The sequence below is a fragment of the Ceratosolen solmsi genome, unplaced genomic scaffold (genome assembly GCF_000503995.2).
Source record: "Ceratosolen solmsi marchali unplaced genomic scaffold, CerSol_1.0 scaffold2, whole genome shotgun sequence".
In the NCBI taxonomy this organism is placed as follows: Eukaryota; Metazoa; Arthropoda; class Insecta; order Hymenoptera; family Agaonidae; genus Ceratosolen; species Ceratosolen solmsi.
This window is the reverse complement of record NW_011948422.1, coordinates 6,154,600-6,226,688: the sequence shown is the minus strand read 5'-3', so window position 1 is coordinate 6,226,688 and position 72,089 is coordinate 6,154,600. Positions and strand designations below refer to the sequence as shown.

The following is a 72,089-nucleotide window of genomic DNA, read 5'->3' as shown; positions in this document are numbered from 1 at the left end:
TTTTTTATTTATGGACTTTTCTTTTCTCATTCAATATAAGGCGTATAATTATTCATAAAATTACTTTTTAAATCCTAATGGTGGCATACAATTTGGAATGTGATCATTAATTAGACAGGGTATTTCAACCGAATACTTTCATTTTTCATTATACTTTAGAGCTTCATTATTTACAAATATAGTACACGTAGATATTAGTACACGTGGGATATTTAATTTTTATTAGAGTCATCTTATCTTTAATCATTTACAGTTCAATGAGTATATAATAAAATTGTTTGGCATTTTATTCATGACGTTTAAATCCTTACACTTTCCCATACTAATTTATGTAAATAATTGATAATTAACTTTAACAAATTATTAAAATTAATAAAAGAGGCATTGTAATTTTATATTTTATAAATTGTATATAACTATATCGATACCTTTTCCATGGCTATGTCATTTCAGTTTAGCAGCAAGATATGTCTAATGCGAATGTATGGCTCTTTCAAAATGCGCATTATTCATATGCCGTTATACGTTCAAAAATGCAGTTCACGCATGTATATATTTTAATGTCATTTTTAGTCAATTGTGTTTCTAAAAATCTTGTATATATTCTTAGGCTATAGAGTGGAAGAGGATGCTAAACATATGCAAAGTTCAAAGTTTCTCATGCATTAGTCTTTTGACCGCAATGGTTTCTAAATTTTTTTCCTATAGCGTATTTCAGACTTATAGATATGGCTTTGACCGGTCACATTCGCGCATTTACCTTACGAAAATTTCATAATATTCAACACCTCGATCATACACATTCATATGCTTACACAAGTACCTGTAATTTGCTCGAAGTGCTGTATTATGATTACCGTTATCTTCGCTCTAATACATAGCCGAGGATTTACATCGAAATGAGTTAATTATATGTTCGTAATTAGTGACAACCTCTATCCTCGTATTTCTTTACGAGTTTTTGTGAATTTCTTCCGAAATCTGTCTCTGTGTTGCACAAGTGCAAGACGTAGCATGGATGCATTAAGTATTGGCTTCTTGGAGGTTTAGTTTGCAACGCTAACGAGATTAATCAAAGGCTTAACCAATTTTTTTGGGAATAAAAAAATATTAAAAATTAATGTACTCTCGTTGTTTGTTCTTTCTTTCATATGATACGTTCGTTAATCCGAGGACGCAATATTTGTTAAGTAGAATAAAATTGCGGTGATTAAGTAGATAGAATGTAATACTTTGGGTATGGTTACTATTTAAAATAAAAATTAGTTAATAATACGTTGATTTTCTTAGAATTTTCTTATTTCATACTCATTTAGGCTGTTGATATGAACTAATTTCTATGAAATTAACGTTTATGTTTACCTTGAAACATGAAAGTATGAAATACTGGAATTTTCATGATTACCTAATTTTTATCATACTTAGCTTATGAACTCTAATTAAATTGATTCGTATTGGCTTTATTTATACGTATTTAATAGTACCATTAAATTTTATTTTAATTTTATTTTCCATAAAACTATTACTTATAAGATCTATTTTATAACCAATACATTAATTATTGTACGCATTGCCAAATAATTTATATAATAATTATAACAAGCTCCACATTATTTTTATGTACATTATTTCTAGATGAAATGCCCTAATATAGAAATAATTAAAAACAGCTAATTCGCGAGCAAATAAGCTTTCAATAGCATTATCATGTAATAGTTAAAATTATTGTAACAGACATATAAAAATGCGGACAATGAAAATATTTAACGACATTTTATTTACATTAAGCAACTAGTTTTATTTACTGTTTATCTATATTGTTCTATGACTTTGTGACTGATTTAACACAAACGAACAATATTATAGATCTTTTAAATTGGATTTTATTTGACATAATTATATCAATAAGCATACTTTAATTATTTATGCCATTGATGGCATTATCAGACATGATAATTTAATTAAATATTTTATTTTTAATTTTTATTTATTGAATACTTGACATAATGTAATTTGATTGGCTTTTATGAATGTTACTAGTATTTATTCGTAGATTTGAAATTGTCTTAGTTTTATTCTATTATTAATTCGATGTAATTACATTATTTTAATTAACAATAATATTTTTTCAGATTAATAAGCCATTGATAATGAGGTCTTATTGTAAGCGTATCTTTTCAATGAAATAAATTTAAAAATAAAATTTACTTTAAATATATTTTGTTATATTTATAGAAAAATAAGAAAAGTGTAGTTTAAAATATATGGAAAATTTTTATTAGAAAAAGTAAAAACATCGATTTCGTACTCGGAAAAAATATTGATTATAAAAATATAAATTTTATTTAATGAGTTAAACAACTTTGATTATCAGTATGTAAAATATGAAAAATCGGCAAATCAGAATACAACAAATTACAATATATTTAAATAATCTTCTATATCTTTAAGATATATTGCATACTGAAATTTATAAATTAAATTAATGACTTACTCTTCATTATTATTCAATGCCTATTTTTCATACAATTATTTTCTGTTTTTCTCACTAATATTTTTATCAGAAAAATACCGTCTTAAAATTGATACAAATAATTAATAATACACGTAGATAACATTTAACCTACTTGTTATAAATCTTTTTTTCTTTTTTTCTATACATACTATGAGTTTTTCTCTAAGTGTGTGAACTATATATTTAACTATTTGTCACAAGTAATCGGTTGTGCTTTATAATTGATATATATATATATATATATATATATATATATATATATATATATATATAACAATATAATAAATGTTCAACTTTGACACTACCTTAGACTGCATGTAATTTATTATAGAATTTAGAATCATTAAAAAACTTAATGCATAAAGTATGTAACGTATGGAAGAAGGTAAAAGTCAAAAACAGTCACAACGCAAGTAAAATTTTATAATTATAATACATACTTTAAATGACATATGACTTGAATAATTAAGCACATGGACATTAAATAGGTAAATAGCTATTACTGAATGAATATTAATTAACTATAGGAGTGATATTAAAATTAATACACATGAAGCTGTGCGAACATAATTTGATTTATTTTCTTATTATTATTATCCTGCTATTATGTAATTAAATATTAATATATTGTAGATTGAGATGAAAGGTATCTGAAATATTCAATTTTTGCCTATTTCTATGTATTTTACTTCATAATTAATTAATATTCATAAAGTATTTAAGCACGTATAGGTTTTTTTATTTATATTCTATTTGGAAATAGTTACTTAATACTACTTTACAATAATTTGCCGTTAAGATTGTTCTTTTTATTATTCAAAATTGATAAGATTTTTGATAATTATCTTATTAGAATATAATATTATTATAGAAGCAAGTTCATCTGTGTGATAGTCATATATAATATTGTCATTGCATGTTAAAGCTCTTCGAATGACCTCACCTATTTCAACGAGAATTAAAGTACATGGAATTCTTATGGAAACCGTTATAAAGTAAGAAGGTAATGTTGAACCCTGATTGGAACGATGCATCAAATCTTTCTCTTCTGACCTCCCTCAGAAGTTCAAGTTTAGTAGGTAAAGTAATATGTGCATTTATTATTATGATAACTTATAATATTTCAAATGTGCTTTGCATTATTTTTATTTCAGCTGTTTATATAAAAGACTGTACGATGAAAAATGAAAGTGCTTTGTCCTTGAACTTACATCCTTCTACTTAGGTTGCTTATTTAATTATTATACGTGACGCTTCATGATTTTTAAAAATATGATTTAAAATATAGTCGTCAAATGGCTTTTGAATGAAAATTGTGAACATTTTCAAGTCTTAGAGTGGACAACTTCAGTCCAAATGTAAGCAAGTAATTTACCAACGAAATTACTATCAATCGCGTGGGCATGATCACAAAGTGAATATTCTGTCTTGCGATATATTATTTTCATAAATAATATAATATATGCGTACATATATAATATTAATAAAAAAAAAAAAAAATATATGCAAACTATATATTTTATATATTAATTATAATTCCAATTTTAATTTAACTTAGAATTAATTCCTATAATTGCCATGAAATCCTAATTAATATTTTATTTAAAATTATTTTATAAATTCATTTAGAATGAAGATTCAGTTGTATGATATACGTAGTACTATTTGCTTCATGTCAATAAAATTTTCAAAAATTTTGATAATTGTTAACATGGACGTTATTGTTTCCAACCAGTGAGGTAAAAACGATATTTCATGCTTATTATATGTCTAATCGCAAAATCTTCAACATTGAATATTAAATGTGCGAATATTATGAAATTTACGTAGTAAGTACGGAACGAATTTAAGATGCAAGTTTTAAAATAATGTATAGATAATTGTCAGTTCAAAAATATATAATGAAAATTGCAGCAGAATAAAACGAGCAATAGAATTGGATCAATTTCATTTTTCGCATAAGGTTTCGTTGGACGAAAATCTTGTTTTACGGGTGTACTTTTAAAAGCCCAAATTATATAAATGTCAGCACGACAAATTTCATTTACCTTAATTGTGCAACTTACCTTTATTTAAAATCTGTATCATAATCTACAGCTTTCACTTTGAGAAAGTAGTGACTAAGAATTTGGCAATGAAGTTTAGCATAGGTTATTTCATTATAGAATAAAATTGCAAAGAGAGACAAAACTTGTTCCGTTTTTGTGCATTCATAATCCATGCATTTAGAAATGTAAACATTAACATTCTGCATGTTTGGGATGAATAAAGGCGCAGTTGGATATAAACAATCCGTATAATCCGGATATACATCTCGAGATAAGTTTCTTCTAATTATTGACATTAACGGGGCGCTTTAGCGGAGGTCGCTAAACATCCGAACACAAGCTCATTAGTTAAATGCTTGTCATGGGTTTTACTTAAAACCGATAGATCGGCAATCGACGTCACTAAAGTCCACTATTCGTCATTTTAGTAAAGAGATAACCGTGATAAAGCTCCTAACAAGATATAGCTCAATGTGCCATTGTGAATAAGAGAGGGTACGTTTGGTCGGCAATTAGGACGGATTGATAAATTAAATGCGCAACGTACCTCTGTGAAAAAGCCGGCGAAAGCACTGCGGGAGACGAGAGTCGAGAAGGAGCATCCGAAGATGTCAATAATGAGGAGCGGCTGCTGGAAAGCGGAGGGTTTACGAATCGTGGTGGCGGCGATGAGGAAGGTGCCGGTCCTTCCGGCGCTACGGCTCGCGGTACACTGAGTCGGCTTGAATGGACGAGCCTCTCGGTCGTGTCGGGATCCAACAGCGGGGGACCACCGGCTCCTGTCTAAGGCACTTCGATCGCTCAGCTGCCCGGGGAATACGGACACGCGAGCCTTGCCTTGCCGTTTCTCGCGTCTTTTCTTTTTGTGCTTTCGAGGGGACCTTCGGCGACGCTGTCTCGGCTAATTGCTGTGCTTGCGATGAGCTGGAGCTTTCCGCTGCGTGCCGTATTTCTTTCTTTCATTCTTTCATTCTTTCCTCTTTTTCATCGGTTATTGGGATCGTCGTCGAATCATCATGAATGAGAGGGGACGTAGGAGAGTTGATAAAGCGATTTATTTATTACACGTTGAATTAGCGAATTCGATTTAATTAATTGTCTATTCTGTTTAGTAAATGGATAATTTGCGATTATTTTTTATTTTTTTAATGAAAACTTCAATTTTTAAAATTTTTATAATGAAAAATCGTGTACTCTCATTCATTTATTTTCATATTGGATTCTCAATTTTCCGAATATACCACGTCCAATCGATCGAAATATCAACAAACTTCCATTGATTTTTCAATGACCTTAACCGCATTACCGATGAAGCTTATTATATATGGGGATTCGCTAATACTGGGGTTGCTCACGGTGTTAGCTTAAACGATCCCGATACCCTTGATCCAAAACTTTTAACGTATAATTTATCGCTTAAAATTAGTAAAAGGAAATTGATAAATTAAAGCGAGTCTTAAAGATTTTATCGATGGTTAAGCCGGTCAATGTGATTTAGATTCTTTTATATTGTAGTGTAATATGATATTCATTTTTATTATCATTGCCAAGATATTTATGTAAAATTTAAATTTCACGTTCATCATAAATCATCTAAGGTGATGACACTTGTAATATTTTTATTATTTAAAAATATAATTATAATGAAAAATCTGTCATGTCGTTCACTTTTAATTTATTACATGTAAATTTTACGCATTTTACGGGGTTCGTTTATTGTTATTTCAATATTTTTTACTCGAATGTTACAAAGCTGATTATATATGCAGCATTTGTTCGTTTATTTGCATGACATTACGTTGACTATTTCAACGATATAACAAGCAACTATTTTATATAATAATTATTATAACAATAATTTTTTAATTATAAACTAAAGTGATATGAATATTTTCATTGCCAATTATTATCTTAAAAATTATTATCTATATTAAGAGTTATTAGGCGATTTTTTTTTTCATGCGATTGATAATATAGTCATGCCTTCAGATAATATAAATTATTTTTATTCTTGCCGAAATAATAAATTATGAATTTCGGCCATTTTCCTATTGAGTTAGTAGCAGTTTTAAAAGTATTATCTGATATTCTTTCGAAGCAAGCAATATTCTACACCTTTCGCAAGCTTAAATTTACTCCACGACTTATATGACTCATTTGTATTCAAGAGTTCTCGATCGGCTATAAAAGCTGCAGTGTGTACGATCTGGCAAACGATAGCGAAAGTAAACACTAAAACATTACTACGACGAGCAACGATGCGTATCAGTGTAATGTACTCTCGCCAAATCGGTGCGACTTTGAACTCGCGGGCATTTCGTGAGTGAACGTACGTGTGTGCATTCGAAAATCGCTTATGACGAAAAAGAAGTCGCACGTCTCTCTCTCTCTCTCTCTCTCTCTCTCTCTCTCTCTCTCTCCACTTTATTTCTCGCTGCAGGTCAACATGTCGTGGCCTACCGAGAATAAAACAGAAAAATCAATGTACAACCGGTTTCATCTTTCTAGTCGTTTGTAATCGCGATATCTTCGGTACGTGCAGTTCATACGCGAATTGATTATGTTTTAAATGATCGAATAAAAGACAAGTAACAATAAGGCGTCAAACATTAAACGCAAAGGATTGGATCACTCACTAACAAGTCTAAATATAAATAGTTCGTTGAGAGCGTGAATGACATGTTTTCGTTTATGATGGGAAATGCTAAGCTATTAAACGGCTATTAGGACGTGGCTATTTGGTTGGAAAAGTGCTTAATTTACATTTCATCGGATAGTATTATTATTTGACATTTAACTGCCGGTATTCGAGTATTAATTTAATCATTATATTAGGTATGACTATTACTGCGAATCTTTGGAAATTTATGTTTGATAAAGTAATGAATACAATATCGTGAACTTGAATATTATAAGCATTTTAAGTGCTGATTGATTTTTTCTTTTTTTTTTTTTGGCCACATTAAACCGTTAATCATACCGGTTTCCTTTCATTAAATGGCTTTAAAATATTGCATCATTTTATCTATCTTAGTTTTTAGTATAATCTAACGATTATATTTATGCTCTTCTATAGTCTTAAAATTGTCATAATGGCATGCTATTATTACTATAATTGTGATAATATTCAATTGTTACGTTATAGATAGTAAATTTATTTAATATTCATATTAAGTTTACCTCACGTATCTGTTATTATTTAGTATATTTATAAATGGCAATCTTGCCTTATTTTTATTAATAAAATCTTATAGAGACTTTTTAATAAATAATAATTTTAATATATATTATTTCTTATTCGCAGTAATTGCGGCAAGAAATTTCTTAATTTACTTGTAAGATTCTTTAAAATCACTATTAGTCAAAATCATGAATATCATCAATAGTATTTACATTTTAATATCTTAGTTATAAATTTTTTTCTATTTCAATTTATACAGAATTTCTAATTCTTGAAATTTCTTTTAAAGCTTATTTCTTGTGATATTATGATTATCTTATTACATTTGGGAACGCTTTTTATTATAAGAATCAACAGTTTTATTTTTTTAATTTATACGATATTATTATGTTTTATTCCATGTTTATTCTACATTCAGTTTATTCAGAAAAGTACGATTGAAATATGAAGCTTCTTTCACTTATTATTATATAAATTTTTAAATATTTCACTACTTCTATTTCAATTTTTTGTACATATTATGTTAAGCAAACTATTTTATATTTCTTAGTTTTATTCATAAGCTATTAACAATATAATATTGTACGTATAAGCAGTAACTTAAGTGTATTTTAACAACGTATCTTTAATAATATAGGAATTTATTGTTTTGTTAGGTACTGCTTAATAAAAATATAATTTAAACATTTAATGTAATAATAAAGAAATGAAATATAAGAAAAGTAATGTGGAAATGTTATTATAAAATTTTATCTTTTTAAATATTTTTAAATATTATATTTTTTTATTCCATAATTTATTATTATAGCCAACTATTCAGGAGCGTACTAAATCTTTTAAAAAACATTATTAATTAACGCCAATAAAAATGTGCTAGTGCTTACATGATAAATCTCTCTTTCATTTATTCTTGCTCTGGTACTTTCTCTGATTTATAAATATCTATTTTCCATTATATAATCTATCATTTAGATATATGACTATTAATATGTATATATATATATATATATTTTTTTTTCTTTTCTTTTAATTTGTTCAATATATTATGCTTGTAAACGAATCAGTACTTAATATATTTCAGATACTTTAATAAGACTTTAATATATATTAAACTTTCCTTTAAAAAATCTTTAATATTTGATTGATTATCCGTCTATTTTCTAAAATTATGTTGTTATTTTTAAGATAGTGTGTACATCGAGTCTTATTAATGAAAAAACATTATGTATTCTTTTAAAAATTTTCGGATTCGTCATATTACATGTAAGAAATATGTAAAAAAATTTACTTACTTTTTTTCAATCTCATTTTTTTGTTTTAATAATTGAAATAATTTATGTATATGATATTTTAATATATGTCAATCTAATTCATAAAGCTTTCTTCTTATTTTATTTATTAGCGATAGAAAGTAATTTCAAAAAAACTATTTTATAAAAAGTTGTTATTATATTTGGTTTAATTTTTTATTTTCATAATGCTTAATGTTCATTTTTTTTAGTTTCAAATTCAGGTTTGCAACTATTTTCTCACATTTTTTTTCAACTTTTTACCTTTTTTTAAAATTAGAATATAAAGGATTTATTTGTCATCGAATGCTGTGTATTCTGTGTGTCAAAGTATGTGCCAATGAATAAACTATTTGTGGGTCGCTTAATGGTAAAATATATACTTGATTTCGTTGAATGGCTGACCCTAGTGATTGAAAACTACTGAAAATATTTTTTAAATTGTATAAACCCGTGTATAATTGAAACATACTATGACTAGAAAATTCTAATGATTGATATAACAATAATATAATAATAATTCAAATAAATATTTTCAATCTGTATATATCTGTATAATATAAGTGTGTGTTATCGGAATCACATAAAAGTGTAATTTATGCATCTTATATATATTATAATTAAAATTATCAGAAATAAAAGTTAATTTTAGATTACAAAGATATATTTTGAAAATGTTTGTATTAAATGTTTTAAGGACTTAGTAATTCTTTAAAACATAAATCAGTAACTACGTAAGTTTAAGAAAATATTCATTAATTTATTTAAATAAATTCGAATTTTATATAATTAAGAATTTTAGTATTTTAGAATATTATATTTATTATATGATTTATTATGTATTATATAGAGTAAAATAATATTAACGGTTATATAATTAATAAAAAACCACGATGCGCAATTGGATATAATTATATATATATATATATATATATATATATATATATATATAGGTATATTTATGTATTTATAAGGTTTTTTCAAAGTTGGTGAACTTATAAATATTGCAAATAAAGTAATATTTTTTAAACACACGACAATTCTAATATCTTCGGTAGAAGTTAATCTTTTATAATCTAAATTATCGGCATAGTTAAAAAAAAAATGAATAAATGTACTAAGTAAGGAATTAAATAATAACAATACTTTTAGAAAACTTGATATATATAAAAATATTTAGAATTCTAATTGAATATTGATATATGTATTAATGTATTTATTTTATAAATGTCAAACAATTAGTCTCTATAATTTTAATTTAGTTAAATCTTGAATTTGTATTGTGTTTCAGTAGAATTCAAATTGATCAGAGCGAGTAAGTAAATTATTATTTGAAAAGTGGAAATAAATAATGTTATTTTTCTTTTTATCCATTATTTATTATTCAATTATTTATTATTGATAATTAATTATCTGAAGCTTAATTTTTTTACTTTTAAATTAATTTTAAATATTTATTTTGATAAAATATCATCTCAAAAACGAAGTTTTAAAAAAGTAAATTGCTATATCTACGATGCTTTAGTAAAATATGAATTATATTTATTAAAAATCAAATATAATATTTTACTTTATTCATTATACGATATATCAAATGACAAGACAGTATTATAGTATTCAAGTTTATTTGTTTATTTTTTTTTTGTTATAAATTATTTCAAATTTGTTACTACAAAATATACAGCATATGGTACAGTGGGTAATACATAATTTTTTTTTAATTCCTAAATTATTAGTATTGTCCAGCAATTGATATATATGAAATATTAATAAATTGATATTTAGAAGAACAAATACATAGTGTAATGCTGTTTCGGTAAATATCTATAGTTTTATGAAATAAAAATGATTGATTAAATTTAAGATTTGTTTTATAGATTTATAGAAATTTTTAATAAATAAATCAATTTTTAACAAAATAAACATATTATATTTTTTTATATTTTCTTATAGATTCATAATATTACAATCAATTACTTTATAAAACTGTTTTCTATATATAATTGATGTTTTTTAATAGACGTAATATTTTACAATAATATGATATTTTGCAGATCGTTAAATTTTCTGTTGAAAAATACATTTTATTATTATATCTAAGTAAATAAGTAGTTTAAATTACTGCACGTGATGTAATATCAAAACAGTAACGCATTTTCCTATATAGATAAGGGATAATAAATCATTTTACAAAAAAAGTATATTTAATTGCTCATTTATACATCATTATAATAACTATCATAATAAGATTATGTCAATTTTTATCTTTTATTATTGAGTGACAATATATATATATATATATATATATATATATATATATATTTCCCCTAAAATAATGACCCTTTAAATTAAAAATTTTTTTAATTAAATTAGCAAAAATCTCGTATTTTTTGCAAAGTGCAATTCTTAGTCTTATTAAAGTAATTGTATATTTTCATTATACAATTAAAAACGTTTTATATCGCAAAAATTTAACTGTCATAACTAAGGCTTTTTATACTTAATATTATATCTTCTGTATTTTGAATGCACGTACACGGTCCTCTAACTTCTCAACTCTTTCTTTGGTTCTATACTCTTAATTTATTAATAAAATTCTTAAACTATGACTTAAATTATGACTTATCATTGAATATTCTTTAATCGGTGTGTATACACTAATTATAAAATTAGCATTTGTCTATATATTATTGTTATTGTACGCTGATAAAAGGTGTATGTAGTTGGAATATTTGTTATTTTGATAAATAAATTGTTAAGCAATTTAAAACTACGAGAACGGAATATCTTAAAATTTTCAATATTTTATTTCTCCATTTTTATTGTATACTATTTGAATATTATGTGAAAATAATACGATAAATATAAATCTATGTCTTATAAAATAGATCTTAATTAAGAGACTGAAGTTTTTTCATTCTTCAATAATTTGAAAATTTCAGAAACAGTCTTTGATGCCATTGAATATTATCAATCTTGTATATTCGATTTATAATTGACATATATTTAGTGCTTCAAATTAAAAACAAATAAATAATTACAAATAAATAACAGTATTTTATTAAAGCACAAACTTATATTTACTAAGCATTCTAATACGATAATGCTAATTTTAAATTATATTGTCTACTGGAAAGGATTTGCAGAGACGATTTTCTACTTTATATGGCGAATGCTGTAGTTTTGCTGTATTTCTATAATTATAGTCATCCTGTAATTGCTATAGTTCTCAAGTCAACTCCCTCTCTTTTATACTACAACTGTTTCTATATTTAAATATATTTATATATATGAAACTTAATAAAAAAAAAAAAAACAGATGTCACACATTTTTTCCGTATTTTTCTTATTGTCCAATTATGTTTCATATTGTTTTTATGAATTGGCTAGCCACAACTATTTTTCTTTCTATAACATTAAGTATCGGTTAATATCTCTAAAAAAATAATTTTGATATCGATAAGCCATAATTAAGAAAAGAATCGTGACACGGGTAATACTGAGTTGAACAACAAATTGTTATCGTGCAATTCAATTTAATTATAAAAGAGCGAATTTACTACGCATTGGACTTGTGCTCAGTATCTTATAGACAAATCACTTTTTCCTTTAGTATATTTACATTTATTTACACTATACTTTGTATTTTATAACTGGATTTTTGAAGAGAGGAGGGAATTGATTAGTGACAGTAATGATAGCACCGAATGAGTGTATATTACGTATTATATTGTCGTTGTATAGGAAAACGAAGATATCGGATAATGACTTCTTGGTGAAGAGACGTGCATTTCGACTCTTTATATACGTGTACGTGTGCACGCATAAACGCGATCGCGTCATTATTAAATAATTATGTATTGAAATATATATTTGATTGTAACGCGTGTATATCGGAATTTAGTTCAGATCATTTTTTTTTTCAGAAGAAAAATTTAAGAGAAAAATTCAATTATATATTTATATATTAGGATCGAATTATAATAGCTAGTCAATACTGTATTGATAATATAATTAAAAAGATATACAATGGGACGGTAAGCTTTTGGCATAAATTTTTGAACGCTCCAATTAGAAAGTGAATAAATTCGCGATTTCAAAGTAAAAGACTTGAAATAGCAACACAATTATGATCGGAATAGTAAGTAATTTCGCCAATAGCAAGAACACAACTTATGTTTAATTATTGATTTAACCTTAACATTAAATGGAGCTTCAGTGCTACAGCATCGCAATTGATAAAATGAAGGAAATGTGGCAGGTAAGTCGATACAGTAAATTGAAAATGTTCGCTAAGTAATCGACTGTAGGTACCATACAGTTTTTAGCTTTCTATTTCTCTTTTCTCTTGTGAGCGGATAATTTTACGGACGCGGCATTACGTTTTACCGACGTCATTTTATAATATCAAGAATCGATTAATTTCAATTTTAATTTTATTTGGTTGAAGAATTTTTGTTTATATTATATTATAAATTTTAATATTTTGAGTCTTATCGTGAAATTATACGATAAATAAATTGTTAAAGGTAAAAATTGCATGCACTGCATGCAAACTATGTAAACTTCTTTGCAATCTAATATTAACGATTGCCGTGCGTATAAAGTAATTGTTAAAAAACAACTTATATATATATATATATATATTCTAAGTATTTTAAAAATAGGAGAGCTATTAGCAATAACACCTAGAATGATCGGTCATCGATCATAAATGATCAATCAGGTCAGTGGTGGATACATCGCATTCACTTCACCTATAGTGTCTGGCAGGAAAAATGGATCGGGATAGAAGGTCCCGAGTTCTTATCCATTACCTACCCATACATTAGAAAACAGACCCAAGGCGGAATGTTACTTCTAGCGACCTCATTCCCCGTGGGTAGCTTTCGGTCCTTTCACCGGAGGACTTCGTCAAGATCGCTAGATACGTTATTTAGGTTTTAACGATACTCTCCTCGACGACGTTGTTGGTTGTTGATGTGCAATGCCGGGTATTCACGTTAGAAAGGACGATGTGCGTTCATTGAGCTCGGTATATGCAGTCGGTAAATCCCACTCCTCTAGGTTTTCTCCAGCTATCTGTAGATATAAATTGTATATATATTTTTTAGAGTGTGAAGTGCTTGTTGATGAAATACGATCCTCGATAGCTTGATTTTTTTTTATGTCTATCAATTTATACGGAGATATAAAGTGCATATTTACTAACTAATTTTTTAATTTTAATTTTTTTTTTTTTTTTTTTTTTTTTTGATAGCTATTTAATAATCATTGTAAAAGTAAATAGTATTTAGCGTGTTAATTTTTTTCTAACATAAAATGCATAATAGTTATTTTGTAAATGAAAAAGTCTAGTAAAATGACAAGACAAATGTAAGTATCAAAGTAAATAGATGCACTACATGATCATTATTGAAACATTAGATGGATTTCTATATTTATAAGCTCTTCTTTTACTTATCTGGATAATCACATGATATGCAAAGTTCGATGAAGCACATTTCAATACATGATTAATTACAAATCGTAGCTTATACATTTTTTATTAATCTTTAATAATTTTACAATTAATTGTCAATATATGTATATGATATATAGTTTGCTAAAACACTTTCAGCTCACTAGTTTTAATATTCATAATGAATATTAAAATTATTGTAATTTACCGTTGATTTTAAAGAAAAAATAGCCTTCCTTAGTAAACGATATAACATATTTTATTAAACAACTTTTGATTATTGATTTAAAATTGAAACTCATAATTTATTAAAGTCTCAATGTAATAATATGACATTTGTGTAAGATCGCTTATAAAAAATATAACGTAAGTTATTAAAATATAAATCTACGAGAAATTTATATATTTATATCTTGAAATAAGAGCCTCCACTTATTCAAATTTTTATCAAGTTTTGCAGATAAATTCTTTTACAAACTAATTAAATATTGCAGCTTATGATAGTTTTTTATTTTCGTATTTATTTTAGTATAGATAAGTCGAAGAAATGAATATATTTAAATTAATCATATTCAACGTAATTTTAATTGACAAAATTCGATTTTAATGTTAAGTTAATGCACACGATATCTTGTGAATATAATTTATTAATGCAAAGTGCGTGCATGTAAATAATAATCGGTATACATTTTACGTAAATCATTGTAATTTTGAAAATTAAACAATCATAATGGGTATATAGAAATAACGGGTTTAGAGAAAAATATCTTCCTTTTAATATATTTTCTAAAATTCGTGTCCTTAAAAAATATAGTAATTAAAAATTTTTTTTTTACACAATCATACTTTCAAATGATGATAAAATGAATTGGCATACTATTTTAATAATTATTAGTTTGATTTACTAGTTATATGACTGTTTAGCATAAATATTTGCAATACATTGAATTTATTTATTTCGTTTGAAAACTGTATTATTTAGATAAATTAAAAATGTGTATGAAATTGTAATACAATCGACCGACTTATAATTACATATTATTGCACATACATAACTTATAATTTATGATCAATTTCTAATGTTAAAAATGATAATAATACAAAATTTCATTAGATTTAATTTTTAAATAGTTAAATTTGTGGATGAATTATTTATTATTATATATTTGAAATATTATTGTCTGAATAATATTTAGCTTTCACCACAGAACGAAGTAATATGAGCCAAAGTTAAGTTACATTGAACGAAGATAAAAACATACTTTTTTACCGTTCTACAGATTAAAATTACTTGAAGCTGAGTATAAAAATTTACTATCAAAATAAATAAAATCCCCCATTATATTATAATGTTCAATGTGAGTTAGTATTTAGTTATAAAAAAATTAAACAAAACATTGTTTTTTATTACATAAAATATAAATTGTGAGTAGATATCTTTTTGGGCGATTAATTACTATTTACTTTGCTTGCACAATGTAGCAAGCCTAAAGAAAGAATTTGTTTCATAAGAAATGAAATGTGAAGAGATTCTAGTACTAAAATTTTTACTATACACACAGGTTTGAAAAGTATTTGAAGACTGTTAAGTGTAAATTACTTAAATATCTGTTAATTTTATAAATTATCTATGGTATCAATTACTTTCACACATTAGTACATTATTTCCTTTTATTATTTGGAATGCTTTTTTTTTTTTTTTTTTTTCAAATTATGAAATCTTGTCGAATCGAAAAATTCGGATTTATACAGTAATTAAAAAACAATGTTTTGATCTTTATTTATAATTCAATAATAATATTCCTCTCAATACTTCACATTATAATTAAACAAAATATATATAAAAAATCATATATGAAGCTCGGATATTGTATTAATATTTTGCCTACACCGAGCAATCGAAATAGCATATTTAAGTGGAACATGCTGAATTTTTCATTATATGAGAGATTTAATCATTTATAATATATTTTACAGTAAAATTAATATTCAAAAAATATATTATATAAAAAATATTTATATAGTTATATGTTATTATATAATATTGTATGATATTGTATCTCGTAATGTATATTTAAGCATATAAGGCATAAATAATTTGTCAAACTAAAAAAAGTATGAAGCTTCTGACTATTAGAATGCAAAAATTAGTTCATTAATTTTATTTAAGAATAGTATTATTTTTAAAGCATACATTATTCTCAATAGAGACTAATTTCTTGAAGAAATTGAAGAATATTCTCCATAGAAGAATAGATAATTATTTGTATATTTTTTGTAAAACTTATATATTTGTAACAATGTATTTATAATATACAAAATATTGCTGCACATGTAATTTCATCCATAAATTTGTATATAGTTTTTAATTTATTTATAATTTACATAAACATATATTTATACCTATTATTATTATTATTATAAATATGTAATTATATAGTAATATTAATACTACTACTAATAATGCTAATAATAATAATAATAATAATAATAACAATAATAATAATAATAATAATAATAATAATAATAATGAAATGTAGTTGTACCGCTTATACTTATATGGACGGTACTATAACAAACGTATAATTAATAGTTTGTAATTTCTAATAATTAGACTTAAAAATATAATAAAAAATGAAACAGTAAATTTGAGAAATAATAAGTAAAATTGATCTGTTTCACTTAGTGTATGTATGCTTAGTATATAGTATTGTTTTGGCTTACAAATTAATGTTTTTATTTATTTTCTTTTAATTTAATGTTTTATTCTATTTTAGGTCCTTGAGGTTAAAGAGAAAGCGTCATAAAAATTGACATTAGAATTTTCTGATACTTTCGTTTATAGTCTTCTAAAGCATGTGCATATCATTATACTTTATAATCTTACGTTTCAACAGAACTGACAAGGCAAACAATATAAATAATGGAGCAAAAATATATTTGTTGATTTCTTATCTATTATAAATATGTTGGCAATTGAATAATAATTGTAACTTAAAAAAATAATCCTTAATTATAATTGTTTCAATTAGTGCAATGTATTTTAATTACTTATTCATTAGTTGTAATAATGTTAGGTAAATCATCGACTTCGTTTAAATGAAAGAGTTTAAACCATTGAATTTATTTTTAATTTTATACAAATACATTTTAAATTCAATTCTAAAATAATTTTTACGATCGGCTTTAAATAACTTAACGGTCATTTTCACTATATTTTTCAGCTTCGTATATGCGCGCACCTTTCAAAGGTTAATCAGAAGAGTGCTCGTCAAATTTAATTTTTGTATGTGAGTTTGTTTTATGGTAAAACGTTTATGGAGTTAAGTGATTCTCTTTTTTAATGAAATTACGTAAATTTAAAAAGACCTGCTAGGATTCGTATTAATATCTATTCATTTACAAGACAAGAATTTTTAAATATTCAAATGGCAGTCGCTATTTATTCAATATAATTTTAACTATATTATTCGGTTATGTCTTTATATAATGTATTTTAAAATACAATTCGTATGTATGTATATTATATATAATTTAAATATAAATTTAAATAAGAACATACTAATATTAATATTTTTAATAATAATAGTTTAGAGTCGTTGGATTACGAGGAAGTATATTATTATATTAGATCATTACATTGAATTGTCAAATTAAAATCAATTAATAATGCATCATACTTTTTAATTATTGTTTCAAATACTGAGTGTGAACAATGTTCCTTTATATTAAAAGAGAAAAGGAAAAGATATTATAAGAAAAAATTTAAGGGTTAGTTGTCATCTAATTGTTTCCAATAAAAAATCAAATTAGCTGATTTTATATTTTATTCGTTCCGAAGTTATTAAATAATTATTAAATAATAATTTCCAGACCGCCCATATTTGGCAATAAGTATTTCTAATGAAAAAAATTTACTTTCTATTTTACCATTCACTAGAAAATTAACAATAAAATGTTTATTGAGTTGATAGTGAGATACTCAAATAATGGGTGATATAATCTATAATGTTATTATCTCGTATGTTGCAGTTAAAAGTACAACTTTTTAAAATCTTAAATTTATGTAGAAAAGAAAGTTGAAAAATGGCACTACACTTTCAAAGACCGTTGTAAAAATAATGAAGAAAGAACGTGAGAATATATTGCTGAATGTCAATAGTTGAAAAAAGTTATTTTTAGAAAATATGTATGGTATTATGATCGTATACGTTATGAGTCACGACCATTTAGAATTAATAATTCCATTACTCGATTACCATTATTTTGGCATTTTCAGTAAAATAATATTAATAACGAGCAGCGATAAATAGTTTAATAGGAGCTTACTTTCAGAATTCTTTTATCATACTTTATCGAGCATGAAATTAATTAATTCTTTTGCTATTTTTTTCTGTAAATGCTTTACTCGATCACCATATATGCAATGGAAGATAAATACATATAATATGAAACGATCTATAGTATCCGATATTTGTTAAGAATCCGTTTTGTTAAGAATCCGTTTTGTTAAGAATCCATTTTGTTAAGAATCTAAAAGAGGTTGACGAAATCCTATAAAACCAGAATCGAAAATTCAATGCGCTGCAATTTATTTCCCGAACTATTATTGATGACAATTGCATTTTAAGCAACGTGAAAATAAAATAATTAGAGCAAATCTGTGTTGTTGTTTTTTTTTTTTTTATTCTTTTATTTTTTGTCACAAGTGTATAGTATCTCTTGTATAAAAAAATCTCTTTTAATGAAGATTGATACGTAGGGGAAAATTTATATGAAACTGTATGAATTATAGTGATATTTTCAAATTAAAAATCCCATTAAGAACACATTTAATTTAACCATAGGAAAAACTACAGTTTTAGGATACATTTAAAAATATGATAGTAATAATGTAGTAGAGTGATTCGTCAAGCTCCATCATAATATATTTTATAAACTTGGTCGTAAACGGAAGCAACACTAGGACCTTGTAACTTTATTAAATAATCATTAATTTTAAATGAAAAAATGTTTATACACGACATATTTTATTAAATTAGATTTTTTACATTATATATATTATTAATATTATTCTTATACATAGACACAATAAATTATTCTATATATTATTATTGTCGCAGTAAAAACTGCCACAATTAAGTTAGTAAGATATTTTAATCTGCATTTTTCATATTAATATTTCATTTTTATTATTTTATTTATCCGCCTATTATTATGTATAAATTGCCGTCTCGTGTTTATATTATAAATGAATTCGCCAGTAGTGAGAAATACTTTTATTATTTGTAAAAATATAATATATTACATTTAAAAAAGTTTAATGTTTTATGGACTGGGCCGAGAGTGTAGATTTTAAGGAGTTCCGTGAAAAGTGACGAACGAGAGGGAATAAGTAAAATGTAAATAGTTTTCAATTAGTACCAACATAGTTGTAAAAGAACTCGGCTACACGAGATAATAAGAACTAGAATAATGCTCGTAAGTTTAATATTTCCTAAAGAAGAACTGTATTTTGGACCAATATGCTAAGAATTCGTTATTCGTCAATTGTTTTAAATGCAAAATCTATTTATATACTACTTATGAGGTAATATACTTTGTATAGTGTCGTTAAACGTAATAATAAGTGAAAGATGTGTGGTTCCATCAAAAAGCATAATTGTGCCTACACATCCATAAAATGCTTAATCAATAAATCTATTTCATCCTCGAGCTCTTATTGTTATAACACAGATAAAAAAGAAATTTAGTATCTTAATTTAGTGGAAGCTTGTTTATTCCCAAAACAGTGTCCCTAATTCGATCGCCAATTCGATCCTCAATGCCAAATCGAAGCCAAGTCGAACCTAAATCTAACTGAAGGAGAAGGAACGGATAGTGTGCCTGTCTTGGGAGTGCCGACTAACGCTTTTCCCGAGCACGTACTTAAATCGGGGCTCAGTGCCGCGAGTGCGCGCGTCGAGAAAAGTCCTCCTGGATGAGCGAGCGAGCGATCGTGTGTGCGTGCTTTTGTAAGCGCGGGCGCGCGCGCGCGTGTGTGTCTGTACCGAGAGAGAGAGAGAGAGACAGAGAGAGAGAGAGAGAGAGAGAGAGAGAGAGAGAGAGTAATAGATCGTGGGAGGAAGGGAAAGACGGATAAGCCGAAGTAATTCTAAGCCGCTCGAGTATCCTCGGGTATCCGGGATTCCAACTTTCCATCTTCCGGCGGACTTTCACTCTACGGAGAAGGCGCATGGCGAGTCTTTACTGTGTCATCGCCGACGCTCTATGCTAATATGATACCCAGGAACGTTTGATTCACCCTCGACGCTAAGTAAGTTTTCGTGTTTCTTTCCATTCGAGTGCAGCGTGCGCGCTTTACTCTTATGCATTCGTCCCGCATTTTTTTCTTCTTCTTTTTCGGCCTTTTGTCGAGCGCTCGAACTCGCGCGAACTTAGTCTGCAGCGAATCGCACGAACCACCGTCAAGTCGACTGTGTTCAATTATACTTGCAGGATCAGTTTACAATCCTGTGAGTTTAGCTTCCAATAAATTAACGAAAGTACCGCGTGAGATTTAACTGTCCTTTAGTCGCGTCAGGTATCCAAGTCAAAGCTACGGTGTCTTTTGTCGGGAAACAATTGAAAAGTAAAGCACTACATTAACGAGTATGGGATAAACATGGAGTTTAATTAAAATAACAATGGGTTTGTGCGCTAAGTGAAACTAGAAACGCGCTGAATTAGATAGATATTAAACGGCCTATCGAATTGTATTGTTACGTGAAGTTTTGCCTATGTAAACGAAATTTGTGTTCGTGGAATCGGTAGAAAGTGAACAAATAAAGATTTTCTATGTAGTGCTACTCGACCGTTATCTCAAAAGAATTTCGAAATATATACGCCGAGGAGCGACGAAGAGGATTGCCAGGCCACTTTTTTATTCCACACGCGAGTTCAAAAGCCTTGTCAGATTAGGTTTGTAGTAATCTCTCCTTCGCAATTAATATTCAGCACTGTGAGTCGCGATAATGTAAATTGCCTCGATTGTATCTTATCTTCTGAATCTAAAATATTACCGTAGGCTAATTATTATTATTATTATTATTATTATTATTATTATTATTTTGAAATTGTCGTTGTGACTGCGAAAAGCTATATAGAAACTAACGAGACATCCTAGGGAAAAGTCTTAGGGCTTTGACAATAATACCGATAAAGCAGCGATCCTTCAATAATTAGCCATTTGAAAGCCAATTGCATTTAATACTTTTTGTTTTGTCTTTTCCTTGAATGGCGGTCAAGGAATGAACATTAAGGATTGCAAGATAGCCAAATGTAATTCCGTGCCGTTGGCCACCTTTAAACGAAATCGAGTCAAGGCACGTACGTCGAGTCGAACAAGAAGGAAAACATTCGAACTTTTGATTGCAGTGTTCAAGACACCGGGCGAGGACCTGAACCAACCGTGAGAGCAAAGCAAACAGTTGGCCAGGATGGATCTCGCTGAGTTTTTTGCCATTCTTTACGACTTCGCGCTATTCATGGTGATGGCTATCGTATACTTGGTCGAATCCTTGATCCTGATGTTCATACCGCGTCGCTACCGCAGTAAGGACCTGAGGGAGGAGATCGCCCTGGTGACAGGCGCCGCAGGCGGTATCGGACGACTCATCGCCATAAAACTCGCCAATCGTGGCTGTCAGGTCATCGTCTGGGACATCAACAAAATAGGTCAGTTGGCCGGTTCTTCGGCGTCCGAGGAACGAATTCGAATCGTCTCGCAGCTTTTGATTATCTTGTGCTTCGTGATATTCTATACCCGTGCCTAAAATTAACAATTATTATGATAAAAGACACGAGATTGCTATCGTGTACGAGACACTCGAATATTCGATCAATGGCTGTCACGTTTAGTAATAAAGGGACGGGATTTTGCAATCGATGCGTTCTAGAAACGGAGTTAAGTTATTTCTAGATTTCACAGTGTGAAGCACCGTTTAAAAATTGAAAACCATGTGGCATTTAGTGACAATCTAAACTAAATATAAGAAAATGATGCTCAATCGATTATTAACAAAGTTTTGAAAATCCTAAATACAAAGCCAATAAAGTTATTTGTGAATAAAAAATATACGAATTTATAATGCAACGAAGTTTGAAGATCTTACATTGATTTGAAGAAAATTTAATGTATTCATAAATTTAAATAATGGCACACGAATTTGAAATATAAATAAGTAAAGGATTTTATCGCAAATATACGAGTATAAATAAAATTTTGAATAAAATATTATGAGACATTTTTAATATATTATATTTATTTGGTGTTTATTTAAAGTATTGAGATAAAAATAAGATTTTCTTTTTAATACGAACTTCAAACGTATTAAAATAACATAGTTTTTATATTAAGAACGAAAAATGTTAATAGGTTTATTAATCAATGTGAATTAATGTAAAATTCATAGTCGTAGCATGATTAGCATTGAATGCTCATCAAAAACTTTATTAGTATCTGTCAATTATTTTGCATAGGATGCATATCAATGAGGTAAGGCGATGCTTTTATTGCTGTATATTCTTACATACGTAATGTGGTAGTAATAAGTTGTACACATGTTTGTGTGAAAAAATACGATGAATTTTAACATGTTCCTTCGAGTATATTTCAATCGAAATTCTAGTAAACTGTAGAGCACCAAATTAGAGCCTTGCGACATATCCTTTTGCCACATAAATAATTATTTGATGCTCGGCATTACTGTTTTTATTTCCAAATTTAGTTATGCATTACAGAATGTAAACTTGTAATGAGAAAAATCTGACACCCTTTGGAAAGTACAGTACCGCGTACTTGACAAATGAACGTTATTATAAAGTTCTTCGGGGAAAGTGCTTTCCAAGCAAGTTAATGTTCGTTGCACCGTGACTTCAAACTTGCAAATTAACCGTGCGAAAGTTAATTCCTTCTATTCTTTCTCATTTATTAATGTTACATTTTAACTAGTTTCTCATTTTGCACAAAAGCAATAAATTTCTTAATGTTATCAGTAATTTTTAATTCGATAATTCTAAAAATAATTAGACAGAAAATTTTGCTAACTATATATTTAAAAAAAATGAGTAATTTTAATGATTTTTTACATTTAATATATAATAGTTATAGGAGAAAAAGTAATTTATCGCGATTAATTATTTATCAATCGATCAATAAATAAATTATAAATATTTCAATTAATTAAACATAAATTATATGCCTATGACATTACAAATTTTAGTGCAATTGGAATAATTTTTTAATACATTTTTCTGTTTTAACAGAAATATATTCTAAACCATTTAGAGATTCTTACAAATTATTTTTTCAAAGTACTGCTAGATTTATTAATAATAAAACGTCTCAGACATTTTAGAATGAATCTGTCCAAGCTGTAACATAATGACGAATAGATAAACAACAATGAAAACTTAATAATAATGCAAAATAAAAGTAGAACTTTCTCTGCTTAGTTTTAAAAAGTAGTACAATAATGTATCTGCCGCAGGACTCGAAGAAACTGCAAAAATCATTCAAGATGCTGGCGGAAAATGTTGGGCCTACCATTGCGATATAACTGACAAAGACGAAGTATATAAAACAGCTAAGCTTGTCAAACTTGAAGTAGGCAATGTGAGTCAAGACTTTGCTAAATTTACAATTTGCTAAGTTTTCAAATTATATTACATTTACTTCTCGATGCACAACACTCAATGCTTAACTGTTGTAATTTATTTAATATTTCAAATATTTAATTTGATTTTACATATTAATACAATTGTTTTAAAAATTTTCATGCATATTCTATTAACATCGGCATTATTGACGAGGGAAATTTCTTTGCTTAACACTTATTTTATTAAAATATCAATACACTACAGTACAATTAGTATTAAATATATATTTGAAAAAAAAAAAACTTAAAACTATTACTTTAAATTATAAATTAAACTAAAAGAATATTCAAGAAGTATAAATGTTTCATCACATTTGATAAGTATCGGTGTTTTTTTTTTTTTTTTTTTTTTTAAACGTTTTAGGTATTATTATGCATGTTATATAACGTCTTATTATGTTATTTATATTTTAAGGTGACAATATTGGTTAATAATGCAGGATATGTCTATGGACGAACGTTATTAGACATTCCTGATGACGAAATTGAACGAACATTCAAAGTAAACATTATTTCGCATTATTGGGTAGGTATTTTAAAATGATGTAATATAATTAATTATAAGGAAAAATGTGGAAATAATATTCAAAGTAATAAAAGAGCATGAAAAAGTAGTCATAGCGAGTATAATAAATTTTTTAAATGAGAATTGACTGAAAGTAAATTTAATACGGAGGAATAATATTTTATAAAATTAAGTAATATTGTAAAAATTAATAAACTATATTGACAAAAATTATAATATGAGTCTTTTACCCAAAAAAAGTATCATTTTTTAATATTCAACTGTATTAATATATAAAAATGATTTAATACATAATTTTAATTAATTATTCTTATATGTTTTTAATTAGATAACAAAGTCATTCCTTCAAGAGATGATGAGAGAAAATCATGGACATATTGTTACGATTGCCAGTGTCGCGGGCCTTCTAGGAACATATAATTGTACAGACTATTCAGCAACAAAATTTGCATCCATTGGATATCACGAGAGTCTTTTCACTGAATTAAAAGTATAAGCAGTAATTTATTAGCTTTCAGGGCAATGCTTGATAAAATAAATTTTTAATCAATTGTTTTAATAAACATTTTCATTGTCATATAGGCTCATGGTTATGACGGTATTAATACGACATTAATTTGCCCGTACTTTATTGACACAGGAATGTTTAATGGAGTAAAACCAAGGTAAATGGGATTAAACGTATGAATATATAGAATATACAAAATTATTTGAAATTTATTCATTATACAAAAAATAAAGGACGAATAATCTATTCAATTATGATATCAAGTTTTAGTAACTAATTATTTATTTTATTATTTATTCTAAATTTTTACTTGTTCAGATTAAAATCAATGCTCCAACCGGAATATGTTGCAAGTGAAGTTGTAGCGGCAATTGCAACGAATGAAATTTTCGTAGTGTTGCCTGGAATCATCAAATACCTTTTGCCGTTGAAATTGTAATCCAACGATCAATATTTTTACAAATTAAAATAATATGACACATGTAAATCAACTATATAAGCTTTTTCATTCGCAGTTTATTACCGCCGAAACTCTGTTGGATTTTAATGTATCACATTCTTCAAGGCCCACAAACAATGATGATGTTAAAAAATCGAGAAGAAAAGATAAAATAGTAATTTATTAAACATACCCTTTTAGACTGCGAACTATATCATATTTGTATTATAAGATTCAAATTTTTACCTAATTATATTTATTTTATACCAATATAATATATCGTATTACAATTATTATAATGATATAATCCTATTTTCATGCTCGATTGATTAATACATAAATATTTTTATCAAATTTATTTGCTTAAATGTGTATAGTAAAATATATTAATTCATATTAAATTGAAGATGTATCTAAAGATATTAATTTAATTTAAACCACATAAAACAATAATTGACATAATAGTTTCAGAAAAAGGGAGACGTGTAATTTAGATGCAAAAATTAAAAACAAAAATTTAAATGAATACCTTATTATTTTTATATCATAATCCTTTACTCGCATTATATATTTTAGCATTTGCCGTTAATCGTTGCTTTATAATTTTTCAAATTATCAGATTATTTTTATAAACAGCATAATCGATTAAATGAATAATGCAACAATGATACGTCAATATCCTTGAATTTAATTTTGTGTTTCGTCTGAAGATTCTGAGCGACAGATAATCAAGGAATAGTATGCAATATATTAATATTTCTTCTCTATTGCTATCGCGTTTAATTAATACATATTTTTATAATTTTATATAATTTTTACTTATTATTAACTTGTTTAATGATTAAGCTTTAATATTCTAATATTTCTAATTAATTAATATTTATAAACGGTTATAAAAGAATGTAAGAATGAATATAAAATGAACGTGGATAAAATAAAAAATATTAAAATAATGTAACTTGTGTTTATGTGAATAAAGCAATATTCCGAAGTAATAAATATAGTAGAAAATTCACATAAACGTTTCAACGAATGAGACATTTATTACTCGATAAACACGCAATTCTTATACGTGGACCGTATCGCTTCACATTAAAGCCAAATTCGGACGTTTCGAAGATATATGTAAGGATGACTATAAAATAATAAGTGAAACACATTTGAATTTACGTTAAACTTAAAACTCAACATAAATTCCCATGTTAAATTAATAAACACCAATTGATAGGTGAAAAAAGTAAATTTATTGTTACATAAAATTTATCTACAATATGTACAATCACTTGTTTTCAGATTTTATAAAAAATATCAAAATTTAATAATGTAAGAATTAGATATAAACAAATTTTTAAAATTCAGAAAATCATTTGAGACAAACATGTACCATTAATAGAAGAGTTTATACGTATAATATCGTCAGTCAAGTGGTGTGACTTATATAAATAATTATTAATAAGAGGTGCATACTTTGTGTATATTTCTATTAACAATCAACGAAATTTTAAAAATAATCATATTAAATTAACAGTTAATAAATATAAAAGTAAACAAAAATAAATATTGATATTGTACTTACAATAGTTATCAATTAAACATAATATGAGAGATAACATCTATGCATCAATTTATATTATAGATGAAAATTGAATTATCAAGATGATTTTTTTTTATTTCAACTAATGCAATATATGCATTTCTTAACTAAAAGATAGTAATACAAATTGTTATATCACAAATTCTAAAATTTTATTAAATAATAGATGGACGTTTAAGTATATATAATAATTTTTATATATTATGTAAAGGTAGAATTTATTGTGTGGATCGTGCAAAAATATTTATTAGAGAGAAAGACGCATAAGTGTAGCGAAAATAATATATGGTTGTCCACATATTCTTTAGTAAGTGTGCTGTATAAGATATTTATATATGCACGATTATTTATTTATTTTATTTCTTCTTCTTCTTCTTCTTCTTATTATTATTATTATTATTATTATTATTATTATTATTATAATTATTGATTATGGATGCATCATGTACTTTGTGTTTCAAATTTGTATGTACTCTATTTTTATATCTATACTTGTATAAGTGAATAAAGTTTTTTTTTCATTTCACTTAATGTTTCGCTTAGATATGAAATACAAGTATCAATTATATTTTTTTTGGATTTTTCTTCTATTCACTCAAATATTTTGTTTTAAATTTCTCGCTTCGATACCGTCCATTTTGACGATAGTTTCTGACGTAGCATCATCGTCCTGACGCATTTGTACTTGATTTATACATTTATGGAAACTTATTAAATAATAAACATATGTCTTTGTTAGTATAGTGAAAAATTGTGCATTGATTATTACAATATACTAGTATAAATAGTTTACGAATGGTAGATAAAAGTTCCTCATTTGATGTTTAAATTTGTACACTAGTAAAATTACTATTACGGTGTAATCTCAATTAAATGCTAGATATATAAAATATCGTGATGATGTATGAAATCACAACATTAGTAATTATCTGATTTAATTATAATTTTTAAATTATAATAAATCAAAGAAGTATTTCAATCCTTGTCCAAGCTCCCAAACTGATATACCAATCTTCAATTCAGTGGCAAGATCTAATCTGGACATTATTGAATACAGAGTCGGAAAGAAAACATAGCCACCTTCATTGTGTCTGAAATGACGCAAGGAATATTTAATTTTATTTGCTTATAATTCTTTAGAGCTTGTATATATTTTAGGCTTAAATATGCAATTTTTCTTACTTGACTTCAAAGAAATGTTCGTTACTTTTATCATCCCACTGAATTTTTCCTTTGAAATTTTCAAGAAGCTTCAAATATTGTGAATTTATAATGGCACCACCTCCAGTAGAAGTGTAATGATAACCATAGAAATTCAAACCCATTAATATTTGAGCTCTTTTTATATCTTTAGAGTCTGGAACAAGATTTTCAACGCAAGTTTTTATCCAATCAATAGGAGCATTAGGGCCAGGATTTTGAACACTTGAATAATCATAAGTCATAAGGGAAAAATATCTTATGTGTGGTGCAAGTAAATCAAAAGCTTTTTTTGGAAAAAGTTCCTTATCCATTCTATAAAATAAAATGAATTTAGATATTATTTGTGAAATCAATGAGAATTAAAAAGCTTTTTCAATAATTTTAATATACCCTTTTTGAGGTGGAACAGCTAATATTATATCCAAGTCTTTTATTCTCAATCCATCTGCTATCGTATTAATTAAAGATATAATTAACTTCTTCTTTATGCCAGAAAATATAAACTGATTCCATATTTCTAAAACATATCCGTCAAACTGGTAAGCCTAAAATATTTTAAAAATTTGACTAATGACCTAGTTAATAATGACCCTGTTTTATTAAGAGAAAAACAAGGTATTTCAAACTTTAATTCTATATTTAATAAATATACATAAAAATACTATTCGTTTTGGTAACTATTCAAGGTTTTGATGACATTTAAATGGTAAAAAAATCAATAACTTTATTTGTGTTTGTTGAATTAGAGTCAAATATTAAATAATATATATTATTTACCTGGGCAAGATCACATAATGCTTTAATTAGTTTATCCCTCTTTTTAATATTACTGTAAAGCTCAATAATATCATCGCTAGACCATCCTTCAAAAAGAATTCTTGGTACAACTGCAAAATAACATTAAACACAATCAAATTAAGTGAAATCTAAATTAGAAATCATTTTAAGTATAGATATATTATTTTTAAAAGATGCTTTACTCTTAACCGTATGATTTTCATTATCTGCTGCTTTCATATCATGTAGCCATTGCTTTTGAATGTCATGCGTAGAGATTTTTAATAAATCTTGGCTCTTTATTGTAAACCAAACTGGAGAGACCATATCGAATTTTCCATGAAATTTATTTGCATTTTCATACCCCTCCGAATTCCACTATTTATTGAAAAATAATATTAAAAATTAATTTTTTTATATATTAAACAAATACTATTATTTGAAATATTTTATTAACGACTTTTTTCAATAATTACATTATTTACAATATTCTTTTATTAATATATTATACAATTTGATAAGATATTAATTTGTGATCCATTGGAATAATTTATATAAATCAATAATAAATGAAGGTAATAATATAAACTTAAATAATCAAGGTCAGAATCTTAACAAACAAGAAATAACAATTACCGGTGTAATGTATCCAAGAACATCGCCAGCTGTAAAACGTCTACTTTTTGTATCTTTACTGTGTAAACCAGCTTCGCGTAAAATATCTTTAACTTTAATGTCTCTTTTAACTAAAGATCTTTGATAAGCATCCTTATCAACAGGTCCAGACTAGAAAACAAAATTTTATTTTAAGTACAGAAGCAACCTAAATCTTCCTACAATCTAACCTACAATTGAAAGAAGTTTACTATATGACATTAATTCTGAATAGCATGAGATTAAATAATATTTAAGTAGTTTTTAAAATGTTATGATATCGTGATCTTTTATAAATTCACCTTTTTAACTTTTTCCTGCTTTTTAGATTTTTTTCCTTGTTCAGGTGCCAAAGTTCCATTGCTGACACTAACAATCAGGAATAACGTACTTACTAAAAAGAAAATATTCATATTTTTGCTTTTAATATTATTCAATATATAAACTTTTTACAAACTTCTATTTTAATGATTATTGTTTATCTTTGCCATTCGTCAAGCTAATACTAATATTCGGCAGTCATACGCCTGCGCATTTTCTGATAATTTTTAGAAAGAAAAATATTTGTGAAAAATAAACTAATAATCATAATTCGTCCTTAAAAATTTATATATTAATAAATTAATTCGATATTTAGTCATCAGACTTTACATATTCATAAAAGGTTAAAAGTGATTATATCTTGAGATATTAAAATAAAAGGTCTTTGCAATTTGATTCTAAATAACAATTGATAAATTTGAATAATTTTTTCCTGACATTCATCGTTGTGTCAAGTAGTACATTATCATTGCATGACATATACACATCGCATTGAATAATTTATTGAATAATGTCAATGATGTATTAAAAATTTCCAACAAAAATGATATTGCATCTACGGATTACTGGTAAACAATGTTGCCACGTAAAAATTATAATTAAAATATTCTATAATTTAAAGAATGTTGATGTATAAGGATACTCTGCTTATTTTAGGTTCATTTAAAACAAAAATTGTATAAATCAATCATTTATAGCAATAATTTATTTTATCAAAAATGGGAATAATTTCAGGACTACAATTAAATAGGTTTGCATAAATTATTTCTATTGTTTTCTTTATTATTTTTATTATTATTAATTAAACGATAAATTTACACTAAGATAACTTCTGATACTATGATAAAAAAATGTACATTCAATATATTAATTATTTTAGGATGAAATAATTAATCTTCAAAAAATAATAGCAAACAATTGATTACGCTAAGAGATTATTTATTGTACAAAATAATCGAATAAAATTATTAAAATAGATACCTTATAAAAAGAGCAAAGCACTTTAGTTTTTGAAAAATTCAATTTTGTTGCTTAAAGCGTATCTTAATCTTTGAATATAATCGACGGTTATTTGTAACAAAAAACAGAATGTTTAATATTAATTATTAACTGAAACTGACAAATATCTTTCGAGTCAGAAGTACCGATACTTCAAACTTTTATTAGTTTATTCTCTAAATTAAATTTTAGTTTCTATCAGATTTACAAAATTGAATTTTCTAGATAATTATACATTAATTTTTAATTGTAATTTAGGTTTCTGAGTAATTGAAAAAAATTTAATAATAATGATAATAATAATAATAATAATAACAATAATAATAATAATAATAATAATAATAATAATAATAATAATAATAATAATAATAATAATAATGATAATGATAATAATAGTTTCGAATACTTTTAAAATGCTTAAAAATGAATATTTTAAATATATTGCATTTGGAGAATTGCACCTAAAAAGCTCAATTATAAAACATAATTAAATTAAAAAATCCAAATGGTTTAATAAATCGATTGATTTTATATTTTAAGCCCTTCTTACGCCAAAAAATATATTTCTCTGATTCAGTAAAAATAATAAAAGTTATATAACTATGTATAAAAAGCGTATTTCACATATCGAAATTTCAATAATATTAGTATTGATAGATTAGCGATAAAATCAAAAGGAACAGAAGACGCGTAACTTTCGCTAAAACTATTACATGAATATGCCTTAAGAATACGAGGACATCACGTCTGCCTGTGTGAATGCATATTCGAGGCAGGAGGTCTGTGAATACTTTTCAAATAATTACATGAATTTTTATTGTAATCCGTTGGTGATGGACGTTTCACTCAGATATACTATCGCATTGTATTAGAATGGCTCGAATGAATGATTGTTATTTATTCAATTACATTAGAAATTTATTCTACAATTCTCTTCAATAGATATCCAACTTATTTCATAGAATAATTTACTGAAAAATTATTCAACGAATATCATGTGTCTGTTTGCAATTAATTTCAATTCAAAATACGATTTTCTCTTTAATCATAATAATAAAAATATATAATAAAAACAAAAATTGATTTCAATATTCCATTGTTATTAAAATTAATTGTTTCAATCCAAGTGGTTTATATGTACCATTAAAAACTACGTGAACACATAATATTTATAATTGTTTATTCTATGACGGCTATTTAAAAAATTGGAATATTAATTATAGGGCAATAGGTCTGGTTTATTCGTAGGCTTTTAAATAAATTCGAGTAAATCAACTTTAATCTAATGCTATAAAAATTCCCATTATATTATTTATATATCGATATATTTTATTCTTAAATATTAATGTAATGTTAAGGATGTAATTTCATAAAATATGATCTTTAAAATAAAAGTTAGAAATATACCCATTAATTAGTCGTATTAATATCACTTGAAAATATTTGGTTCATATATGGATATTTTATAAATACTAATTATAATAAATAGTATTATTTTTATTGTCCGATAAATAATTGTCCGAGCCATTAATTGTAGTTATTTTTTCTTTAATATTTACAATGAATTTTAACCGAAAGTTTTTATGATTCTATAGTCAACTTAATCTTAATATTTAATATAAATTTAAATATGCAATTAATGTTTTCAAGGTATCATTTTAAATTTTGGCTAAACATAATATTCGGCATATGCTTTTAAGATGTTTAGAAATAAGATATTATATTCCCTTATAAATGTGATGCCAAATTCATGGAAATTTAATTACTACAATAATAGTATTTTTCTAGTGAACTTTCGTTGGCAATTAAATAATTTCTTATTCAATTCAGAATAGAATATTGATTGCTTATATTCTATCATAATACTGAAATTTAAAGTAAATTAATTATGATTTGAACATATTTTATTCAATGCTTTTGTATTTAAATTTAATATTCGTTAAAATTAATAGCATATGAATAGTATATTAGTAGTGTATCAATAGTCATATACGTATATATAAAGAGTAAAATAATTACGGAATTCTAAATCATTGTAAAATTAAAAAAATATATATATAATTAATGCTTTAAATAGTTATAATATAATGGTCAAATAAATGTAATAATAATTATTTATTATACAATTTATACATGATTTGAGGATAAAAATGTGACCACATAATATTTTAATAATTTAATCGTATTAAAGTACGAATATATATAATTTTTGCTCGAATAAAATTTTTATATATTATTAATGTATATTAATATTCTCATAATATATTCATAAACGTTACTCTTACAAAATATCAGTGAAAAATTGAATGAACAGATTTCGAAAATTAATAAGTAATTTTTCCAAGTTAATATATTAAATATTTTTATTATTCCAAAAAATCTTTTAGCGGCATAATATAATCTATAATACTTGACGATATATAATATCTATATTAAATATGTAAATTGTCTTTACATGATAAACATAATTGAAATTATAAGTGATTAATTGTAGCGCATTTATTATTTTGGTTTATCATATGAACATTAACTATAGTTTATATTATATTCTCTACATTTTTTGTTGAATAATGCATTTAATACATTTAAATTAAAATGAACTTTTTATAAATCAATAGAATTTTATTGCTATTAACGTTTATAATTACACATAATATACATTTATTTCATTCAAATATTTATTTCTTTAAATTTCATATATTTATTTATAAACTACATAAATATTTATTCTTTTAAGAATTTGAGTTTTATATTTATATATCTTTCTAAATAATCCATAAATATTAAAAAAATATATATTATTGAAATGAAAATAAATCTTAAATATATTAAAACCAAGAAAGGAATTTTTTTGTAATTTTTTTTTTTGTTTTTTATAATTTTGAAAGAAGTTTTCAGATGGATAATTTTTCAAATAAAGAAATAATTTTTGCTTAGAATACAATTTTAAATTATTCCATTTTTAAATATTTTTAAATAAGTTTTATAAAAAATTTATATTTTATTCGTTATTGTTACTATTGCTATTGATACTATTAATAATTTATTATTGCTATTATTTAGGATTATGACATATTTTTAATAATACATTTTATATTATAAAATCATTGTGTTTCTTAATTTGTAATGATGAAATGTAATTGAGATGATAAAACTTAATTATTTGAGTTAAATTCTCAGTAGTGATGTATTCTTATTTTACGTAATATAAAAATAAATAAAATGTGATTTCAAATATAAAATTAAGTAAATAATTGTTTTAAGTAATCAATCGTTGAAATGAAAATCCTGTTAATCCTTTTGTTTACGATCGAGTCATAGTACTTAAAAATTGAATTTTAAAACTTTGCTACCTTTAAGTTCATAACTATTCACTATTCTATGTTATATATTGTATTTAATTGTAATTTAAATTTAATATTGACAACATTATTATTTTAATATGTTTCTTTAAGATTACATTTTCATTTTCGTCGAGGTGTCGTAAGTTGAAAAATGAATAAGTATGCTGTTTACCAAAGTTGGATTATTTGTATTATCCGTTTGTAGATTAAGCAAAGGTAAAAACGGATTAATACGTGGTTTTTGCGTTAAGATGGACAATAGTTAACAATAAAAGTTGGTTGGGCTTGTTATTTAGAAATCGACTTATCAGTCGGACAAAGTTAGATAATTCATCATTGGGAATAGTTTTTGTAGAGAAACTTATCGAAAATGCGTATAAGGAGACGATTACATCTCGCCCGATTGCGTCTACCAAGATTGTAAATGCGTTCACATAAGCCATCGTGACGTCGACGCTGGAGGTATAAATTTCCGGACTTGTTTGGCGGGCCGTGGAGAGGGAGGAAAATCGTCCCGCATCCATCAACCACTGAGCTTTCGTAAAGGTAAATTTTTGCGACTTTTATGGTAGAAAGATGGCCCGCGAGCTGGGACGGCACAGCCTCGCTAATCCTCGTCCCCGTCGCGTAAAAGACTTGTTTATCGGTGGGGGACGACGGTTTGAAAGTGCGAGCCCGCGTGTGAAAAGGCTCCTCTCCGCCACGAACTTTCCTTCTCGTACGTGCGCGCACTTCCGATCGCACCTTCGACGTCGCTCGATAATTCCGCAGACGTTTTCTCAACGAGCAGTTGTACGCGGCTGCGATATCGGCACGCCATGTCGCGCTCCTTGTTACTCGTCCTTGTCGTCCTGTGCGCTCAGAGTCTCGGTGAGAGACTCTTTTTTCATTTGATTTTTTTTTTATTGGTGTTTAATATAACTTGTCGTTCAAGTGCATATGCGCGCGCGCGCGCGCGTGTGTGTGTGTGCGCGTGTGTGTGCAATTAACGGACTGCAAGAGACTTCAGAAAGCTTAATGTTATGAGGAAGGCTTGTTGATTATCAATTTATCTATATTATCAATCGCTTGTAGCCCCCTTGATTCAAGAAATACGAATTAAACGACTAATACTTCATAGTATTTCTTGATAAAATCTCATTTATTGCTTTATAAATCTATATGTTTATATTTGAATTTTTTTTTTTTTAATTATTTTTTATATTCAATTATGTATAATTTAATTATAAATATAATCGGCAGATTGTTCTCAACTTCATTTTTTAATTGCTGTTATATATATATATCATACAATAATTAATGTATAGTCAATAAATATATAGATAATAATAGTTATTATTTGATAATCAATTAATATATGGACATTAATTTAAAACGTTGTTTGTTGAATTTGGTATAAATTTGATATGTAAAAATATTTAATAGCTGTGTTTAGGAAGTCACGACTATAACACGAATTAAATTTTATTTAACAAGTATATTCATACTTTATAAGTGGAATAAGCACAGTTTTAAAGTTACGATAAAATTACACGAGAGTGCATTTTCATTTCAATAATAATAAAAATAATTAAGACAATATAGCAAATAAAATTATTCAAAGAATGATTTGCTAATAAAATAAATGTTTCTCACGGAAACGATGGAAATATATAATAATGTAGCATAATATAAAAAAGCCATATCAATTCTAAAATAATATACATAGAGTATAAAGAACAAGTAAATATATTTAAAAAATTATTTCTTTTTCTTATAAAAATATTAAAATTGTTATCTTTGAATGCATTACGAAAAAGTTTCCCTTCGGCATTTAAGAGTTTGCAATTACGTTTTGAACATTCCCAATTCGTACTTTGTTTTACAACAGTTTTTTTACTCAAATACCATAATGACAAAATATTTTAGGAATTTATAATATAGAGATGAAATCTTTTTAAATGAGACGGAGTATGCTTACTTGTCAATATTAAAATTTCGAACGAATATTTTCATTAATTTCAATTAATTATTAATACATATTTAGTAATAGAACTACCATAAAATCCTTTATATATATATTTATATATATAAATAGATTTATATATATATATATCTATATAATATATATATATATATATATATATTTATTATTATATATATATATATATAATAAATAAATATATATAATATAAATTATATATATAATATAAATAAATTTAGATATATATATATATATATATATATATATATATATAAAACAATTATATACAAGTAAGTTACAAATTAGTAAACGCTATTATAGACTATAAAAGATATTATAGAATATAAAGGTGACATATTCTAAAAAAATTAATACATACAAACATATTTTTTTTTTTTACAGATATTTCATAATATTTGAATTAATTTTAATAATATGTAATATTTTTAATTATTATTATACAATTACTATACAATTATAATTATTTATAGTGTAATATTTATAGCAATATAAATATGATAAATAATTTAAAAATTTTTAAATTAATTTTTGATATCTTATCAGTAGTGGTAGCATTCAATTAATATTAATTACATAATTTAATAATAGTATCGAAATAAATTATAAAAAGAATTAATTTATATTTAAACTAGTTATTATTATATTATATTGACAAAAATGCATTTTTCAAGTAAATATATTATTAATGCCTGTTCATAAATTATCGAGTGTTATTTAGGTTCGATTACTAAAGAATCTATAATATACAGTTATATTTTTTAAATATTTTAGCATATTAAATTCGTATTTTCATTTTCATTTTCATTTCGTATAATCCAATGAAATTAAAGAGCTTTTAATTTTATTTTTTTCATTTTATATATACACATTGTATGCACTGTATGTGGATAAAATTTTCATTTGTTTAATGGATAGTAATAATAACAACGTCAAATAAAATTATTAAACTAATGTATGATTTGAAATTGCAATGTATGCCTTTAGATTATCATTGTCCTTTATATTTAAAAACACTCAAAACAATGTTCAAGAACTCGTGAAATTTAAAGTTTTGATTAATCTTTTCAAAATAAGTTTAACAAGCCTTGACCCACTGAGCAAGTTCGAGGTCAATGCTTCGCAGATAGAAAGTAGACAAGTCTTGTTTTCAAATGAGAATTATTCTTTTTTTCTTTTTTTTTTTGTAATGATGCATAAAAAATAAAATAGGTATAATCTATGGATCATATTCAAGAAGTGTAAAATTGGCTGAAACGCTTGTAAAAACAAAATGAAAGTATTTTTAACTCTGAAAATTATATTGAAATCACAGAATAAATGAAATGATAAAAAGTGAGTTATTTATTTTTATTTATTTATTTTAAATTAAATATTTATCGTTCAATAATTATGTTATTCTTTATATATAAAATTTTTAATTTTCATTTAGTAATCTAAATGTATAAAATTTCTCATTTATTCCTTTACAGATGCATAATTGTTATTGGAATAATAGTTTTAAGTTTTTAAAATAATGTTCAATTTATTCTTCAAAAGTGCAGTACAATGAAAAAAAAAAGAAGAATGTTTTCAAACTAAAAAAGAAATTTTATTTTTGACTCAAGTATTTACAACGCGTGATTTCTCAATGTCTACTTTGATTATTATTAAATCCTTTCGAGAGATCTATAAAGTCATAAATTTCTCACGAAAGTATTTTTCATTAGTTGTTGCATCGGCCGATACGTCAGAATTAGCAATGGGACACAAACTCGTTCGATGCAATTACCGGAAGTGAAATTTTCTTCTCGTTGGCCTCGCGCTACCAGAAAAGTTGTATAAAAAGTTGCATGTGGATAACGCCTGTATAAATAAGAGTACGTTATATATAAATTAAGGAAGAGAATTATTATTATTACTACGTTGCCGGTATAAAGTTAGAGTTGTAGTTAAATAATTTTTATTCATTATTCAGCATATTTTCCATTAATTTTATTCGTATTAGAAAAGCAGTTATCAAAAAGAATTTAGAAAATCTTGCTTTGTTCTCTTACTACTTAATAAATATTTTTTTCCTACCAAAATTATCTTTTCATAATACTTTCTTCCGTGTAATATTATAACGTCCCTTCTCAAAGCTTATAATTTATACGAACGATAATAGCTTATCGAGTAATGTAAACTGTAAATTATGTTTATTCAAGATTTAAATTAAATAAATAAAGTGAGATTAAATTATTATGTACACGGATAATTCATATTATTTTATTAATACATGGATTATTAATACAAGCATAAATAATGAAAATATAATATTTTAAAGATGCAGATATACAGGGTCCTTTTACATGTAATGCTTTTCTTTAAAAATATTATCTAATTAGGTTTCAAAGTTTCATTTCATTATTCTGAAGGTGTTTAATGAATTTTTGAAGCCCATCTGTTAAAATAATTATTGTATCTATTTATTATCACCTGATGAGCGAATTAAAATAGCTATGCTGTGTATGACGTGTTTTGATTGTCAATTTTCAATTGTATTCATTAATTTCTTTTTTTCTAGTTGAAATTAAGTATTGATTAATTTTTAGTGTAATTTCTGTTGCTTAGTTAAATAATACTCATTATTTATTATTAAAATAAACAAAAAAAAAAAAAAAAAAAAAGATACATTCAACACTTGAATATACTAATAATTCTACTTCACATGATATTACATAATGAAAGAAATATAATCGCAGAAAGATTATTAATATTATGTCACAATTAATAAAGAAGTAACCAACCAACATTTTGTATTCTGATGATCTATATAGATTTTAATTAGTTATTCATTTACATAATATCACGCATGATATAATTAAAGGAATGTTGTGCAAACACAAGAACTTATGAAATTCATTAATTACAAATAAATAAGTCAAACACAAATAATTTTATATACTTTAAATTAAATATTTTTTTTTTTTTTTAATAATAAAATTATAAATAAATACATTTATTTGAGATTGTGTATTAAAATTTTATTTTATTTTTTTAAGAAAAACAAAAAGAATTACTGTGAATCTATAATATTATTCCTGAGTACTTGAGAAAGGAGATTTGACGTTAGATTAAAAAATAATCATTTTATTACTTTTTTATTCAATGGTATGCATAGATAATATTTATTGATAAATAATATAGAATAAAACTATACTACAACATAAATGTACAAAACATAGTTGATTAATTTTTGTTAATTTATAATTTGAATTTTATAAATTTTGTTACAATTCCATATTTAAATAAATTTAATATTTGTATGGTTGAAAAGTTTTAGAAAAGAAATTATTCGTGTAGAAAAATGAATAAAATTTAAGGTATAATCTTGCGTTCATATTTATTTTAAAAATATGATAGATTTAGTTAATTGATACGAATGAAATAAACATTGTATTATATTAAATTTTCAAAAATGTTGATCTTATATAATGATAATTTACTATTCTAATTATTAATTCAACAATCCTGCTTCTATTGAATTTGTAAATAATTCAATAAATGTTTGTGACGTATAGGTTAAATATTTAATAACTAACATTTAAAGCCTCAACATAATTTACACTGAAATTGAAATTCATTTGTTTAAACTTAATGCAAAATCGAAGCTATATTACTGGGAAAATATGTTTTTGGATAATCTTACAACATTAAGTAACCGATATCTCTGTATCTGTATATTTATAGATGAAATATTACATGGAATGATTGATTATTTAATTTTATAAGAGATGGAAATTTATTGCATAAGTTGTCGACTTTTACTTACTATAAGTAAATGGATAAGAATATATATCATCAATAATTCAACAAATTTTTAACAATAATTTATTACTATTAAAATATTTAGCCTTCATAGAGTTACCGATTTATAATAATAAATTATTAATTGCTTTTATGCACAAGTCGTGAATTTTTCAATAATAAATATAACAAATATGAATATATATATATATATATATATATATATATATACAAAATTTCTACGAGTTATTTTTATTTATTGGAATATTTCAACTAAAATCATCTTTAATTTTTAATTCATATATTATTCATGAGAATCCTAATTAAATTGTCCCTATTGATAATTTATTTGAATTTATACTCTGATTGCTCTTCCTTAATTATTCCTTAACCCTTGTTTGTCTCTGTTTATTAATCTCACGCCACTCCTTAAAATAATGCTATTTGATTGGTTGGTCATTATTTATTATTATTCATTTGCCATTTTGTAAATGTAACTTTATTTTAAAAATTAAATTATTTTTTTATCGTATTTCATTTGTTACTATTAAAGAAACAAGAAATTTTAAAAAAATTTTTTTTTTTTTTTTTTTTTTTTTTTTTATAAAAGCATGCAATTTTGTGCATTACAAAATAAAATAACAAAATATTTAATGAATAATCATCGATTCAAAGAGTAATGTTATTCGAAATATTTTTGAATAGATGCTCATGCAGCAATCTGCTCCATTAACAATGTCTAGGTTAAAATAATCGATAATTTATGGTTTTTATATACAAACATGCCATTGATTGTCTAACGGCCTTCCCAATAAGGAATGAGTAATGTAATAATGAGTGACTGTATTTCAGCAAGTAAGGTCAGTTCAAAGGAATTGACGGACCAGCCGCCATGTCTCGATGACAACAAATTCTATAGGAATCCGAAAATGCAGCCTCACGTCCTATGGTCACCAGGGGAATGCGCAAAGTATTACCTTTGCCTCGGTAAGTGATTGCGCATTAATACATACCAATACTCATTGGAGCAACTACTTTCAGCCTAAAAATGATTTAATTAGTAGATTCTATAGATTGGGTACTCGAGCACATATGATTTTATAATCTTTATTATGTTTGTTTTTTTTCTTTCGTTCATTAAGTGATTTTTAAATTCAACTATAAAATCATTGCAAGTCTTTAAAAAGAAGTATAATTAATATGAGTAAAAAAAATGTATGGAGAGCATTGTGGGAAAGCATTTGTTTTTATATAACACGCATGATATGTAATTTAATTTTATTGTTTTACTCTGGCGTAATAATAACTTCCCAACATTAACTATATAAAGAGTCGGAAATTTCTATTATAATCTTCTATTATTACTTCCGACATCATTATTACTGTTTTAATTTATGATCTTAGATTTATAGGTATTCATATTCAATTTTAATTAGAAATTAAATTATCATAATGGAATATTTAGAACTAAACATTAAAAATGTACTGATTGTAATCTACGCTACTGTATTTTCTACAATCTAGAAATCAATTGTGATTCACATTGTAATTAGAAAAGTCGTTGAAACATAATTAAACAATTGTGTAATGTACATTTTTTAATTATCCTGATTTAAATATATTTTATATATATATATATATATATATATATATATATATGATCTGTTTTGCATTATGTTAAGCGAGTAATAAAATCTTTTACATTAATTCATTAAAGACTAGTTCTTTTATGATATAATTTTGTTACAAAACAAATGAAACATAATAACGCAACGACTTGAGAACAATTATACCTACAATTCTGTTTGAACAAAAAGTTTAATAAATAAAAATATTTAATAATTGTTTTAAAAATAATATAACTATTTTAGAATAAATTATAACTTCTATAAAGTATTTGTTAATCAAAAGAGCACTGTTTTATTTGTGTAAAGATAATAATAGCTCATACAAAATATTTCTAAATTTTTAAACTTCAATAATTTGATATTCAATTATTTTTCTTATTTTAATTAAATCTTATTTCCATTAAAAGACTCGTTCGATACTTTGTCAAAATGTTCTTTAGATATGTATGTGCCACATTTATAGTGTAATGCAAATGAATTAGAAATTTTAATAATTATTTGTCTGTAAAATGGACGTCGTTAATAAAATTATTATATTAATATAATGATTGAAAAGAAAAGTAAAATGATATTTTTTTCGAAAGATGACCTATTAAATATAATCATAAATATCACATCTTCGGTTCTAGAATATTGAGAAAGTCTTTGAAAAATGCAAGACATTCGGTAGATTTAGAGTGGTTATACAACTTCTAAGAGGCAATTTTCTCACATACACATATATATATATATATACTTGTACTTGCGAAACGACAATTTTTATTTATATTGATACAAAACTACTAAAGTATTTCTTGTAACGAATGCCATTAGTTTAAATCCAATTTCGTAGTTGCTCGATATTAATTATAAATATTTTAGTTTTTAATGATTTCATATTATCCATTTTTTAATTACATTTCTTCGAATTTATGTAAGTTGTCAAGCATTAAGAGTGATTGTATTCTTTTTCTATTCATAAAATAAGTAGTATTGATCATTAAGGAGTATGTGATTTATAAGCATTATTTAATAAATAAATGCTGTAAAGTATTAATGAAAACGGTATAATTTATATAATGAAAGTAGATATCGTTAAATATCTTTTCAACTGGACTTATTATTAAAAAGAAATTTTGTCGAAACATAGTTAAAATAATGAAAGATATCACTCTATTTAACAGAGTATTTATCTTATATCCCAAATAAAGAAAAACATCATTGTACAATATACGTATTACTTTATTTTAAATTTAATCCTTAAAATCAATACAAAATAATCTTAAAAAGATAAAATAATTCGATAGCATGATAATAGTCCATCCTTTTTTTCGTCCTGCAGATGACGAGGTTTTTGAATTCAAATGCTCCAACGGCCTACTCTTCGACGTCATCAGGCAAATTTGCGATTTTAAGGCCAACGTTGACAATTGTGACATAATTATTGGTAAGCATGTATTATTAATTATAAACTGCCAAAGTCATTATCGCCAATTTGTTTAAAGTTTGAGATACTTATTTCAGAGGCGGAGCCATCGAAACCTTTGCTTGAAAATGGAAATTGTAAGGAAGGAAGTTTAGCCTGCAGCGATGGCAATTGCCTTTCCTCGCATTATTTCTGTGACGGAAATGCTGATTGTTCAGATAGCTCCGATGAGGCATGGTGTGGTAACGTTTCATATTTATACAATATTTTGTTTTACTTTTCCTAATTCAAAGTTTATCCTTTATGTGTTTATTTGTTCATTAGTAGAATTATCATAGTCTTCGTGAACATGCTCTCTTATACTATTCATAGTTTAAACAAGAATCACTTCTAGACAGAAAACTTCTAAAACGTCACAATAAACAATTGATTATTAAAATATTAGAGACGATATGACAATACTTTATAACATAATTTTTCAAGAGCGATTTTGCACATATGTAATTTGCTTTTCATGCTAATTTTCTGATTCAATCTTATGATTTAAAGCATTGATTTTTTATTTACTATTTTGCAATTAAGATATTCGGGAAAAAGAATGTTTAAACCGATATGATCGGTTATCGATAATATCCAAAATGCTTTTAAATTAGTTATATTCAAATAAGAAGATAATTAATCCGACATGTATTATAAACTTCTTATTTATTCGATGAATTTGCTACCATTATTTCTTCTTACTAGCAAACATTAAAATAAAAATATCATTGAAGTTTGGAAAAAAATTTTCTGCAAGTTTTTATAAATAAATCATTGAATTGATTTGTTAAAGATTCGCAAAATGATGTAAACGCTGCGTTACCCTGCGACAAGAATCAGTGCCAACTTCCACAATGTTGGTGTTCTACCGATGGCACCGAAATTCCAGGAAATCTTTCTTCTCCTGTAATACCTCAGATGATAATGGTGACGTTCGAAGATGCCATCAATTCTGAAAATTTTGAATTATTTACCAGTAAATAAATAATATGCAATTGTTATATTAACACTCTGACATTTGATCGTTCATATTAATTTTCTAAATATTATCCAAAGTATATTAACAAAGCATGTGATATTACTCTAACTTGTTTTCAACTTTAATATCTAAGTTAGATTTTATCGTTGGGTAAATTTATCAAATTTAATTGTTTTATAGGATACTTTTCAGATTATAAAACTAAATTCGATAATTTCAAATTTTAATGTAACACCAATTCTTTTAGAATTATTTAACGAGGAAAGGAAAAATCCAAATGGTTGTCCTATTCGAGCAACTTTTTTTGTTAGTCATGAGCATACGAATTACAGAGACGTCCAGCATCTTTGGAATCTTGGTCATGAAATTGCGATACATTCTGTAACGTAAGCTAATTGATTTCAGTTTGTAGATAAATTGTTACATTGACATAATATTTTTAGTCATCGAGAACCTCAAGATTGGTGGATGCAAAATGCAACAATCGAGGATTGGTTTGATGAAATGGTTGGTGAAGCAAATATTATTAACCGATTTGCCGGAATCAGAATGCAAGATATTAAAGGTATATTGTTTAGATAAGTAAATAACATATAATAATTGCAATAAAATGCATAATATGTATAGGTATGAGAGTTCCCTTTCTTGGCATTGGTTGGAATCGTCAGTTCCTTATGATGTCAGAGTTTGGCTTTGTATATGATTCCAGTATTATAGCTCCGGTATCAAATCCTCCAATTTGGCCATATACTCTTGATTATAAGGCTCCTCATGGTTGTACAGCAACTGGTCAAATGTGTCCTACGAGATCCTATCAAGGAGTCTGGGAAATTCCTATTAATCCACTTCTTGTATCGGTAAATTCAATCTATTTTAATTACATATATATATATATATATATATATACACACAAATTTGTAAAAAGTTATAACAAATAAAAAATAATTAATACTATTCGTTCTTTTTCCAACAAAAAAATTTTAAAAGGATCAAAATTGCCAAACATTAGAAACTTGTCCATTAAATCTTACTGATGAAGAAATTCATGGAGCGTTAATGAATAACTTTAAAGTGCATTATTCGAGTAACAGAGCTCCATTGGGATTACATTTCCAATCCTCGTGGATTAAAACCCCTTCTAATTTCCTAGCACTCTCTGTAAGTTCTTGTTTATCAAATTATTGAACAAAAATTATGCAATTACGCATTAGTAAATATATGTATACACGCATAAATATTAAAATTACTACTTAACAGAAACTTCATGCTTTTTTAACAATATTTATAAAATTATTTTCCAGAAATTCATTGATGACGTTCTTCGTTTAACAGATGTGTACCTCATTTCAAATCAGGATGTACTTGAATGGATGAGAAATCCAACATCTCTCGATACTCTTCGTTCATTTAAACCTTGGCATTGTTTTAATAAGAAACTTGATTCTCATGAAATAGCATGTGACTTACCAAATACATGTAAATTACCAAGCAAAATACTTAAAACGCATAGGTATTTGGAAACTTGTTTTGATTGTCCAAAGCAGTACCCTTGGTTACGCAATGAATTTGGGCACGACTAAGCCATTTTAGTTTATGAAATTACTTTACACATTATATAATTTTTAGAAATTACTGCGCTTACAGTTATAATGTTAAGTCGACTGAGTACCTTACATAGACATAGAGTAAATTTTACATTTTATATATATTGTATAAATTTTATAACATACCTATGCATATAAATAAACATACAAATATGTGTATGCATATTTGAATTGATGAAATGATTATTAGATGAAAAAAATTATATTATTAAGACTACAAAAATTTGTTCATTTTCTATGAAAACTTTTAGTTCACTGTGAATTTAAAATATAAACTTAAAGATTAATAATTATAAATAAACAACTACAATATTTTAAATATAAATCCATTTACTTACTCTTAAATACTATTTTTCTTACATAAAATTATGTACATTTATTTTGTTACTTATTTTGTTAATTCATAATGAATAAAGACATTAAAAAAAAATAGCGACAATTGTAAATGATGTCAAAGATTACAATAAAAAATATAAATTGTTTCATCCACGATCAACCATCTTGTTGAACAAATGGATTTGGAATGGATTCCATACCATCTACTGGACAAATGAGTACAACTGAAGTTCCTCGACAAACAACGAGACCTAATAATCTAGTATCTTGTATTAATTTATATGGATCATCAGGATCTGTTAAAAATATTCGATAATTATTTTTTAATAATAATGTAAATAAAAATAATAATATTTTAATACTAACCTCGAAGGTATTCGGTTGTATTATCTAACACAAGATTAAGTAAGGGATCGTATCCTTTCAAGATTCCTGATGCTTCTCTACCGCCAGCAAATTTTACTCTGATATTTTTTTCCAAATACTTCGATAAATCCAAAATACTTTCTTTCCTTTTCTTTTCCTTCTGATCATTTTGAGAATTTTGCTATTTCGTCATGAAAACATAAAGATTAATTTAAAATTTTGAAATTAAAAACAAAAACACATAATAGGTTAATTTTTTAATCATGAATCTACCTGAGGCTTCCCTGTCTGAAATATAAAACAAAATATTTCTTAAGTCTCATTACTTCATTTCAAGATATTTATAATTAGAGATTTTCTATACTTACAGACATTTTTTCAATTAAAAGTTTTAATTAACAAAAATAAAATGTAAATACAATTAAACACAAGTATTTCACACGTACACTTGCGCAAATGCGCTCCTGTATCTAACCTAAATCCACAACAAAACTACAGCATTCGAAAAACACCGGCTTATTAAATGTGGTTGAAATTTAATTCTGTAATTGTATGCTTGTATTAATAAAAATTAATGATAATTTTACATTAGCATTTTATATCAAAACATTATTTAATGACAAAATAATACGAATTATTTGTATAATATTGAATAGAGAATCGCCAACGTTTGTTCGTAGAGTTATAATATAATAACAGTCATATATTTACGAAATAGAATATAAAAAAATATAAATTTGATCGATAAATTTACTTTAAATATAAAATAATGATTTTATAATCTTTTTAACAATATTACTGTTATTACAAATTACATGAAATAGTATTTAGATCTCATATTTAAAAAATAGATTCTAATGAATGCATTAATACATGCTGAAGTTGAAAAAATCAATACGATAATATTTATAGTATAAAGTAAAATATAAAATAAAGATCAGAATTGTTATAACAAACGTTGTACAAATACATATTGTCATGATAATTTTTGCAAAGCACTTTATACGCTTTGCATATCTTAATGTAATTTTCTTAATAGAGAATGATATTTTATTAAGCTAAGTATAAAATCTTCCTTATTTTTTTCTTCTATTATTACGTTTGAAAATAATTTTTTTCAATCAATTACAATGCAGATAAGTAAATAGCCAATCTTTGAAGATGTTTTATTTTCCCATACTTGTAAGATTTAATATGTTCTAAAAAAATTTTCAATTTTAGAAAGAATGTTAACAAAAGGACTTTTAATTTTAAGAAAATGTGTCGTTCGACTTCATAATTAATCATAAAAAAAATAATTTTTGATAAAAGCTTTTATTTACTTGTGTATAAAAAAATACATGCTAGTACACGAAGACGTGCGTAGTACCATGAATCTTGAATTCTGCATCTCTTAACAATTCTACTTGAGTCGTGTTATTTATTTATAACGTCTGGATTTAAGGCTCGTTGTTCATAAATAACTTCACATTGTCATGACTTTTATTGCGGAATCGAGAATATTTTGTCTAATATATATTATTGTGCGCATATTACATCGTGTAATGATTAAACGAAGATTTATTTGATTATAAATTATGTTTATCTGTTATTGAACGATTTTAAAATTTTTTGGAACGTCTAGTTTTATGCTATTTACTATTTTTACTCCTTGAATGCAAATATTTAGCTAGAATTACATTTATTATATCAAATATAATTTATCATGATAATGAAGATGAAGTTGTACTTAAGATTAAAAAAATGTTTTTCATCGAAACTAATTTTTTGTCCTTTTATATAATGTAATTATAATTATATAACATAAATCGTTTAAATTTCAAAATGTCATAATTAAATAATAAATAGTTTATTCAAGAATTATCACTCATTTCGGTAATATAACGAAATTGATTCACTAGTCACTTTAAAATAAATATAAAACAACGTATCGATTAGAAATTTTTCCATTTAAAAAGTGTGCATCACACAATATATGAGTATTAAGTGAACAAGAGCCTTAAATTAACGATCGACTTGAATTACAACATAGATTAATTAATGTTAGTAGTGTTTATATATATATATATATATATATATATATATATATATATATATATATATATAGGCTTAACATTTTTCTTTTTCATTTTTTTTTTATTTTTTTTTACGGACGATATTTTAGTTCGCACATATATCGAACGTTTTGATCTTGTGTATTTGTTTACATGAAAATTACGAATCAGCTATAATTGTAGACACTAGATGCACTTATTTTTTATCTAAAAATTTATTATGTTTACATATTTATATATTAGAAATATTGTACTGCAGATTACAATGAAATCGGCTTATTTCGTTATCAAATTATATGCATAAATTCACTGATAATAATTATTAAGTATTTTATTTAATATTTTCTTACAAATTAAAAATTCGCATTTGTATTTGTATGCACTATTATTTGTTTGTTCTTATTTAAATTTATATTCATTCGTGTATAATTAAATGGCTGGTTACTGGATGGATTAATTTTTATAATTTTAGTAAATATTAATTTGAGATATTTTCGAATTCATATAACATACTACCTTTATAAAAAATTATAAGTAATTGAGACATATAATTATCTTCTTGCAATCTGTGTATATCTAATTAAATAAATAATTTGCTTGAGTCTCTATTTTTGAATATCTATGAATGTTTAATAATTATACAAATAAGAAATTTTTCATTATAGTTCTTAATGTATTAAAAAATTCACTGGCCAAGAATTTAGCCGAACAAGTTAATTTTAGACAATTTTCGAATTATTATACAATCTTTTATAATTATAATTGTATATAATTTAAACAGATTTAATAATTATATTTTTAACAAACTTAATTCAGTGATATAATTTAAAATCTTTTCTTAAAACGGCAACAAAGTATAATTTTTATTAATATAATATATATTAATATAATTAATCGTAAAATAAAATTGGTAATAATAATAATAATGTTAAATATTTTATAATAATTATTATTAGTTTATCAAATACAATGGCAATAAATATAAATGAACTAATAATTATTATTGATAGCCTTGTGATATGGTATTCTTAGCAAGTGCATTTTATTCTTAATAATTATCGTACTAATTGCAATTGACGCAGATGAAAATACGAGAACATTGTGAAATTGATGAATAAACATATATAATACATAGATCGATAGGAAAGTTGAAGAATTGATAGAAAGATATTGAGCGAGAACGACAATAGCTAAACTTACAAATTTTACTTTTTTAATAATGGAAAAATACTTCGTACATTTTTATTGATTATATCATTATTAAATATTCAATTCACAGAATCTTTAAGACAATAAATATCTAAGGGCATTTGTAATTTTAAATTTATAAAAGAAATTTTTATAATAAAAACATTTTTTAGAATAATAATATTAACCATTCTTATCTAATTCCCCTTTGAATTATTAAAAAATGTATGTATTTTAAAAATGTTATCATTCTGTACTTTGAGAAACTTAGTATCAATCTACTTATGGAATCTTTCACGCTGTTTGTTAAATTAAAATTTTATAAATTCTATAAAAAATAAATTGTAAGTTTATAACAAAAAATAAGAATAAATAAGCTGAAAGAAAGTAAACGTTTTGCAACAAATTCTTAGCACTATGGTTGTTTTACTTTTAAATCGATCGATAGATTACATTTAAATAGACAAATAGATTATGTTAAAAATTTCTAAAAATCAAACTATTAACTTTAAGCAGTTAAGAGATATAATACTGGATTCTTGCTAAATAACTCTATTTTTCGATGCTCCAGTTATGTGACGGATATGTATTTTTCAACATATTTTCGTCGTTCTTCAGTCTATTTTAATCAACAATACCTATTTTTTTTTTTTTTTTTTTTTTATTTAAGATAATATTATGATGTATATACGTTTATAAGCTTTGACGTTTAAAATTCAACGTTTTTTTGCTACTTAATTCTTTCTCTGACATGAAAAATAATGCCGCTTTGTATATATACATTGATAATGTGTCACTTATACATTTGTAAAACCTATCGCTGTGCTTTTCTTTTATTATTTTCGATTAGATTCTTTCTATCTATGGTCATTTTTTGAATTTGTAAATTCTTAAGAAGATGAAATCGAATATCATTTCCAAATATTAAATTTATTAAATTCATGGTATCCGTATTTATTTATACTATCTAACGTCAATGGTTCTTGTTTTTTTTTTTTAAACAAAAATTGTCGCTATAACTGTTTTATTTAAATCGATCGATATTTCAGTTTCAAATGACTATCACAAAGGAATGCTTGAAGTTTACAATTTATTAGTAAATTTAGTAAATTATATTTTCATGAAAATTATTCGAATTAAAATTAAAATTTTGGCAACGATATAATTGTCGATTATCAATGTAAAGCTTTTCAACAATAATATATACATAATAACGAACGATTCATTTTAATTCTACCTAAACTTATAAATTATAAAGCTAAAATCGGCACTTATTAATACATTTTTTGGTCATCAACTTTTATCCAACGTTAAACAATGAAACCTATTACCAACATAATAATTAATAACGAACTTACCAATTTTTTAATAATATATAAAATAAAATTTAAGCTTATGATAATTCTTAATATTTATATTTATGTATATTATTGCACCGAGGCGTATCTTATAAAAATCATTCGTCTTTTAACAACATCAATTCTTACTAAATGTTCACGACTAATAACAATGATTTCGCCTGATTACATGAAAGAATGCGAATAATTCGAATTGATAACGAAGTAACACTTAATACACTAATTTTACGTTAACTCGAGGAAAATGCAGCGAGGCATTTCTCGTCATGGGCTTAATGATTTCTAAATAAAATAATTTTTAAGGCCCCATTGAGATCTATCTGAGAATTCCTTAAAATACAGATACGCTTTCCAATAAGTTTTAATAAGAGTTAATCTCATGAAGCATTTTAATATATATATAAAAAAAAAACAGTCGAATAAATAAAGAATTAAAACATAAGGAATGTAAATAAATTAAAATTGTAACTTTTGCTTTTTTTTTTAACGATTCAAGCAGTCTTTTTAGATCGGACAGTGTCTGAAATTGGATGGAATTTTTTCAAAGAATAAATATTTCCTATATAAAAGCGCAGCATTGAAGCTGGTAGAATTAAAATTTTATGCGACCAAAGTATATTTTCTGAATAATTAAAATTTAATTTTTAATTAAGTTTTAATCGCATTGTATACATGAAATGAAGAGCAGTTTATAAAATTATAGATGAAATTTTGTATTTTATTTTCTTATCTCGGGTCGCTCGTATAATCTATTTAATATTCTCTTTACACACGCACGCGCGCGCACACCCACCCACACGCACACCCACACACACACACACACACACACACATGTGTATATATTGTTTAATCTCGATATTGTAATTATGCATTTTGACTAAAAATCATACTATTAAAAAGGAAACTTTTTATATCTAAAAAATGTCCGATCTTAAAGTTAAATGTGATATACCTATGCAATTGTTTATTATTATTATTATTATTATTATTATTATTATTATTATTATTATTATTCATTATTCATTGTTCATTATTCATTATTCATTATTCATTATTCATCATTCATTATTCATCATTCATTATTCATTATTCATTATTCATTATTCAAAATAAAGTGAAAAATTAATTATCTTGAAACTATATCTGTAGTATTTGTATTTTTATCGTCCGAATTATTAAACCCCAAGCCAATAAAAAACAGAATTGCTTGCAGTGACAAATCCAGTAGAAAACATCACAATTGTATTATGAAGCATTGCAATGCTTTTAAATATTGTATTTGTGCATTGTATGAGAAAAAAAGAAGTACACTCTAAAACACAGCGATGTAATTTAATATAAAAAAAATTTTAAAGTATATAAAATCATTACCATATTGCCTAATTAGACAAAGTCCATTAAAATTACATTATGATTTTCATAACAATGCATATCTATTCCAGACATCTTAATCCTCATATTTTCTTGAAAACAGTACGATAAAAATAGATACTTTGGACTACACTTGGTTTAATTCAATCATAACAATATTTATTTCAATCCTAAGGGTCAAAAATTCTATCAACGTTGAAACTCACAACCTGTTATTTGTCTATAACTATTATACTCATAACCTATTATTCGTTTCAAAATCGCTGCATTATACCAAGTAAACTTCTTTCTCCCTTGACGATACCAGAGATGGGCACTGATTATCATATCACGTTCTAAATCACCGTTAAATATCGTACTTTATAAGTTACATAAACTACAGCGAAAACTGGTGTAATACTTTTTAAAATAGAAACACGCGTTTGAAATGTACTAACCGATTCCATTCCATTTGCTGCAAAAGTATCTTTACTCATTCTTTAGGTAAATGTAAAAATTCATGCAGGTTTATAAAGAGCCAGAAATCTTCGTATTCCAAAGGACACTTAATTTGATATACCCGTTGCATCTACGCGTCTCACCTGATGGGCAATCCTGCCATTACTTAAATAGGTAGACTGAAAAATAGGAATCTGTCGTATTACACAAGCAATTCTAGGATACGGGAACCGCGCCCATCTTTGGCTACCGTTCCTAAAAATCCCAAGCAATCCTGCATTTTTTCAATCGTCACATACGATGTATAGCCTATCCAGGGACCTGACGATCTCACGATGATAATTTGAAAAAGTCTATGATACGCTGAGAATGTCCATTATTAAAAGTCATGCAGGAATCGAGGGCATGTGTCCGCTCGAGCGCTCGCCGACTGCGACGACCGATATCGGGGACGGGGCTACGGATGGTCCATCAGACGTTCTCGGATCCGTTGGCTTGCTCGGTCTCGTCCTGCTCGGCAAGAAGGAGCGGTACTGCTTGCTGTCTATTACCGGCTTCGATATCGGCTCGATGGCCCAGATGGAGATGGTGATGTCCGTGAAAGCCGGTAGCCGGGCCCGCGGTACCGGACGGCGTCGTCGGTGCCGAGCGCGAGAGCCACGACCTCGTGGATTTGGTGGACCGTGGAGGCGGTGGGCCAACGGAGACGTAGGTCTTGCCCCGAGTGCGCTTTTTGCGCCCGACGACCGCGGAGACGCCGCTGCTCGACTGCTCCTCGACCGAAGGACTGGGCGGCCGCTGGGATGCCGGGTACTGGCACAGCCCCAGGGAGAACAAGGCCTGGGGCCGGTTCTGTTGCGAGGCTGGTAGCTGGGGCAACTGGTGGATCTTGTCCAGGAGCTCGCGCAGCTGCAATGGTTAATTTTACTTATACGCTGGTACGTTGGATGATCCCGGTCGTTTGATGATCGATTTGGTTGGGATTTGCGGAATGGCAATGGATGGCAAATTGGCATAGGAGAATTAGTCGATTCTTCATAATTGTTTCATTAGTCATACGGGCGAGTCATTTACGATAAATACTCTTTTCATATAAATTATTTTTTCGCGTATTTCAGCTTATATGCGATAATATTGATAAAAGCAATTCAACAACTGTTCCACATTATCATTAAAAACTTAAGTTAAAAGAAACAATGTGAGCGGTACATAAGAATTGTTATTTTTCAATGCTTCCCCGGAATAATAAATGTGCGAGATATTATGATGAGATCGACCGAACTTCGTAAACAAGTAAATGTTATGAAGTACTTGTAACGTGCAAACATTACAAGTACATGTTAAATAGATATCGTCTATTGGCTAAATATTTTTTAATGCTCATAATTTGGGAATTTAATTATTAAGAATATCACTTAAACTTTCTCGATATAAAGGTATGGACAATTAGCTTAAAGTCAAGCCTCGGATTAATATTATTTATCTACTCTATAAAAAAAAAATAGAAAAAAAAGAATAAAAAAAAATATATATATATATATTTTGCACGGTATTTTGTAAATGAGAAACATCTGTACGGAGCATTTAATCGATTAAGATTAAAAGTAAATTTAAAAGACGACAGGTATAAATCAAAGCTCCTAATGTAAGTTTAAAATTGCCGTAAAAGCCTTGTACTCGTTCGTTGGTGTAACGACAAAATTGAAAAGATAAGGAATGCTACCTCTATCGTGGGGCTGGTGGCTCTAGGTGGCGAAAGCGGCGACTGAGCAGCTAAGCTCGAGACGTCCGAGGTAGTGCGATGATTAGCCAAGGAAGCCAGTGAACCTTCCCCAAAGTTTGTCGGTCGCTCGTACGCACCACCTATTGCGCCGCACTGTAATTATCAGCCTTGTATTACCGTTAATGTGTAATGATTTACATAATAATTTGTAATGTCACGGAAACCGGCAACTTAACGCAGTTGAATTTTTTTCTTGTCTTTTCTTTTTCGTTTAATAATAAAATAAATACACATATGAAAAAATATTAATAGATAATAAATTGCCATTAGTAACTTAATATCTCGGAGAGATGGGAGGTGGGAGTCGTTAAATATAAGATATAGATGATGTTGTAAGTAATCGTCTGAACTAATCGAATTTTCAAATGACGAATGAGAGTATCAATACACGAATGAGCATTGTTGAAAAATTCATTCGCCCATCAAACGCATACTTAAAAGCAACAAATAAACTATATTTCTAGCAAAAACATAATTGCCTTTGTCGTTAGTTTATAATTATATGGTAGTAGTGAATGCGGCTATTTAAATTGATTCAAAACAAAGTTCTTGAATATTCGATTCAAATTGTTTTAATTACTTAAATATCTAGATACTTTACGTAAAACAATTTACTATCCATACAATTTAGTAATAAAAAATTATTAAGCAATTTAGTTTAGTGAAAAATATTATTGAATATTAAAAACAAAACATTACTAATGCACATGCGTTACACATAAAAAATTACAAAAACATTTTATAAACATAATATTTAGAGCCTTTAAGTAGTGATTTTAAGCAGTGCATCTGTTCGAAAACGTTTAATGTTTAAAAGGAATTTTATTCTAATAAAGCGATAGCAACTATGTTTAAAATATTTCATACAAATTAATGTCGAGAGAGTTATTAATTTGACTTACAACGAAAGAAAATTATTATACCAATAAACGAAATGAAAATCAAATTGAAAATCTTAAAAACGACTATAATAAATTTTTAAAAACATTAATTATCAAGAAGCTAAGATATTAACAATAATTATAAAATTAATCAATGATTACTTTATTTTCTGAGATCAATACAATAACTTTTTAACCTAATTTATTACAATTGCTCGTTCAAAATGAATGTCTTTTAGCGATTCTAATACGTTTATTCTAAAAGCATATTTCGCAATTATTTGCCAAATTACGGAGGCTTACATATTATTAATATTACTATTGAGTGTGATGATCGAAGACACGTCTGGCAATAACGATATCTCATCATAGAGAAAATAGGATAAAAACAAACCAAAGCGGTGGCTCCACCGCCGCCGACCGATGATAGCTCGTCGACGCTGTTGTTGCAGGAGTACGGAGGTGGTATGATGGTGTTGGCCTCATTGACGACGTTGCACATGAAGCTCGAGCTGAGGGAGTCTAAGGTGCTCGCGTGCGACAGCGATCTGAAGTAGCGCATCACCAGACCGGAGGCCCCTTTCCCGTAGCCGTCATCGTAGCCGATTACCAGAGGATAGAGATCCGGTTTCGCCGTCACCTGCAGCATTGATAAAGCCTTGGTAATGCTTACGAATAAATGCCTTTCTCTCCTCTCTTTTCACGCAAATTTCAATAGTCAATAGCATTATTTGCTCAAGAGTTAATGTTGTCTATGGTAGAAGGTGATTTGTGATTCTTGTACATGTCTCGAGAGCTAAGGCTTTAATACAAAATATGAACTTGATTAGTTTATGGTTGTCAATTATTTATATTTGGCTGTCGATTATTTATATATTTGTGCTGCATTGGTGCATCAAACTATCTTCAATGCTTGCAAACCTTAAAGTGAGCGACAAGGAATTATTAATAAATATAAAGTACTTCGATTCCATTAAACAGTCTTTCGCATAGATTGCGTTACTTTTGCATAAATTATCTACAAAATTAAGTAACTTAAAGATTGAACTCGTGTCTTTGAAAGGTAAATAATAAAAATTTAATCAAAATTGTAATTATACTTGAAATAAATAGGTGATTGTTCTTATACTTTTGTCAATGTGTTGATCAATAATGAAAATGTAGAATAAATTTTTAAACATTATTGGCTTGTGCATCTATGGGAGTTAATCTTTATAAATTTATTTAATTAAATTTCATAAAAGTGGCTGAATTATTTCATAATAATTTTAGCAACATGGAACAATCATATTCATGATGGATATCGATTGATTTGATGTAACTTTTAACTATATTTTAATTATTTGAACCTTTATGTCTACCGTTATATGTATCATAAATTATAGAAGATAAGACGGTGCACGAGTTAAAAAAAATCTCTCCACTCCTCTTTTTTTTTTTTTTTTTTTTTTTTTTTAATGTAATATTTAATAAAGTTTTGGAATTACTTGACAAGTATAATGTGGCAAATTCGACATCGTCACAAATTAATAATTAAATTAGTAATAAATTACTTGCAAGTGACAAAAGAATAGTAATTTACGGCGGATAATTAACAAACCTCATTGTAAGGTGGTGGCATTGCTTGCACTACAGAACTGCATCGACTGTAATGGGGCGGAAGGTAGCAAGAACCAGTGGATGCACGATCAGAAATTGTTCCGTCTTCCATCATGTTTGCGTGTCTTCTGCGGCAAAGCCAACAGCCACAAGCCGCCGCAATCAGTAAACCCACAAGTACTGCGATCCTACGATAGGATGACCGTAACATTCATTGCTTAAATATTTCAAACGAGGAAATGGAATATGTTAATAAAATTTTATGATTGCTTAATCGTAGAATCAATCGAACTTAGACTTTTCCTAATCAGAGCCTCGTCTTTTAACATTCCAATGTATTTATGTCGACATCTTCGAGCTAATAGTAATATTATATGACGTGGTTTTCCAATGAAGATACGCATTGTTTGTTTTTTTTTTGTCTTTTTATATAGAAATATTTAATACTTTTAAACAATGGTAGTATATACGAACAATTATTATTATTCAAAGTTAATGCATCATGCTTTGATATACGTAAAGGATACGATAGATACAATATTGACATTTAGTGAAAGCTTGTAGCAACTTGTGAGCAATATCGTGACGAACTATTTTTACATTAGCTATTTGCGCAAATTCTTGAACATAATTAATATTTTAAATTATTTATGTAAAGCTCTTTCTAATAATATTTGCGTTACAAAACATTTTTTGTAATTTTCTTTTTGAAAAATTTTTCTGTCTAGTTGAGATACTTAAAATTTGTGAGAAATCTTTTCAATTTTATGTATAAATTTTAAAATCTTATCAATATTATTAAATATTTTTTATAGCACAAAAATGAAATTGCATGACTATTTAAATTACACATAAATAATTATTAAACAAAAAAAGAAATTAAGAAACTAAGAAACTACGAAAAATTGGCAAAAATCATTTCGATTAATAAACATACCACAGATACCAATAGTACCAAAACAGAAATTTGAGCATTTCTGTGACAGAGTTTCCAATCTGAGGAAATGACGAATAACTACAGCAGCCCAAGCTGCAGCATTCTTTTGGGAATGTACATCTAAAAAAAAAAAAGAATTGTATTTGTTATGTAACTGAATGAGCATATAAATTAATTTGAATAAATAGATTGTCGTAAAAGAAAATCTTTCTATATTTAGAGTAAAAGATAATTCGATTTTGCATAGATTAGTTTCATTGTTAACAAACACTATACTATTGGAATGTCATACGTATGCGACCGAAATAATAATAATATATATATATATATATATATATATATATATATATATATATATATATATTATTAAATAAGAAAATTGATATTATAAAGATACTTACACGTGACCTCCATTACAAAGCTTCGCCGAGACCTTAAATGAAAATATAATTATAAAAAAATAATTCATAGAGGATTATGCGTATATGTGCATTAAAAGTTATTATTCCTAATTATCAAATATAATCTTATTATATAAGGCGTAAACCTCTTAAATTGCGAACTCATAGGGAGTATGAAACAAAGATTGCGTGAAAATTGTGACGGGCGGAAAACCAATAATAAGATTTGAAATTGAGGGTAAAACAAAAATGTAAGCCTTAAAACTTTTATTGCAGCTGAAAAAAGTATATAAGCGCAGTTATTGGACTAGATGCTCGTAATGATTTTTGTCGAGGTTAACAAGACGAAGAAAGGTAAAACGTGATAAATGAAAATTAAAATCTATGGAAATGGAGATAATATTTTTTTTTACTACAATATACGAAGATAACAAGAATGATTAGAGGTCGGTAGACAAAAAGAAGATAGGGCTAAACATTAATAACACATCTGTAATAATAATCAATATAAGCAAGTGTATGTATATGCGGACATAAGCCAGTGGCACCATGAAAGATGCCTGCCCTGACAAAGTATCACGCGAGCGTATAAAATAAGAAGCAAAGCGTTGTGATATGGTTAGGCAAAAGAAAATAATAGGTTGGCTAATGTTCAGCACAAAATCTTGTAAGCAATGTACAATTGGCGAGCACAGTAAGCAAAGAGCATGAAAAAGCTCAAGTGCGGGGCTAACAAAGCCGACACAGTCCGAACGACGAATCGTCGAGTTAAACGAACGAATGTAATTCCCAGGGTGTGTGCGTACATTTTGTTCGAATCCCACATCAAATTCCATGTCGACGACGTACTCTCATTGTGTTGGAGGCTCCAATGGCTCGCGCACCTGCGACGACAAATCGAAGCCCACGCGAGACTGACGCATTGGGAGGCCAGTTGTCGACGCGCAGCCTCGCGACGGTCCCGAGGTGTCGAAACGAAAGCGAATGGGGAGGGATGACGACGATGATGCAGGGAGCGCCGAGGGAGTCGCGCAATGCACCACACGCGTGTCCTTGTGCTTGTGTGCGTGCGCGCGACGCCGAGGGAAGCGAGGACACTACGACTTCGAGGTGGATTCTCCCGCTGAGGGATTATTGGCGCGTAGCTTTCCGCGCCCAACGTTCGAATGCTCGAGTGTGCTCACAAGGAGGATTGTGTTTATCGTGGCGCATGGAATTTGCGATTTGTGATAGTCAAGCACATTTCGATATTTGATTCGCTAATGGTTCGTTATATGATTGATTTTAGCGTTGCATTACAGAGAATGTGATTACTGTAGTGCGAGGGTTGGGATAGGGGTAGTGGAAAAGGAGCAGGGTACGATAGGGCGGGAGGGGGGGCGGGGGCGGCGGCGGCGGCGGCGGCGGCGGCGGCGAGTTAATGGCATGTCATTTCTGTTCCGATGATTTTACTTGATTTTACATTGAAAGTAAATTTAGATTTCCATATTTATGCAAACAGAATTATCAATGGTCAATCATCTGATATTTGGTGAGATCGTATTAATTAAGATTTATCAAATAGTGTGAATTAATGGCGAATGAACGCTATATGATGTATATGATTTATCGATTTATATTCATAAATATTAACGCGTAAATTAGCAAAATCTTAACAAAAATTGTTTCGCTATATTTGGAATGAAAAATCTTATTCTTACACCGATGACTTGAATGTTATCGCATCGCTAGATAAATTTTAAATCGCAAATACATAAAATGACTTTTATCCATACAGACTATGGATTCGATTAAATATCTTGTGTCTACTTTTGATCTTTCTTCTTAAAAGTTTCAAATCAACTTGAATGTCTATGTATCCTATTTTATCTTATAATCAATATTTAAGGATTTAACCTGCAAAGGCTATTTAAAAACAAAACAAAAAACAAAAACAAAACAAAAAACAAAACAAAACAATACTTTTGTGTGTTTGTAATGATATTTGAAAATACTATCCGATGAAACCCGATAGAAACCCGATAGAAACGTTTGAATTTCGTTGAATCCGTTTGAACAAATTTCTCGTTTAAAAGTAAATCGTTGCTTAGTTTGCTTCACATATCCACCAAATGGCTTGATACATTTTTTTACATATCATATACAAATAATTTTTGGATTCTTCAATATTGAACAAATTAATCATGTGCGACGGCACTTTAACAAATAAAAAACTTATTTTTAAAACGACATTATTACGTGCAAAATTTTGGCAAAATTTGTGCTTAAGACGATGCAAATGACACGATGAATAACTTGTTTTATATAAATTTCTCAAATTTCAGTAATCTCGAAGTAGGCAAAGCAACGGGATGGTGAGTCGACATTAACGAAATCATAACAAATGATAGTGCAGCAGGATGATATAAGAAAGTATCCAGTAGGATTTTTAATTGTCAAAATTATGCACGCCTTATCATCTGAAAGCTTGAGTGTGTCGATAAAAATTTGTAAAGCCAAGTGCAGACAATGAGCAGAGTCATTGATGAGGCAAGACGAGGGATATTTAAAAAGCTAACGTTCGCATGTCGATCCTCGACGAAATAACCTCCAAAAGAATAGGGAAGGATGAGTGTGCCTGTGTGTGTGGGAGGGTAGGGGATTGGCAAATCTAATTGGCAACTTCCATAATGAAACGAGTTCGACGATGAAAGCTGGTCAATAACCGGTGAGGGGCTCGACCGTCGCTAAAAATACATTTACAAGGGCGTGTTGGTGGCAGGTACGCGAGGTTTGCTGGGTGCAATTATCGATAAGGCGCCAAGTGACCTGTGCAAGAAATGCGTGACGTATCGATCGGTCCGTGGAAGCCTCGCGAATCGTATTGGCATTCGCGAACACCTGGTGACGAGTGAATGGTGGCGGGTGTGACGAGACAACGATATTAGAAGAGATGAAGAGGTGGTGCGATCGTGCACTGACTGAGAGCTGTTGTCGGCTTACTTGAGCGAAGGAGATGAAGATGAGCGGTAGGACAAGCCGGATTGCGCTCCGTAGCTTTCGGAGCCACGGCATCGTCTGGACCTGCCGCCGAGTCTCTCGGCTCTCACCCTTGCAGCTGGCGCCTGCGCATATCGTGGATAATAGCTTCGTAATTCGGCTCGTTTCCTCGTTGTGCGTCTAAGGGCGACTTAGACATTAGAAACCGTGCTACCTGATTTCTTACGCGAGTAATCCTAGTATTTGCCATGAATATCTAAATAATTTTATATGCATGGTGCAACGAAAATTTTTACGAGTTTTTGAAAGATTGCGAGTGCGACTGAATTAGCATAGCCGTAAAAAGAATCTCTGAAAAATGGCTAAATGGCTGAATTATTATTGGTTGCTCGATTTTTTCAATATCGTTTTCTATTTCACTTTTTCCGTAACATTAAATGCTACTAATAACAGTTAAAAGCCAATCTGCTTATTATTCGTGCCTCTTATTACGGAGCTTTTAAAGTTCGCATAAATTATGTGAATGCTCGATTCTCCCTTCCGAGTATAATAATCAGATTATGTGAATTTTAACAGTCAGTTAATAAGCGATTTGACAATTTTAAACTATTTTTTATCTCAATTGTGCCTGTAATAATTTGCGATTATTGTAGTTAGAATAGATTATTTTATAAAGCTCCGTATAATTAATCGTTCAAATTTTTAATGGCTATACGGGGCAAGTGTAATGATATTTTGAGAAATGTAATTGCAATTTCTAAAATTTACAATAATGTAATTATAAATTAGTCACAATTGTACGAATAAAAATTAATATTTAATTCAGATTCTTAAATCGACGTATATAAATGAGAATTATTTTACTTGAATTATATCGTTTAATTTATATAACAGTACTGAATAAACACGTGAATATATCATAAATACATACTACTATATAAATACATATATGTTCTCATTTAAATTAAATGGGCAAAATGCCGAGTAATTTTTAAAAGTCTTTATTATATCTAAAAAGTCTTAAGATATACAATTATTATTGATTATTTGAGATTTTATTGCGGACGTGTTCGTTGTATATTACAATTTGTCACATTTACCCGAACATTCATCATTATTCAAGTTTGTGCAATTACGTTTAAATTTAGCAATCCATTGCTCAATGGGAAACAAAATATTTTTTTATATAATACATTTTTTGGATTCTAACGAGAATTGAATAGTAATCTTTAATATATCAATTTTTTCTTAATAGATATATTATCATTGCAGAAAATTTTACACAGACATTTTTGTAGAAAATATGAATGTGTCTCTAAGAAAAAATGAAATTTTTAAGTAGTTATTATTTTGAAAAATTTTTTCATAATATGATAGTATAATGTTAATTAATAATGATATTGAATATGATATGAATTAATAATATAATATACTATAATATTTTAATTCAAATATCAGATTATGCAAATAGAAATAAAATAATATGCTGTAAATTATTAAAATTCTCTACTTTTCAAGATGGGCGGAAAAATCCTTAGGGCTTCGTGTAACTCACATTATACAGCAGATCATAATGACGATTTCAATATCAAAATTTCTTACTCTATTGTTTAAAAATTTCTTTATCCACATCGAGTTGACAAAGTCTGAGACATTAGATACGATATTTTACGATATGACGTTTCAATTTATCATTTACAATATAATGATATGAACGAGTCCCGACGAGGTCTATTAACGTAATTTTAAAATATTTCGGACAGTTTTGATTGAACATAAAATAAAAGAACACGAGAAAAAATAAGTATCCGATCAATTTCTAATGAAATTCACATGCCCAGTATACTGATAAGATTTCAGATTTCTTGCTATTTATCGGGCAAAATTGACTTAAGGCTAATTTTAACCAATTTTCGCGGCAATCTTTGGCAAGAACCTTCAATATTTATATTAATAACAATGCAATTATTTATGACGAAATCTGTTATTTAAAAAGTTTTACTAATAAAAAGTTGTATTTTCTAACTGTACATAGTAATTAGTTGGTGCATTAATATTTCGTCCTCTTAATAAAAACGTGTATGATATTATTAAAAGAATCAATAAATTGAGCAAGCTCAAAAAAAAAAAAAAAAAAAAAAAAAAAAAAAAAAAATGGAAGTGAAGAAATTTCATAATTTTCGATCTAATTACGAGAAATGCAAAGATATTTGACGCTCCTTTTGAAATAATTTATAAATAATACTACCTACATTAAATTAAAGCCAAACCATTTCGATCGTAATGTTTATAAAAGTTTTCACTCTAAATCTTTCATATTAGCATCTTCATTAATATTTGATCAGTTATTGTAAATAATTCATAGACGAAGTTACATGAGCAGAAAACGGAGAAAAGAAAACTGAGAATAAATAGCGATAATAATTATTTCCAACTGTTATCGTACAATTACGAAAAAGCCATCGGCTAAATACATAAATCGAATGGGTCATAGCCAAGTTTATAATACCGTATCCATGAGTTCATTGTTATAAATGATCTTTAATCAATCGTTCACGTATAGTGGAGGTTGAGTCTCGGTTAAGCGTTTAAAAAAAAAAAATAGAAAACCGATTAATAATCTATCGCGCAGTCTCTTCTCCCGGCAATAATACGAGGAGTTCGTATTAAAAAAAAAAAAAAAAAAAAACCTGATTGCCAAGACGTCGTCGCACCCGATGGAGAATTTCGACGCAAAGCATATTCGTTTAAAAAAACTTTAACACACCAGAGAGAGAGAGAGAGAGAGAGAGAGAGAGAGAGAGAAAGTCACAGAGCTTTTTAAATACGTCAATGAAAGGCAGAACGTTGCGGTCGGGCGCTCCCGGGACCATTATTCAAATGTCCCTAAATGAAACGAGCATGGCGCGAAGAAGGAGAAAACACGTGCGCAGCCCGCGATATTGGCAGCACTGATTAAAGCGCGAAAGCAGCTGTGCTGATCGGGCGACGCGTGGCTAAGAGGAGTTGAGACGTGCACAGTTGAGTACGGAGACCGCCAGACGGCAATAATAATCATTGGCTGGTGGCTGGGGCCTGTGGATTATAATAGTCGATTAAGCGAATAACTCCCCGCGGGTCGGCAAGCGCGTATTCGGGACGCGCCGCTGCTCTTGTCGCGGTGCACATCGTATCTTCTCCGCGATGTTTGCCGACAGATAATAATAATAATAGCGGCTACGGCTTCGGCGAGCGCACAATTCGGCCATTCGGCGCGCGAGCTAGGAGATCGAGGCGGCCTATCGTTTATCGTAGCGAGGGCGCGATAACGAGGAGCCCACGAGTACATCGTAGGCGTGCTATGCCCGCGGCGCCGCGCTCCGGAAAAAAATGAGGTTAACCGCGGCATGCCTCTGGCTACTGTGCGCTTGCTGGTGCACGAGCCGCGCCGTCGCTTGGGACAATGAGGAGCTCGAGGTCTTCGACGTCGTCGAGGAGGTTAACAAGAATTTCTACGAGCTCCTTGGCGTGCCCCAGGTCAGGACTTTAATTCTCGTTTTTATTGTGTTTACAAGAGTGACGTGGTGTATGAGTGGCTTCTGCTCTTACGATTGCCAAATGCGATGGGGTTACGACAAACATTTACCGTTGGAGCCTCAATTTCCCTAATCTCACGAGCATTATTAATTGCCTTACTTACAGACGGTCCCGTCTTATTTTCTTCTACGCTATATTTACGCGATCGATTGATTTATGTACATTGATTACCGATTCTCCATGCTCTTTGTCTTTATTGATTTTTTGTTTTTTAGTTTTTTGTTTTTTTTTTTTTTTTTTTTTTTTTTTTTTTTTTTTAAACGGTGTAGTGGGCCGATTTTGTTTTATTTAAAATCAGCTATTCCATCGAATATTTCTCCACGTCTACGTCATGCATGTTATATCGAAAGCATTGCTATTAAATTCAAAATAACTTTCGAATTCGTTGAACCAAACATATGGCCAGTGACGGTTGAATTTTCAACAATTCAAGCATTTTCCCATTTCTCAGCTTTTTATTTATTCAAAATCATCAAAAGTTTAAATTTTTCTTTTATACATATGTAAGGAAATTCCAAATCAATGCTCAGTATATTAGAAGAAGTAACGGAATTAATGTAATTATAGTCATATGCACATTGTAAATTTCAATTGTATGCCCGTGTTTATTAATTAATATGCCAACAATAAGTTAATATTTATCTCGGTGATTTATCAAATAACACATTAGACTTCTAATTTATTCAACTTTGAGCTAATGGTATAATGTACCGATACTTATTTAGTATATGTACCGTTCAATATCAATCAATAACTAAGATATCAAAAATTAATCGATTCTTTATTGTTTAATAGATTAATAAGATTAGTAAATTTCATTATAACAAAAAGTAGTCAAATTTATTAATGCTAATTTTTAATATTACATTCTAGAATGCTAATTCATCAGAGATTAAAAGAGCTTTTCGTAAGCTATCGTTACAACTGCATCCGGACAAGAATAATGCGGAGGATGCAGAGGTTCAATTCAGAAATGTAATGAAGTTTTTAAATATTCTTTTGAATTTAGTATTATCAAGTTTTTCATGTTAATATTATACCATTTTATACGTTACAGTTAGTGTCAGTTTACGATGTTCTTAAAGACTCAAAGAAACGAGAACACTATGATAATGTTCTTGTTAATGGATTGCCAAATTGGCGGTCAGCTGTATATTACTATCGTCATGTACGGAAAATGGGTCTACTCGAGCTTACCATTATTCTTTTCATAGTTATAACAGTTGGCCAATATTTAGTATCATGGGCAGCATATTTTGAAAAGAGATATACATATGTACGTGTTCGATTCTACAGTTACTTATAATATTTTATACAATTGTAGTTTATTATTTAGCAAGCATTTTTATTAAATTATATTAAATTTATTTTAGGAACAAGTATTGGGCAGCAAGTTGCAGAAATTGCAAAAAAAGAATCGTAAAGGAAAAATGGATGTTCCAGATTTAGCTGAGATTTTGGAGAAGATTCCAACTCCTAGTGCATGGAATACACTTCCATTTCAATTGCCAAAGTGGATATACACTTCCATTGTTGGTATTCCGTCCACGATTCGTAGTATACATAGAATATTAGAAGAGCGAAAGCGCAGGAAAAAACAAGAAGAAGAAGAAGCTCTGTTAGTTTTTTTCATAAGCATGCTTAACTTTTATTATTATTCTATTCATTCAATCGAATTAACATTGTAATACTTAATTGCAATACATAATTCTCCATTTTAAATTGAGAATATGTTAAAAATTAATTTATTGTACTAGTCAATATTTATATAATATAAATGTATCCGATTTACGAAGAACTATATTGCATTAGCTTATTATGCTTGAATGAATATGACGAATTGATAAAAGATTCTTTGAAATTGTGTAATAAAACATAAATGTGAAGATTATACAAAGTATATGAAAAAAATTGTTCAACTATATTTATATAATTTTGATCATTTTCTATGAGAATTCACATTTATACGGTTATTTTTCAAACGTATTAATAGATTAATATTAAGAGGTTCAAAAGGCGTTATTTTTATACAAACGTTTATATGAATATTTTATTTATTGCAAAGACTTAACTTTATGTTTATATCGATTATCAATTCTCTATTATATAAGAAATACGCGAAGTTTCTAAATTCTATTGTTTACATTACATTTTATGTTATTTACTCATCATTTTATCAAAATTTAATAATCAAAACGATTCTTTTAGCGCTCAAGAAGAAGAGCTTGAGTCGGAACCAGTGCCTCGAGGACCAAGAAGACGACGACAAGGCTTTATGCCACCGGAACGTGGTGAACGAGCTGCTCGAGAGAACTATAAAAAGTTCAATAATGAAACGACAAATCAACAGGCTACGGATAAACAAAGAGTCAGTGGTGGTCTATGGACAGACGACGATATACTCGAGTTGATTAAATTGGTTAAGAAATTTCCCGGCGGAACTATGAATCGCTGGGAAAAAATTGCTGAGATAATGAATCGTACCGTGAATGAAGTAACGCACATGGCAAAAAAGGTTTTCAATTCATATTTGTTTTATTATTATTTTTGTTTATATCTAACAGTAAAGTATATAAGTATTTTATTACTGCCTTATTATAAAGTTAAAGAACTAAAATTGTATGATAATTTTTCAATGCAAAACCTCAGCTGTTTTAGAAAGATTAAATTTTTTTTTATTATTCAAATTGTGGAAAGATAAATTTTATAAAATTTTCAAGTTTAATACAGTAAGCTTACGCAGGTGCTTTATTTCTAAATAACAAATTACATAGTTATACATTGAATATAAATTTAAATATTTATGTAAAACGTTTGCCATCATATTTTAATCATCATCAAATCAAATCATATCATATCATCTATATTTAATATATCAAATATATATATATATATATATGTATATATATATATCAAATATATATTTAATCATATCAAATTTTAACACTACTTTTTTATAATCATTATAATTCATAGGTTAAGGACGAAGGATTAAAACCTAATCAACAAAAAGATGAAAGTGCAATTGAAGAATCTAAAAAAGTTAAGACACGTGCCGAAGTTATTGAGAATACATCTGAGTGGAGTCAAGAACAGCAAAAGGCACTTGAAATTGCATTATTAAAATATCCCAAAGGAAGTTCGTTGGATAGGTGGGAGAAAATATCGTCGTATATTGAAGGGAAAACAAAAGTATGTTTTTAATTTTTTGAATCAAAGAATTGATCAAATTTTTGGAAATCAAATGTGTAAATACATATAATATTTGTTGCAGGAAGAGTGCCAAGGACGTTACCGATATTTGGTGGACATTGTGAAAAAGAAAAATTTGCAGTGATTGTGACAGGTTATTTGAAACTGGTTTGAACTACATGAGTAGAAACTGGTGCTGTCTTCAGTGGATTGTGTTACCAAAATACCTGTCAAAGAATATTAGGTATTCCTTAATACAATGACATTTTGTTATAAAAAATACCTGTTGATGTATTTATTAAATATAGATTTAATAATTTAAAAACGAAATATATATATTATCGTCATTTGTAAAGATTGAATCTTCTATAAGTACAAAAAATTCTTTAAGTAAACGTTTATTATAAATGTCACTTTTGAAGTGTAAATTAAGTTTAGAAAATTTAATATAATGAAAATTCCAGTTAACTTAGTTATCCGAGGAACAACTTTCACAAGAACATTTTACAGGTACTGTAAGGGATTTTTTGATTTTTTCTCCATCTTCGCATATTAACTCCACGGTAATCTCCATATTATTCAATGGTTTACAGCATTTACAATTAACCACTTGATTCCAGTTTTCTATAATTCAGAAAGAATTTTGTATGTTTGTGTGTTTGTATGTGTGCGGCTAGATTTGAAATACATAAAATTTATATTAAAATTAATATAAAAAAAGCATACCGGTATTAAAGTATGTTGATGAATTACAATGTCCATGACATTCCGTTAGATTTTTAATAGGTTCAAAGTTCTTACATGTACCATGAATACCTTCGTTTTCCATCAATATTCCAATAGTTTTCTCGAAATCAATAGCTTCTGCAGCACATGGCTCTATAATATAAAAATATAAATATTATTTTTTATACAGTTATTATGAAAATTATATAAAATATTTCTTAATACTAACGTTCGACAAGTTTATTATCAGATGTAATATTGCACTTCTTACAACAACCATCAAAATACATTAAATCTGGTAAACAGTTTAGCTCTGGACAAACTGGTGAACTCGTACTTATAAGTAGCTAAAAAATAAATAAATAAATTAAAAAATAATAATGTTAAATATCGTATATTTTAAATTACAATATTTTTATCTTTTTTCTCTCTCCATATTTTATTATGTATAAAGAAAAATATATAATGTATGTCTTTGTCTCGATGTAAATATTATAAAAATACACTAACTCAAAAACAAAACAAAACAAAACAAAACAAAACAAAACAAAAAAAAAACAATTATTATATGTTCACAATTTTAAGAAAGTGACCGTTTGAAAAATTAGAATTAATAAATTACTATGCTTAACACGTGTGCACGTGTGTCTTATTAAATAAGCTATTGAAATTAATTGTATGCTACGTATGAATGATAAGTTAACGAAACAGGATGAGGTGGAGGGCCTTTTATGGAACAAAACTTATTACTGAAGTCTGATATATTATTGCACTATTTTATGAAGTCGAATATTTCTCAAATTAAGATGGAGTTCTAATCTTAGTTATTTAAAATTGCAATATTAAAATCGAGGTTTTGATGTAAATCAAAGGAATTTTCGAATGAATGCGTTAAGCTATAAAAAGCATTTGGTTATATATTGCGGACATAAATTATAGTTAAAAATTTATCCTTAATATAATAATATTCAACAGTCTCATATATATTTTTAGCGAAATTATTATCAATAGATAATTCATATAATTAATGAATAACTGTTTACCAATGTTTTAATTTATTATTTATTATAAGAATACCACAAACTTGATATTAGAAATATTGTATTAGGCAAATATTGTTTTATTTAACTTTATTTTCATAACTCATGAAAATATGAAAACAATAATCTCCGTATTAAAAATATTATATAAAAATTAAAAATATTATATAAATATTAAAAATATTATATAAATATTAAAAATATTATATAAAATTTGACAAGCTTTTCCATTAACATTACATATAGGTTGTAATTATTTTAAATATATTAAATCATACAATTTTTTAATGATAATGACCTCATATAAGTACACGTGAATAAAATCACGTAAGTACTTGTAAATAATCTACGTACCTGATCTTTCTGTTCAATGCACGAATAAGTAGTGCAATTATCATTGGAGTACCAAATCTTGCCGGGTTCGAACAAAAGATCGTCACTAACACAATAAGTTTGCTTACATTCTCCACAACAGTTTCCATAATTTGGTTCTTGATATATCCATCCCTATAAATATAATCAATTTACAATTCAAACCAAATAAAATATAGTTTTATACGATAATAGTGTTATTTACCTTTGGGCAATTTGTATTACAAGTCTTGGTTTCCATGTGTTTTACAATTTTACCATCATCAGATTGTATGCAAGATTCGAAGATACAATTGTCGTTCAGGGATTTCCAAGTTTCTCCAATTTCATAATACTTGCCATTGCTAAAGCACGCTGTCCTAATAAAGTTAGGGCAGCACTCGCCGTGAACCTTCTGTGTTTCTATTTTGTAATTATTTTTTTCCGATGGATCCACATCGCCGCAATTTTCTATCGCAACTTGTATTTGGAACTTAAAATAACAAATCAAATAAGATTACAAATATGTTTATAATATAAAGGTCCATTAATTTAAAGATTTCCACTAAAAAAAAAAAGAAGTACTTTTTGATAATTCCCTCGATTTTAATAGACATTTAATATCAAGTTTTTTTTTTTTTTTTTTTTTTGTATCAATTCATAATATTACTTCCAAAAATAGATGTCAAATTAATAATTAAACAATTCAGAATCGAAGAATTTCTTCTAAAAATTAAACGCTAAATGATGAAGGACGATAAGGAAAAATTTCTTCCTTATAAGATGTAATTAAAAAAAAAAAAAAAAAAAAAAAAAAAAAAAAAAAAAAAAAAATCTTATAAGAATTAATTCGTTGGACATATTAGTAAATAAACGATGTAAATAATCTTGCAACTTAAAGCTAATGTTGTCTCAAAAGGACGCTTTTACAAGTAACGAATAGAAACATAAATACCGATCCGTTGTAAGATGTACACGATGCCTTAGAGCAATAGTCATTGGAATACCAAATTTCCCCATCGATTTTCAAATTGCCGTCGACGACGCAACCTAGGGCCGCACATTCGCCACAGCATGCGAGACTGCGATTAAGAGAGGCTCGATACTCGTATCCAAAATCACAAGTTTCCACGCATTCTTGAACAATCATGTTCTGCACAAGTCCGTTCGCATCTATCGAACACTCCTTCATCGCGCACATATCGCTTGGATTTGGATACCATTTCTCTCCAATCTGTATATGATGGAGACATTGAACAAGCAAACACTCAGACACGAAGTAAATATTGATTCACGAGATATTGTGGTAATAATATTATTTTTGAACAATGCATTGTCTTGCATTATATATGCTGTTCAATTATACTTATTGCGCAATTTTTTTTTAATTTAATTTACTAATTAAGCGATATAAACAAGGAAATTTGTTAACATTTAAATAAATAAGCGTAACTAGCTGACCTCGTAAATCTGGTCGGCATATTTGCACGCCTTCCGCTCGAAATTTGGACAACATTGATCATCGAGTTGAACTTGGTTCAATACGAAATCA

General features: G+C 27.2%; 7 protein-coding genes across 8 annotated transcripts in view; 3 read left to right on the top strand and 4 right to left on the bottom strand.

The window, feature by feature from the left end:
• Positions 1 to 20,554: 20,554 nt before the first annotated feature.
• Positions 20,555 to 25,864, top strand: LOC105361917 (short-chain dehydrogenase/reductase family 16C member 6). Its single transcript, XM_011499226.1, has 8 exons — positions 20,555 to 20,810; positions 21,911 to 22,210; positions 24,025 to 24,149; positions 24,608 to 24,718; positions 25,047 to 25,208; positions 25,301 to 25,383; positions 25,545 to 25,661; positions 25,742 to 25,864. The coding sequence occupies exons 2-8, from the start codon at positions 21,973 to 21,975 to the stop codon at positions 25,839 to 25,841; spliced, it is 936 nt and encodes a 311-aa protein (XP_011497528.1). The 5' UTR covers positions 20,555 to 20,810; positions 21,911 to 21,972; the 3' UTR covers positions 25,842 to 25,864.
• A 1,809-nt stretch (positions 25,865 to 27,673) lies between these two features.
• Positions 27,674 to 30,420, bottom strand: LOC105361916 (chitinase domain-containing protein 1). Its single transcript, XM_011499225.1, has 7 exons — positions 30,196 to 30,420; positions 29,876 to 30,025; positions 29,443 to 29,617; positions 29,240 to 29,349; positions 28,853 to 29,007; positions 28,442 to 28,774; positions 27,674 to 28,350 (listed from the first exon to the last, which is right to left on the bottom strand). Exons 1-7 carry the CDS (start codon positions 30,304 to 30,306, stop codon positions 28,212 to 28,214), a joined length of 1,173 nt encoding a protein of 390 aa, XP_011497527.1. The 5' UTR covers positions 30,307 to 30,420; the 3' UTR covers positions 27,674 to 28,211.
• Positions 30,421 to 35,266: 4,846 nt separating this feature from the next.
• ChLD3 (Chitin and LDLR binding deacetylase 3) lies at positions 35,267 to 46,037 on the top strand. 2 transcript variants are annotated; one of them, XM_011499222.1, is made up of 10 exons: positions 35,267 to 35,427; positions 41,159 to 41,293; positions 43,256 to 43,360; positions 43,438 to 43,581; positions 44,172 to 44,354; positions 44,605 to 44,743; positions 44,801 to 44,922; positions 44,985 to 45,214; positions 45,345 to 45,515; positions 45,659 to 46,037. In XM_011499222.1, exons 1-10 carry the CDS (start codon positions 35,376 to 35,378, stop codon positions 45,935 to 45,937), a joined length of 1,560 nt encoding a protein of 519 aa, XP_011497524.1. In that variant the 5' UTR covers positions 35,267 to 35,375; the 3' UTR covers positions 45,938 to 46,037. The 2 variants fall into 2 exon arrangements, with proteins under 2 accessions (XP_011497524.1, XP_011497525.1); XM_011499223.1 differs by lacking the exon at positions 45,345 to 45,515.
• Positions 46,038 to 46,346: 309 nt separating this feature from the next.
• Positions 46,347 to 46,856, bottom strand: LSm7 (U6 snRNA-associated Sm-like protein LSm7). Its single transcript, XM_011499221.1, is given in 2 exon segments — positions 46,347 to 46,593; positions 46,664 to 46,856. Coding segments are annotated over 2 exon segments (333 nt in total). The 3' UTR covers positions 46,347 to 46,453.
• A 6,057-nt stretch (positions 46,857 to 52,913) lies between these two features.
• On the bottom strand, positions 52,914 to 59,528 carry LOC105362046 (uncharacterized). The gene is made up of 7 exons (XM_011499370.1): positions 59,523 to 59,528; positions 58,674 to 58,705; positions 58,273 to 58,392; positions 57,337 to 57,523; positions 56,131 to 56,376; positions 54,796 to 54,948; positions 52,914 to 53,981 (listed from the first exon to the last, which is right to left on the bottom strand). The coding sequence occupies exons 1-7, from the start codon at positions 59,526 to 59,528 to the stop codon at positions 53,544 to 53,546; spliced, it is 1,182 nt and encodes a 393-aa protein (XP_011497672.1). The 3' UTR covers positions 52,914 to 53,543.
• Positions 59,529 to 64,615: 5,087 nt separating this feature from the next.
• Positions 64,616 to 68,749, top strand: LOC105361912 (dnaJ homolog subfamily C member 1). Its single transcript, XM_011499220.1, has 7 exons — positions 64,616 to 65,168; positions 66,102 to 66,203; positions 66,286 to 66,504; positions 66,602 to 66,846; positions 67,437 to 67,743; positions 68,205 to 68,420; positions 68,503 to 68,749. Exons 1-7 carry the CDS (start codon positions 65,022 to 65,024, stop codon positions 68,563 to 68,565), a joined length of 1,299 nt encoding a protein of 432 aa, XP_011497522.1. The 5' UTR covers positions 64,616 to 65,021; the 3' UTR covers positions 68,566 to 68,749.
• A 106-nt stretch (positions 68,750 to 68,855) lies between these two features.
• The window catches only part of Hml (hemolectin), a 31,216-nt gene continuing 27,982 nt past the window's right edge, over positions 68,856 to 72,089 (bottom strand). Inside the window, 7 exon segments of the mRNA XM_011499369.1 lie at positions 68,856 to 69,044; positions 69,147 to 69,311; positions 69,376 to 69,493; positions 70,541 to 70,693; positions 70,764 to 71,030; positions 71,493 to 71,771; positions 71,999 to 72,089. The exon segment at positions 71,999 to 72,089 is cut by the window's right edge and continues 202 nt beyond it. Coding sequence (XP_011497671.1) covers positions 68,890 to 69,044; positions 69,147 to 69,311; positions 69,376 to 69,493; positions 70,541 to 70,693; positions 70,764 to 71,030; positions 71,493 to 71,771; positions 71,999 to 72,089 — 1,228 coding nt within the window. The 3' untranslated portion in view covers positions 68,856 to 68,889.

Excerpts from the sequence above, each read along its gene's own strand:
- LOC105361917 (XM_011499226.1), top strand. The coding sequence starts at position 21,973 with ATGGATCTCGCTGAGTTTTTTGCCATTCTTTACGACTTCGCGCTATTC. Across the intron at positions 24,719-25,046 it reads ACATTATTTCGCATTATTGG|ATAACAAAGTCATTCCTTCA; the intron begins GTAGGTATTTTA and ends GTTTTTAATTAG. Across the intron at positions 25,209-25,300 it reads GTCTTTTCACTGAATTAAAA|GCTCATGGTTATGACGGTAT; the intron begins GTATAAGCAGTA and ends ATTGTCATATAG.
- LOC105361916 (XM_011499225.1), bottom strand. The coding sequence starts at position 30,306 with ATGAATATTTTCTTTTTAGTAAGTACGTTATTCCTGATTGTTAGTGTC. Across the intron at positions 29,350-29,442 it reads TGAAAATCATACGGTTAAGA|TTGTACCAAGAATTCTTTTT; the intron begins GTAAAGCATCTT and ends GTTATTTTGCAG. Across the intron at positions 28,775-28,852 it reads GCTGTTCCACCTCAAAAAGG|AATGGATAAGGAACTTTTTC; the intron begins GTATATTAAAAT and ends TTTATTTTATAG.
- ChLD3 (XM_011499222.1), top strand. The coding sequence starts at position 35,376 with ATGTCGCGCTCCTTGTTACTCGTCCTTGTCGTCCTGTGCGCTCAGAGT. Across the intron at positions 41,294-43,255 it reads AAAGTATTACCTTTGCCTCG|ATGACGAGGTTTTTGAATTC; the intron begins GTAAGTGATTGC and ends TTCGTCCTGCAG. Across the intron at positions 44,744-44,800 it reads ATTGCGATACATTCTGTAAC|TCATCGAGAACCTCAAGATT; the intron begins GTAAGCTAATTG and ends TAATATTTTTAG.
- LOC105362046 (XM_011499370.1), bottom strand. Across the intron at positions 58,393-58,673 it reads CTTTGTAATGGAGGTCACGT|ATGTACATTCCCAAAAGAAT; the intron begins GTAAGTATCTTT and ends TTTTTTTTTTAG. Across the intron at positions 56,377-57,336 it reads TGCCACCACCTTACAATGAG|GTGACGGCGAAACCGGATCT; the intron begins GTTTGTTAATTA and ends TCAATGCTGCAG.
- LOC105361912 (XM_011499220.1), top strand. The coding sequence starts at position 65,022 with ATGAGGTTAACCGCGGCATGCCTCTGGCTACTGTGCGCTTGCTGGTGC. Across the intron at positions 66,204-66,285 it reads CAGAGGTTCAATTCAGAAAT|TTAGTGTCAGTTTACGATGT; the intron begins GTAATGAAGTTT and ends TATACGTTACAG. Across the intron at positions 66,847-67,436 it reads CAAGAAGAAGAAGAAGCTCT|CGCTCAAGAAGAAGAGCTTG; the intron begins GTTAGTTTTTTT and ends CGATTCTTTTAG.